Below are 72089 nucleotides of genomic sequence, written 5' to 3'. Positions count from 1 at the left end.
ATTGTTTATTTTCAAAAAGGTCATGTTTTGTGTTTTTATAATTCATTTTTATTTTATTTTTTTTATTTTTGAGAGAGAGAGAGTGCTAGCAGGGAAGGGTCAGAGAGCAAGGGAGATAGAGGCTTCATCAGGCTCCAGGCTCTGAGCTGTCAGCACAGAGCCCAATGTGGGGCTCGAACTCACAAACCATGAGATCATGACCTGAGCCAAAGTCAGACGCTTAACTGACTGAGCCACACAGGCACCCCTATAAATAAAACTTTTAACAGTGTAACAAGTTTTAAGACAAATACTGTGTGTTTCTATTATCCCTTTTTCATTTCTTTTTGATATTCTGGTCATTTGATAAGAAGATAGGACTATTTTGCTGCTTGTTGATGGAATCACTAGCATGAGCATACATTTTATTTCTATGTGTCCTTAAATATCAAATAAGAAAATTTAAAAATTTGTCAAGCAAACATTTATTAATAATGTCATGTTTTGTTTAATTTAAAATTATATATTTACTTTCAGGAGAAATGTACACCAGTAAGTTTATTTATATTGCTGCTAATTTTTTCTCCTATATTTGCAATGACAATACAAACAATTACCAAAATTTTGTGTTTTTAAATCCAGAATTCCAGAAGATTGCCATGGCAACAGCAATAGGATTCGCTATCATGGGATTCATTGGCTTTTTTGTGAAATTGATCCATATCCCTATTAATAACATCATTGTGTAAGTAAACTTTTGAAATAGACAGTATCTAGGATAGAATTAGTATTGAAATCATTTGAGTTGGCAGCCTCCGATTTTGTTAATACACATGTCTTTTGACTTTTTAATGCTGCTGGAGTCTACTGGCATTTATTGAGTACCTGCTAATTTATGTTATACAGTCTTTATTAGCAACTCTGAGATACGCACAATTTTCTTTAATAAATAAAATTTTAAAGGATCAAGAAAGTTAAACCAGTATGTGACGAAGCAAGTGACAGAACCAGTATTCACCTTTAAGTCTTCTTTATGCTGTGTATTAAGTTGGTTTTTAAGGTGCAGAGGAAATGCTCCCTCTGTGAAAGTCACTGCAGTGATAAGAGTTCAGGCTCCAGACTCCGTCTCTTAGGTTCAGATCCTTTTTCTTGTTACGTAATTGCTGTCATGACCTTGGGCAGTTTACTCAGCGTCTGTGAACTCCGTTTGTTCAATAAGGCTGATAGCTTTTATTTGGGTTATAGTAAAGAGTAATGATGTAATTCATGTAAAACCGTAAAGAACAGTTGGGGAAAGAACTGAAATGGAAGCTGGGCTGCCATGAGCCACGGGGACTGATGGAGGGTTTCTTACCCTTGAGCATGTTGGAGAGGAGAAGAAATACTGACAAACTGGGATGACTTACTTCTCCTAAATGCTTTTCTTTCCAGCTTGATTATAAGTTACAGAGAAGCCTAACAGGAGTGAGCAATTAGAATAGTCAGTTTTAGGCATTTCAGTTTGGTATAAAGACGTTGTATGAGTCTCAGTACTCAATTTGCTCTAATTCTTTTGTATTTATTTATTAGTCTCTGAGCTTTACCTGCCCTTTAGAGATAGTAATACCTATTGGGCTTATTTTATGGGATGGGGAGGTTTGAAGCAATTATTTAGAAATGGTTTGTAAGCCTTAAATCTTTTAAGTACTAGGTTCTTTACTGTAGATGCTGGTGGAAGTTGTCTTGTAAATGACAAGTGACTGAGTGGTATTGTGAGATGGATTTCTTAAGTAGGTTATTGTCGTTATTAAGCAGAAGTGCCACGAAGAGATACTTAAGATCAGAGAAAGTTAGCCCTTTTTCTCAACCTACTCCATGACTTCAGAAATCTCCATTCTGTTACTAGTGAGGATTACCAGCTCTGGAGTCGTGGGGTCATGGAGAGAACGGTCAGATAGAATTAGGAAACCTGAGACTGCATGTCTCTGGGCTGCACTTGACCTCCTGAGTAAACAGAAGGGGTGGGTTGGAGTCTCTATGCAGTGACTTCTTTTCCATACATACAGCTCAATGCCTCCCGCATCCCATTCCAGACAGGTTTAATTGATAACAGTTAACTTTTTCAACTGATAGGGAACTTGTTTCCTGTAAACTCCCCTCGTTCTTAGTTGTACCCTTTGGGATGACATATACTTTTCCCTCTTTCAGTATGTTGTTATATGAGCGCCTCTCACATTTTTCTCCAGCCTTCACTTAATACTGTGTTTTTAACTCTCTTGCCAGACATTACTGTCTGTCTGCCTTAAGTGACTGATAGGGCCTTTCACATTCAGTTATGAGTTCTGAGGCTTTCCTGGTACGGATATTTCCATATATATGCACACACGAAATACCCGTGAATACGGGTATATGTTATGATGTGTGTGTGCGTGCGTGCGTACTGCAGAGACTAGGCCACTGTACTCTTGTACCCCTGAGAAGCACTGAGTAAGTGTTGAACTAAGTGAACAAATTAAGGATCTTTATCTTTTTCTGTGGGTCTTGATGATACGAACAACCTCTAACACTTATTGGGCACTTACTGCGTGCCGTGGACTCTTCCTGCTTTAGTCAACTGCTTTAATTCTTGTGACACTTCTATGAGTTTAGGGCTACTATTTTCATTTTGTAGATGAAGAAACTGGCATGGAGAGCAGGTACTTCCTCGGGTAGATTGACCAGTAAGCTGTAGAGTAGCACACGGTACGCAGGCCGCCTGGCTTCGGAGCCTCTGTTTTGAATTGTTGAGAGCCATCGCTCAAGCTGCCGCTGTTGAACGGTCCTTATTTTGAGTCAGAGTCCTCACTTTATGCTCCAGTTTGCATTTCATCAATTCTCTCAAAATCCGGCATTTAGAATCAAATGCCTCTACAGATGTTTTCTTGCTGACGCCTAAATTCCTCAGAAGGTTACTCACAAATAACTGCTACCATAAATTTCCTTTATCCGGGGCTTAAACAGTTGGGGTGGTTTGTTTTTAGCCTAAGAATGGAACATTACCCGTGTTAAATTCCTTTTTCCTAGATTCTCTTGGGGAAGACATCTGAATTCTTCATCTATCCAGCATTGCTGTTTACCCTAGTTTTGTATGACAGTAGCTTGTGCTTCCTCGTCCAAGTTGTGGCGTAACGTAGCATTTCGGACAAGGCACCCTGAGTGCGCCCTTTTCGGATTGGATTGAGATTAGTCGGGTTGTTCCCAACAGGGTTTTGAAACAAGTGTTGAGAATTTGCTTTGTCTAATTCTTTCCCTAGTAAACACACAATATCTTTTACCAGCCTTACCAGTCAGAGGTGCTTCCACAGCTGGTTACACAGAAAATGTGTCGTCCAGTAACAGAACTGTTTCCAGGTTGAAGGAGTTAGAAATCTGCCTTTAGAGAGTTTTGACATTAAAATGAAGGCCAAACAAAGCATTTGGTGAGAAAAGCTATCAAAACTTACTCTTCTCATAACGTTCTTCGACATCTGTAAAACCAAAAGATGGTTTTTCTTCCTGCTTGAAAAGATCATAAGTCACTGTTTTAATTATTTTGGGACGATGGCAAGTGAAATACAACCACAAGCTTCTCTTTCATTAGGCTGAATTATCCCTTTCTTCCCGTTCTGATAAAGGTATTTCCTCTCCTATAAAATTAGAGCAGTCAGAAGTAAAAGCCATGATATTATAATTTAAAGGAGTTATGTAGTTGGTGGAGAGTTTAGTTAACAGCAATACAATTTAATAACAAACACTAAACTTAGCATTAAAGTAATATTCAGGAGTATTTCTTTCAGGCATATTACTTTCATCTAGTAATGCAATTGTTTTTCTAACGTTGTTAAGCAGTACTAGGGGTGCCTGACTGGCTCAGTCGGCCGAGCATGTCACTCATGATCTCGGGGTCATGAGTTCAAGTCTCACATAGAGTGTGGAGCCTACTTTAAAAAAAGCATTAGTAAACAGTACTAACGTGTATTGTAGCATACAGTTTTAATGTTTATGGGTTTGTTTTTTTTTAATGTTTTATTTATTTCTTAGACAGTGTGAGCAGGGGAGGGTCAGAGAGGGAGACACAGGATCTGAAGCAGGCTCCAGCCTCTGAGCCGTCAGCACAGAGCCCGATGCGGGGCTCGAACCCACGAACCATGAGATCATGACCTGAGCCAAAGTCGGATGCTTAACCGACTGAGCCACCCAGGCGCCTCTTAATGTTTATGGTTTTGAAACTTAAGAAGTTCTGTAGAAAAGACGATTTTTGTTTTCATTATGATTAAACCCCTGTTTTTTAGTTATTAAAGATACAGTAGTTGGGAACTGTTAAACTAGTTTGCATTCTTTATTTTCAACTGACTGATTGTATATCAAATGGAAAAACTTACCATCTACACATCCTGTTATATAATTCATATTTTTCATCTTCAGAAAGACTTTATGCCAGACTGTTAAACACACATCCCCGAAAGATTCTGAGTTTTTAGTACAAACCTGTTCAAAAGCCACATCTTCTCTAAGGACTTTTCTCAGTTACAGGATTTTAAAGTACAGTTTCTTCTCTTTTATTCTATCTTGGGGTTTTCAAATAAGTGGTTTTATTTCCATAAAATTAGAGCATATTGCATTTCAAATAATTGTTGTTATTAAAATGTTCTATACTCTTAAATGGACCATTTTTCTTTCTTTTACAGTGGTGGCTGAATACCTTTTTAGAAGAGTTTTTCATCTTGGGGACCGGTGAATAAGTGAGGATTTGAGAAGCTCATGGAAGTAAAAAAATCTACCTGTATGTTTTGTGTTTTTCTTTCATATTCTGCCTTCCAAGATGTTTTGTATTTGTAAATTAAAATAATTTCAAAATAAAAACAGACTTATCTTTTTTCCCCACATATATATTTATAAACTTTTATAGGAAATAACAGGTTCTTTTTTTTTTTTTTTTTCATAAAGTGTATATATTTTTAGGAGCCAGCACGAACAGGGGAGGGACATAGAGAAAGGAGAGAACCCCAGTCAGGCTCCACACTGTCCTCGCAGAGCTGGAGGGCAGGGGTCAATCCCACAGCCCTGGGATCATGACCTGAGCCAAAATCAAGAGCCAGACACTCAGCCTACTGCGCCATCCAGATGCCCCGGAAATAATGGAATTTTCCTTTCCCTCCCTCAACTTTCCTTCCATCCTTCCTGTTTTGATTCATAGGAGAAAATAAAGTGATGTACCGTACTTTCTGAGTACACCTGTCTCATAAGCATTTTCCTATCATGGAAGATGAAACAGACAAAGTAAAGGGTGGTAAAGGTAGTGAAAGGGTTGAGGTTAGGGGAGGAGTTTTATCCGTAAGCACTCAGAGTACAAGCAGGTTGACCTATAGGAGTTTATGTGTTATTTGAAATAGTTTCCTGAAAATAATGGTTAAAACTTCAGTGTGAGAGGTCCTCTTCAGACAAGCTGGTCACACTCATAAACGTTGCAGTTCTGAATTCAGTGAAGAATTCGCTGGTAATGGAATGTGAGATGAAAAGTGGCCCTATCTTCTTTCCCCTCTAAAAAGCAATAGTAATAAGCTAGTGAGATAGTTTCTTCCCCTTTAAAAAAAGGGTTGTTTTTTGTTGTTGTTAAGTTTATTTATTTTGAGGGAGAGAGCAAAGAGCAAGCACGTCTGGTGCTGTCAGCATGGAGCCTGAAGTGGGGCCGCCTTTAAAAAAAGTTTTATTAATCTGTTCATTTGGTGTTTAGTTACTGAACTTTATTTCCCAAGTTCTCAATAAATTGGTCAGCAGCACTGAGAAATGTATAGAATGTTGAATCAGTAGATCATATATCTGAAACTAACATAACTATGTTAATTATCCTTATAATTTTTAATTGGTTAGTAACATATTTGATTAATGTCCTCTGACTTTTTTTTTTTTTANCCAAGTTCTCAATAAATTGGTCAGCAGCACTGAGAAATGTATAGAATGTTGAATCAGTAGATCATATATCTGAAACTAACATAACTATGTTATCCTTATAATTTTTAATTGGTTAGTAACACATATTTGATTAATGTCCTCTGACTTTTTTTTTTTTTTTAAGTTTATTTCAAGAGAGAGAGAGCATGAGTGGAGGAAGGGCAGAGAAACAGAGAATCCCAAGCAGGCTCAGTGCTGTCAGCACAGAGCCTGATGCAGGGCTTGAACTCATGAAACCATGAGAGATCATGACCCTAGCCCAAACCAAGAGTCAGGTGCTTAACCGACTGAGCTACCCAAGCATCCCATGTCCTCTGATTCTTTTTGAATAAGGTAGGCAGGGGTCTAATGGGTAAGGTTGGTGATATTCCTCAGCTTTGGAATCCATGGTGCAGAGAGCAAGGTCTGTTTTCATAGTGATGGTAACATTTTCTGCCTATTTTGAAATACTGATAAGTATTTCAGTTATGAATGCATGGTCCTCAAGGAAATAAAATATAGCCTTGGCCATCTATAATCTTAGGGAGTCCATATAGCCACATTTTACAGCTACTTCGCTCCTTTAAGATCAAAAGTCTGTGTAAGTATGTGTGTAAGGGTGTGTGTATACACACAAGTACATGTATGTGGTGCACATGCATATGTGTATTATATGTACACACCTGCATATATTTGTACATAATACATGTGCACACTTATATAAAGTATGGATAAATTATTTTAAAACGTAGACTTGCTTTGCTTCTGGCAAATGTGTATATTTTCTTCTAGGATAAGATAATTCTGGACCTTAGTATATTTTTGATAATAATTATGAATCCCTATTTATAACATGTACTATGGCTGTTTACTTTTAATTTTGCTGACTTGCTGGTTCTTGACACATGGGTAGGTAATTTACTACATACATATTTTATATTTATAAATGTAAAATGAAGGCTGACCAATAACGTGAAAGACCAGAATAACTTCATACTCAACAATTGAATCTTATATAGGAAAAATAGATTTTTTAAAATTCACCATCTAAGTATATCTAAGAGCTGATGCATTTGTATCATAAACACAGTACTTCCTAAACTTTAGCAAGCATAAGAATCATCTGTGAGAGTTTCCTTAAGATATGTCTTCCCCAGGGACACATGGGTGGCTCAGTCGGTTAAGCATCTGACTTGGGCTTAGGTCATGATCTCACAGTTTGTGAGTTCGAGCCCCATGTTGAGTCCTGTGCTGACACCTCAGAGCCTGGAGCCTGCTTAGAATCTGTGTCTCACTCTCTCTCTGCCCCTCCCCTGTTCACACTCTGTCTCCTCGGGTCCTACCCCTAGACATTGATTCAGTAGGTCTGACTCAGCCTGAGAATTTGCATTTCTTTCTCCCTGCTGATGGCTGCTGGTACATGGACCACACTTAGAGTAGCAAGTTTTTACAATTCTTCGTAGTTTGGGGGCATCTGGGTGACTTAGTTGGTTGAGCATTCAGCTTTGGCTCAGGTCATGATCTCATGGTTCATGAATTTGAGCCCCGCATCAGGCTGTCTGCTGTCAGTGCAGAGCCCTCTTCAGATCCCGGGTCTGCCCCTCTGCACCTCCCCCACTAGCACTCTCTCTCTTTCTCAAAAATAAACATTTAAAAACATAAAAATAAAGTTAATAGTTTTTTTCTTAAAGATTTTATTTTTAAATAGTCTCTACACCAATGTGGGACTCTGAGATTGAGTCACATGCTCTACTGACTGAGCCATCCAGGTGCGCCATCCTCCCCTCCCCCAAATTTTTAATGGTTTTGTGTTGTTTAAATACTTATAGCAAAATACAAGAATGCCTCTTTTATGGTCGTTCTGCAATTCTCATGAACCCCTATGCCTTAAAGCAAGTGCTCGGCCAACCAGGTCCACTAGACTACAAAAAGTCAACAGAAAAGTACTCATCAAGGAGGGAGATGGAAATAAATAGTCCAGACAGCATGGCAGAGCCTTGATGGAGGGGTAGGAAATAAGCGTGGTTCCTATTTCAGTTGCTTTGTTACTGCTGGAAAGGAGTGTTTTACTCCAAAATCTGTCCTTCTTGGGCCATTTGTCTCATTTTGTTAGGAAGGTTCTATTGGAAGGAATGGTGTTTAATTTAGCCTGAGTGCTGGAGGCACCACTGTTCTCTGTGAGGGAGCGCCTTCTGCCAGAAAGCATCAGAGCTGAGTTCTACCTCTGATGGTGCACAGTGGTCATAGTGTGTGCTAGAGAAGGTCTCCTCTGGGTGGACTTCCAGATGCTTCGGATGCAGTGGTCCTGTTGTCAGAGGCTTGTTCTACCTCTACCCTTTCCCACTCCATAGCCTTGCTTACCTCTACGTGTTTGCTTGTCTCCGGCAGGGTCTTCCAGCTCCTAATCGACCTTCCTGTTTCTGTTTGTCTTAGTCACCATTGCTTAGAGCATTGTTTGTGGGCATTTCAGGAGGTTCCTGCAATGTCTTAATACTATGACTTAGTAAAGTTCATCAAAACAGGACATTCGTCGATTCACTAGTTACAAATTAATAAACATGTGTTTGCACTCTCTTCCTACCAAACCCTTGTCAAATGAATAGTATCACAAATGTTGACTGACTAGTAAAGAATGGAACATAACTTTATAGGATTGATGATACTTATATAAGGCCTCACAGTTTGCAAACTACTCTTCTTAGTTGATCCTCATAATGGCCCTGTGACAAGTAACAGATACTGTATTTCTCCAAAACAACATCGCAGCTCACTGCTCACCCCTCCACTGCCACCACACCATCACACTTGGCTGTTTTTCTTTATTGTCTTGCTCACTAAAATAGAAGTTCCAGGAAAGAGATATTTTGTCTGACTAGTTTACTACCAAATCCCAAATGCCTGCCTACAGTAGCCACTCTCCTTATTAAATGAAAGCAGCAGAAGTGTTGTGGGGCGCCTGGGTGGCTCAATCGGTTAAGCCTCCGACTTCAGCTGAGGTCATGATCTCACAGTTTTTGAATTTGAGCCCTACTTCAGGCTCTGTGCTGACAGCTCGGAGACTGTAGCCTGCTTCGGATTCTGTGTCCCACTCTCTGCCCCTGCCCTGCTCGCACTTTGTCTCTCTCTTTCTCAAAAATATTTAAAAAAAATTTTTTTTAAAAGAAACAGAAGTGTTGTATACAGTGCTGGCTTAATTTATAAGGGTAACATAGAACAGGGTCATTTAAGGTCACTGGCTTAGTAGAGTGCACAAAGCAAATCCTCAACTTCTCTGGTCAGAGTAACTCAGTATCAAAATGAACATACATGTATTTATATGTGTGTATTGGTTTTCGATATCAGAATACACATATACAAATGTGTGTGCATCAGTGTTCCTTATATACCTTCACCCTGGTCTTGATCTGCACACTAGCTTTTCAACTTGGAGCAGTGATTAAGTCTGGGCTTTTAACCTGCAGTGCTTTCTTTCCCCTCTCTGCCAATATAGAAAACCATTTCCTTCTCCGTCAATGATTTAGGATTCTCTCTTGTATCTCCATTTGGCAATGCAATTTATAGTTTTTGCAGATGTGATTACATTTAGCATCAGTACAGTTTATAAGGTTCTTTCTCCTGCTTTGAGGGCCACAATGATGCACTGAGGCCACCTTCAGCCTTGACAGAGGACAAGCCAGCCTTGAAAGAAAGCAAACAAGTCTAAAGCTGACCAGGGTAGCCCCTCTTTCCTAGAATATTTTCAAGGCCTTTTGAACCAAACCAAACAAAAACCTAGGTGGGAGGACCAGGAAAACCAGCCAATTCTTTCAGCTCTTCTGGTGTTATTCTAAGTCTAATGCCCATAAAAGGCCCTGCACTTCCCCACAGTAAGAAGAATGTTACCCCTAATAGTGGGGGAGAGGGAGGGAGGCAAACCTTGAGAGACTCTTGAATGCCAAGAACAAACTGAGGGCAGATGGGGTGGGGGGAAGGAAGGGGGGTGATGGGCATGGAGGAGGGCACTTGTGGGGATGAGCACTGGGTGTTATATGGAAACCAACTTGACAATAAACTATTAAAAAATAAAATAAAATAAAGTGGGGAAAAAAAGAAAATCTTTCATAAGGAAAAAACAAAATAAAGAATGTTACCCCTATAGATGTGAAAGGGCTTCGAAAGTTAAACCTTATAGATGTAAAAGAGATTGTTATTTCTATGTGTTTTAGGAAGGAACCAAGACCCTCATCACAATAAACTGAACCAGTAACAAAGCTAGTTCATTGTCCTCTCAGGAAGAACAGTAGTTGTACCAGCAGTACCTAGGGAGAGTTGTATGTAACATGTCACCTTAGGTAAAGTTTTCTTAACCCTTTTGAACTGCAGTCTCCTGATGTTTAAATTTTTTTTAATTATTTATTTTTGAGAGAGGGAGAGATAGAGCATGAGCAGAGCAGGGTCAGGGAGGGAGACAGAATCCGAAGCAGGTTCCAGGCTCTGAGCCATTAGCACAGAGCCCAACGTGCGGCTCGAACTCACGAACCACGAGATCATGACCTGAGCTGAAGTCAGACGTTTAACTGACTGAGCCACCCAGGTGCCCCTATTTTTATTTTATCAGTCTCCTGATCTTAAAAATGGAGATATTAATGCCCAGCTTTCAACTGAATTGCCTTAAGGAAGAAAGTACTATATGTGAACCAAGTGGGAACAATGCCCAGAATATAGATATTTTAATGTTAAATCTTGGTTTTTCTCTGATCCTTTGTCTCCCCAGAGGCAGGCTTCACTGAAGCTGTATTTGGCTGGCCTTCCTCCACTTGCTACAGGCTGGAGTTCTGATTGTCTTCCTATGGCCGTGCCTCTTGGCCCAACAGCTTGCCCACAGTCATGTTAAAAGACNGGGTTTGAGCCCCGTGTTGGGCTCTGTGCTGACAGCTCAGAGCCTGGAGCCTGCTTTGGATTCTGTGTCTCCCTCTGTCTGCCCTTCCCCTACTCACACTCTATCTCCCTGTGTCTCTCAAAAGTAAGTAAACATTTTAAAAAACTGAAAAAAAAAAAAAGAAGTAAAAGAAAGTGTTTAACCTCAACTCTGGCTGTGTAAAGAGGGCACAAAAGTCCTATTGGTAACGATTTGTTCTGACCCCTTCCCTAGTCATCCTAGAGTAGAAAAAGTACAAGCAGTGCCGATAATAGATGATGGCATGGTTCGCCATTGTAGTCAGTTGTGAAGTCACTATTTCAAGACATTTAAAAATGGTGCACGTTCGGCCCCTGGCTGGCTCCTTCGACAGTACGTGAAACCCTTGATCTCAGGGTTGTGAGTTTGAGCTCCATGTTGGGTGTCAAGATTACTTACAAAAATAAAAATGAAATAAAAATTATGCACTCTACCTGTTTGGTCTCTGAAGAGATTGGGGAAGATGATTTCTCAAGTCCTTTTCTGTGATCTGGCTTCCTCAGGACTCTGAGGTATATAAAAATGTCCACCAAAGCTGGCCTTCCGTTCAACTTTGGGTCCGCAGTGGGTTTTTTTCTGATAACCAAGTACGTGTTTTTCTAGACCAATTCTCCAATTCTATGGCACCGAGCGTCCAACCATGCATTTCAGTTCTGAACTGTCTGAGGGGTTAGCCTCAGATGGCACAAGTGAAGGACACAGTCCCACAAGACAGCCCTCCCTTCAGATGCAAGTGAGGTCCCCAGACAACCCAGCTGACTCCAAATGTGGGGTTTCTCAAGATCTGCCCCCTTCAGATGTGATAATTCACTAGAATGACTCACATGAGTGGTTGAGTGACATCTTATTATAAAAGATATAATGCAGAAACAGCCATAGGGAAGGGATATATAGGGCAAGGTATGAGTGGGGAAGAGGACGCAGACCCTCCCTGCCCTCTGTGGGTGTGCCACCCTTCTAAGGCCTTGATGTGGTCATCTCTGGACCCCATCATGCAGGGGTTTTTATTGAGACTTCGTTATATAAGCATCACTGATTAAATCATTAGCTGTTGGTGATGGGCTTCCACTTCCAGCCTCTCCTCTGTCCCTCTGCTTGGCTTTCAGTCACCAGCCCCTATCCTGAAGCCACCTGGGGGCTTGCCTACGGTCACCTCATTAGCATAAACTCAAGCATGATTGAAAGAGGCTCCTTATGATTAAAAACGACACCCATGACAGGAGATTCCAAGAGTGGCAGGAGGTCTGTGCAAGGAACCAGGGACAAAGACCAAACTTTTTTTTTTTTAATACCACAGGGACCTTAATGAAAAAAAGGGGGGGGGAACTCGAGCATATACTTGAATGTGTAGTGTGTGAGTGTGTGTGTACGTACAAGTGTATTTACATAATGTATATTTAAAGAAATGTATGTCGGCATTTCCTAATTATTACACATCAGTCTTTGCCTACTGTATTATTGTTCAGTAATAACGTATTTAATAGGAGTCTTTAAATGCAAACTTGAGGACCTAACTTGGGAAAACTGTTGGAATTTGAAGAAGCTGCAGGGTCCTAAAATGTATCCTCCCTTCACAAATGAGGACTGTCTAGATCTCTCATCATATTTGTGATGGGCTTTCAGAATTCTACTGTAAGTAGGCTTTCATTCTCTATGTATATGTACGTATTCACTTATTTAAAAAAATTTTTTAAGTTTAGAGATTTACGAGAGAGAGAGAGACAGCATGAGTGGGGGAGGGGCAGAGAGGAGGGAGACACAGAATCCAAAGCAGGTTCCAGGCTCTGAGCTGTCAGCACAGAGCCCCACGCAGGGCTCAAACTTCACGAACCATGAGATCATGACCTGAGCCGAAGTCAGATGCTTAACCGACTGAGCCACCCAGGCATTCCCATATTCACTTATTTTACTCACTTATCTATTTATTATCAGTGTGAATTCACTGATTCAGTTTTCCAATGGTTTATAATTCATTTCTATCAAATTTGTCATTATTAAAATTACATTAAAAACAAAAGTAATAAATACCAAAACCACATCACTTGCTAAGTATTTTTTTTTTAGGGTTCTGTTCAGTGTTTGCTTTACCTGACCTGGATTGTCCAAATTAGTTGCTGCACAAGTAGGGTGGTTAAGAGTAGGAAGTTTTGCCACCCATTCTAAATGCTGTCTGCCGATATTACGGGTCTTAATGTTGACATGGCCTGACCTAGACTAAGCCATAGTCAGAGCTAGCGGTTGTAAAACTATACTTGTAAACTAGACTGAATATCTGAATGTTCTATTCAGTAAGTAAGTAAGACAGGATATCTAGAAAAAATGTCAATACGGGGTAATGTTTAGGGTCAATAAAAAATACACATACCAGAGTCAATGTAAATATGCATGAAACAAAAGTTTCAGGTAACAGTACTTAGCCTTACACTACACGTTGTGCATTCTTTTATTTTCTGTTACTTGTATTCTATTTTTATTTTTTTAAAAAAAGGCTTGTACTTACAAGGTCGAGGGGGCAGAGGGTTACTGCTTTCAGCCTCCAGAGGACTGACGGGTTAGATAATAAACTCATTGTTGACAACTAGCATGGACTGAAGACCTGAGGTTCTTCCAATGTTTAAGACTATGTACGCCCTCAGGGCCTTTGCGTGACCCAGGGCCTGGTGGGAGAATCTTTGGAAACAGCTGAGTTTGGAGTTTTGACAACTTATAGGATGGGACTTTGGGACAATTTAACTTTTCTTTTTCTTTTTTTTTTTTTAAGTTTATTTATTTTAAGAGAGAGAGAGTGCATGAGCATGTGCAGAGCATGTGCACACGAGTGGGGGAGGTACAGAGAGGGGGAGAGAGAGAGAATCCCAAGCAGGCTCCATGCTGTCAGCACAGGGCCCAGCTCAGGGCTCAATCCCATGAACCATGAGATCATGATCTGAGCTGAAATCAAGAGTGGGACACTTAACCGACTGAACCACCCAGGTGCGCTGTAACAGTTTAATTTTTATTAGTCAAGGAAGAGGATGTGAATTTCTCACACCCCAGCCTTATGGTCTAAAAGTCATGCCTGCTATAAACCTTTGCATCTCTCACACACGTACATTTTTTCAAACTCACAGGGAGCAAGGTTTTTAGTCAGGTGGTACAGAGGCTTATAAATAATAACATCAGCCTTTGGGTTCAACTCTTTGACTTGCCAGTCCCACTGTCTAAAAGCCTAACTTTTATTTTAGCTCTTTCTTCTGGGAATTATCTTACTCTCAAAATCACAGGAATTGTTTCCAGCTTCTGTTAATGACAGATCATGCTTTAGCTCACTTACATGCCTGCCGCTTTTCCTTCTCCATCTTCCTAGAATAAACTACTATTTTTAAATGCCCTGACTACCTTTGTGTCTTAAAACGGTATATTTACACCTTTATTGCTTGTTCTGACAACTGTGGGTAGTATCTTTTTAACTTCCGACCTTGACAATGAGGTTATTGTGGGCTTGTTTTTCTCTTCAGTGGGTGCTTCTTTCCATCACCTCTTGGCTCTTGCCATCTGAACTTTTACACTTTCAGACTTGATACCCTTTACTCTTGTCACTGTTTGCTTTGTAAATAGGTGGATTCTAGAAGTTAAAAAATTAATACGGGCACCTGGGTGGCTCCGTCAGTTAAGCATTCATGAGTTTGAGCCCCACGTCAGACTCTGTGCTGACAACGTGGAGCCTGTTTGGGATTCTCTCTCTCTCTCCCTATCTCTCTGCCCCTCCCCTGCTCGTACTCCCCCACCTCTCAAAAGAAATAAACTTTAAAAGTTAAAAAATTAGGGGGGCCTGGGTGGCCCAGTTGGTTAAGCACCTGACTTCAGCTCAGGTCATAATCTCCCAGTTCGTGGGTTCGAGCCCCGCATCAAGCTCTATGCTGACAGATCAGAACCTGGACCCGGTTTCAGATTCTGCGTCTCCCTCTCTGCCCCTCCCCTGCTTGCACTCTGTCTCTCTCTGTCTCTCAAAAATAAATAAGTGTTAAAATTTTTTAAGTTAAAAATAAGTGGTGTTTACATTGTTATGACAAAATACATATTGCTAACTTCAGCCAAATAATGTATTATGGTTACGTTTCTTTTTTGATCAGCTCTATGTATTTTGTGTGTTTATGTTTCTGTTTTGAGTTTCCTTAACACTGTGTGTCTTAATCTCTGTGTCTCAAGGAGTATCAAATATATGGCATTTTCTCTTTTCCTCATGGCTTCCACCTCCCCGCCGAGCCCTCTGTCCTCTCCTGTCCAGACAAATTATTTTCTTGACCTGATCCACACAGCCACATCCTGGCATAATGTTTCCCAGATTCTAAATCTTTCACTTCCTTGGTTTGTTCTTTTATTTTCCTGTAATTTATCACCAATAACTTCCTAAGTGAAGTGTGTATGGGACTAAAATATCTGTAATCCAATCTCACACTTGATTGATAGTGTTACTGCATATAAAAAATTTGGTTCTAAACAACTTAAATATTTTCCCTCAGAACTTTGAAGATCTTTATAATTAATTGGCTTTGAGAATATAGTGCTGCTGATAAATATATTTCCAGTGTGATTCTCTTTGTTGATGACTTTCATTATCATTATTATGACTATTATTATTATTAAAGCTTTTAGGGTCTCTCCTTACCTTGATAAACTTCATGAAGAATTGCCTAGATGTGATTTATTTCTTGTACTGAGCATTTACTGGGCCTTTTAAATCTGGAGACTTGTATTCTTCAGTTCTAGAAAATTATCTTTACAAATGTTCTTGCCTCTATTTTCTCCTTTCTTTTTCTAGAACTCTAGTTAGTCAAATGTACTTTCTCAATTCTCCACATATTTTTCAATTTCTTATCTTGGGGTTCTATTTTTCCAGGAGAGTTTAATCTTCCAACTTTAATTCGTTATTTTAACCATGATTTTTAATTTCTAAGAGTTCTATTTTTGATTTAGATTTTTTAACAGCTTCATATTATTGATTCATGAATGCAATAACATCTCAAATCTCTTTGAGAAGATAATAGCTTTTTTGTCTCTCATGCTTAAAACATTTCTTTTTCTCATTCTTACATTGTCTTTCCTTCTGGGTAATATTTTTGTTCATACTTAAAAATGAGGCACAAAGGGGTGACTGGGTGGCTTAGTCGGTTAAGCGTCCGGCTTTCACTTAGGTCATGATCTCGCGGTTCGTGGGTTCGAGCCCCGCGTCGGGCTCTGTGCTGACTGCTAGCTCAGAGCCTGGAGCCTGTTTCAGTCTGTGACTCCTTCTCTCTCTGACCCTCCCCTGCTCACGCTGTCTCTCTCTCTCTCTCTCTCTCTCTCTCTCTCTCCTAGAAATAAATAAAACATTAAAAAAATAAAATAAAATAAAATAAAAATAAAAATGAGGCACAAAAATATAATTCAGAGTTCTTTGGGCTAGTCAGCTACCTGTTTACTCTTAGGTTCATTCCTTATCCTTCCCCTGCTCTGTTCTAGAGGGTGACCCCTTCAAACTAGATTTCCAAACTCTTAGAAATTAGCTTCAGCCCTGGGGAGGTACTGGCTAGAGGAGGAAGACCCCAAATATTTCTCCTTTTCTCTAATTTCTGGGCAACACTCCCTCTGGGGGTTGCAAATCTCTTCTGGTTTAGGCTCCTGAACTCTTCTCAAGCCTAGGCCTAGGTACCAGGCTTCAGGGCACACCACCTTTTCCCGTCATTCCTCTGGGTCTAGGGATGGTCATGCTGTCCTGATTTTGCTAATTGGGGGGTTTTCCCGCCATCTTCCCTTTGCTTTTAAGCTTCTTTGATGACCTTGAAACTAGCGCCGAATATTATATTTTCTCTCCATGCTGCATGGAGTATATTTTCTCTTTTCTTGACTGGACCCTGACTGACATATCTTCAGGGCTTGTAAACTAACAATATTTACCTTAGAGTGATTTGCAAGTAGCTGACTATTATGGTTGGGGACTTCTATGCACCAAGATGGGAAAGGTTTTTCTGGGACTAATTAATATTTGGAGTAAAGTTATATTATTATTCTTTTATTTGGGAAATAAATGCATGTCTGCCATGTTCTCTACCTATAGTGAGAAAGGGGGCTAGGACTCCGTTAATTCCCAGCACCATTCTTCATTCTATGCGCTTATTAAATTTGGTTTTCTTATATATTACTCAGCATTTCTTTGTATGATGTATCCAGATGAGGTCAATGCACCTGGTGCTGGGACTAGTTCAAATTTTAGTTTAGGGAGACCATAGCAAGACCACTCCAGAGGATGTACCGATTGTGGTAATAATCATGAGAAAAACTGAAAGCAAGGAAAAGAGTTTGCAGGCTAGTGTTCCAAAAAGTGATGGGATTATCTGGAATTAAGAACACTAGGAGAAGGAAAGGGGAGGGCTAGGAAGTGGATTAAGGAGGGGCCGAGAGGTTTAGCATTGGCAGGCAACAGAGCACAAGGGAGGCGGCCTCACCACTTACCAGTTGTGTTATCTTGGATAAATCCTCTCCTCTCGCCATGCCTCAAGTCCCTCGTCTCTAAAATTGTGAATATGGCATGTAAAGTGCTTGGAAGAGTTTCAGGCGCAATAATAACTAACATTTTCTTTTTAAAGTTTATTTATTTATTTTGGGAGCGTGAGGGCATGAACGGAGGAGGGGCCAAGGGCGAGGAAGAGAGGGAATCCCAAGCAGGCCCCACGCTGTAAGCACAGAGCCCATCGCGGGTCTATATCCCAGAAACAATGAGATCATGACCTGAGCCGAAATCAAGAGTCGAATGCTTACCTGAGCCACCCAGGTGTCCCGATAACTAACATTTTTAATATGAGGAGCAGGAGAGCAGAAGACTTCCAAGTTAGACTGATTCAAATCCAAGCTCTGGTTTTCAGTAACCACAGGGACTCAGGCAAATTTGTGGTTGTTTCCTTACCAGTAAAATAAGGAGGAAATGCCATGCAAGGTGGTTGTAAACATTGTTTATTATTTCGAGTCTACTTTACATGTTTGGAATAAAATGATTGTTCAACAAATAGTCATTATATTTTAAGTTGATGTTAGTCTTATATTCAAATAGTATACACCACCTGACTAAATAGTGTAAAGAACAATAAATCAAATATTCATGTATGCTCTACCCAATTTTAAAAATTAAATCAAACCAGAAGTGTCCTATGCCCTCCCATTGTATTTCTTTTTCTCCTACACAGAAGTTATAACGATCCTGAATTTTCTCTCATTTTTTTAGGTTGTATGCTATAGGTATGATCATATCAACAATAGATTGTAGGCTTGACGGTTTTTGAGCTTCTTATAAATGGAACCAGACTGCCTATATTCTTCTATGACTTGTCTTCTTCACACAGAATGCTACTTTTGAGATTCATATAGATTGATACATAGCTCCAATAGCTATAGTCCTTTATTCTCATTGCTACGTGCCATTCCTTTGTAAAATATTCCACAATGTGTTTACTCGTTTTACTATTGATGGACATTTGAACTATTTCTAGTTTTCTCATTTTTTTCCTTTTCTTTTATGAATCACGCTGCTAAAAACATGCTCATGCATGTCTTCTGGTGTATTTGTGCAAATGTTCCTTTTGGTCTAATATTTAGAGTAAAAAGTACAGGGTCAAAAGTATGTGCATGCTCCACATTGGTGATGCCTGTCATTTTCTGAAGTGACTGTGCTCTCTCTCTGCTACTCCCAAAAGGGCTGGTAAGAGACCTGCCACTCTGCATTTGCTGTACTATGTTGTGCATATCTTCTGTCTGTGGCAGGGATTTTCATTTATTTTATGGTATCTTTGGGTGAAGAAATTCTTAGTTGTAACATCTCTGAAAACAGGCTTCCCCCCCTACTTGAATTCTTATGAATTCTTATGAATAGTCTACTTCCCCAAGTCGAATTACAGTAAATCAAGAAAGCAATGATCATTTCATAAAAGTTAAAATCCTATTCAGATTTCATCTTTTGTTGTTGTTGTTGGGGGTTTTTTTGTTTGTTTGTTTTTTAGTGAAAACAGGTACTAATGTATATCTTTCGTAAAAGCAAAATGTCATAAACAACTTTTGGATGAGGGGGGAACATGTATTTCTACAGTTTCATTTAACATTTGTACCTTTTGTGTTTGATTTTTGTTATTATTAATACTGTTGGATTCTTACAGGGTTACCCAGGCTCATCTTTAAATGCTAATGCTCTCCATGTGGTGCCTGGGTGGCTCACTCAGTTGGGCAAGTGTCAGCTCAGGTCATGATCTCATAGTCTATGAGTTTGAGCCCCACGTCGGGCTCTGTGCTGACAGCTTGGAGCCTGGAGCCTGCTTTGCATTCTGTGTCTCCCTCTCTGTTCCTTCCCCACTCACACTCTGTCTGTCTCTCTCTCTCTGAAAAATAAAGATTAAAAAAATTACAAAAAAATACCATTGCTTTCCAAACTTTGCAGAATCTAAGACTCATCCAGGTATTAGTAAAAAATATGGGTCCCGGGGCTCCACTTTACATCTACCAAATCAAAATCTATAGATGGTGGGGCTGGGATTCTGCACCTTTTAACAATGCTCGTAAATGGTATGAACTTTGGTAAAGATTGAGAAGCATTGCCCAGTCCACACAGCTCATCTTTCCAGCCGAAGGCCTAATCTCCCACCTGGAGATCACCACATTGTTGTATTATGATCTCTGTAGTGGATGAAATGTGTGACTGGGGAGGTATGACTCTCATGTAACTATTCAGCAACATGGACAGCCACACCTCATTAGAAATACCTCTCAAGCAATTATGGCTATGGTCATCATACTGACTTCATTAAATGCTCAGCTCAGGTAACCATGCACAGGGCAGTGGAGGTCAATAAAAACTTAGAAACCCAGATTCTTTTTTTATGGCAATCCCTAATGCAATATCTACCCAAGACCTTTCCTCTATTTATGAGGAATTAATTCCAAGTAAAAGCCCTGCCCTGTTAACTTAAAAAAGAAATCTATTTTACTTTTATATTTCAAAACTGATGAGCAAACAGACATAAAAATATTTCCCCCTTGTGAACAATTACATACAAACTGAAGAATCACTCACAGACAAATATAGTCCTGGTGAGGTTGTAGTTAATAAAATGGGGGATGATTAGGATAGGAGTGGATTTGGGGGTAATCAGGAATTTGATTTGGGGCATGTTAGTTTGAGAAACCTGTTAAGTAGTCAAATGGAGATTGAGTAGGCAAGCTGGTGTTTCCAGGAGATGCTTGGGCTAGACATATAAGTTTGGGAAGCATCAGGGTAGAGATGTTTTAAGCCTTGAGATGAGATTAGACCATCTAAAGGGTGTGGGTAGCAAGAGAAGAAAAGAAATCCAGTGATAGAAGTCCTGAGAAGTGCAATGTTAAGAAGACAGAAAAAGAGCAGCCAGTGAGATAGGAAGAAACTGGGGGATTGTGGTGTCATGGAAACTATGTAAGAAAATGCTTCAAGGGGTAAGTGACTCACTGAGTCAAATGCTGCTGAGAGTTTATGTAAGATGAAGATCGAGAGTTAACAATGTAGAGAGTATTCGTACTGATGGAGACAGCTTATACAGAGACAGGCCACTGAGCAATGTAAAGGGTATTTGTGACCTTGGTAAGAGTATTTTAGTATAATGTTGGGGCAAAGGCAAGACTAGGGTGGGTTCCAAAGACTATGAGGGGCTAGAGATATAAGCAAAGAACTATAGACAACTCTTGTGAGGTTTCCATAAATGGTGCTAGTTGAAGGGGGTCGTGGGGTCAAAAGGGGGTTTCTTTTTAAGATGAGAGAAATGGTAATGTATTTTTATAGTGATAGGAATGGCCCAGGGGAGAAAGGAAACATTTATAATGCAGGGGTGAGAAGAGAGGGATCTACTGCCCAAGCAGTGGGAATGGCTCATTCTGGCTAATAAAGGGAAAAAGTATATTATAGGGTAATAAACAGGAATTTTTCTAAGTGAAGAAATGGAGAATAAAATAAGTGGGTTGAGGGTACATGTCAGAGAGTGATATAATGATGTGTCATGGTATTTAAACTGGGTATAAATTAGAAGACAAGAGCTGGGTGAGACACAATAGATCGTGCGTTCCAATGGGCTGAAGGTTTGTTGAAACTGAGATACTACAGCCAGTGAGCTAGAAGACAGGAGTTTGTGGTGGAAAGCACAGTTCTTGAATTCAAATTATGGAGAACTTGTAGTTGCTGGTAATGACTAGTTATAGCACTTGGAAGGACCATGGGAATCAACAACTATGAGAGAATGAAAATCCAGATCCTTGGAGGTAAGGACATCAAGAAACTGGAAATTCAAAGAATTGAGAAGATTACCTTTGTGGATATGAAGATCACCAACAATTATAACAGAAGTAGAGATGGACAGGGTGACAGCAAGCTAGGAATGAAATCTTCCCAGAATGAGGTGGGAGAAAGGACTGACTCAAGAGTTTGTAGATGATACTCTTAAGAAGGGTAGCGAGTGGTACTGATTGATGCTCTGAGGTTGAAAGCTGGACAGTGGAGTTTTGAGAAGATGATGGATCGATCTCAAAGCTGCACTGAGGAGGAAGGAGAATACCTACCACATCTCTGGTCCCAGTGTTAGGCAGTGGGATGGAGAAAGAAAAGATTCTCCTGGACAGAGCTACAGGCTAAGCAATGCTGGAGCTGCACAGGAGTGAAGGAAATATTCTGATACAGGAAATCACTGGGAATTTATTGATAACTAACCATGCATTCCAGATCACAGAATGGAAAAATTTCAAGGAAAGGAGGATTAGAGATGGGATCAGAGAAAGGGAAATACAGAACCTCACAGGAATTAGGCAGAAGTTTTCAAAGAATGATTGGGGAGTTACCCTGAAGTAACTAAGGATAAAGGGAAGAGTGATTTTTGCCCTTATTTTTTAGAGTGACAGCAAAGCAATTCTAGATGTGGGAGATAGGCAGCGGTAGGAATTCGGAGACCCTCTTCCTACATTTCTAGTGGTGCTCGAGCTTTTCTCAAACTTCGGTGTGACTGTGAGCCACCCGAGGATCTTGCAAACATGCAGCTTCTGGATCAGGAAGTGAGGGATGAGGATTAGGGCTTTGCATTTCTCACAGGTTTCTTCACAGACACTGGTGCTACTTTGAGGAACAAGGCTCTTGATCAATAATTAAGTGAAGATACAGAGTTTCTTGTGCGTAGCCAGAGAAGAAAGAAGTCCAATGATAGAGCCCTGGGGAACTGCAGTGTTAGGAAGTCAAAGAGAAAGGAGTACCCAGTGCTGTGACACTACATAGATAAAGGCAAGGAAATTTATATATTTCATTTTTCTTCTAGTTATTTAGTACAATATAGATATAGCTCATATAGCCACTATTCAAACCAGCAGAATGTCGAACAAGGGTAGAGGATGGAGAAGAAGTGGGACTTATCAAGAGCCCATTGACTGCTGCAGTGGAAGCACTCATTAGAGTATTTATAATAAAACATATATGGTTATTTGTGTATATCTTGGGGGAGGTGAGAAGTATTTCACTGAGGTTGCTTGAAGATGGACCTTTTAAGATGCATTGGATTTTGGGAGGCTGAGACTATAAATATGCTGGGTATCTTCTTAAAAGATTTACAGATGCTTTGATCCCCCAAGTTTGCTGGCTTTAACATATTGCTTCAAGGGAAATATTATAGTCATATATAGAAATACTGACTACTATGTTTTTTATATCTAGTCACTTAAGTTACTTTTCNTATATAATATATATTATATATATTTTAAAAACAGGCTTTTTAAGAATATGTACATATTCATAAATACATGTTTATATACGTATATACATATATATATATACACACAAACACGTATACACAAAGAATAGGTATTTTGAAAATCAAAGGCAAATCGTGAGGAAAGGCAGGCACAGAGCTGTGACATAAAAACAGAACCAGAAAGAATGTAACAATGTGGAGGAAGAAGGAAATTACTGTACATCTGCACCTGAGCTTGACTTTGGAAAGCAAGAGATGAGTCCTCAAGGAGTTGTGTTGGGGACAGAGAAGGAGGAGTTCTGCCTGGGTAGGAGGCAGGGGGTAGAATAAATCTCCCTGTCAGACACAGGCCACCACTTCTCAGCTCCCGTTAGGGAGCCATATAGGGAGAGCTTAGCCAATATCTGCAGGTCATTGCCTTTAGAAGGAACAGCACAAACTCTTCTAGAAAAAAAGCTACATAGCTCTTTGCCTCCTCCTGTGGGCTGTATGCTTCTTTTGTTAAAGACAGTTTTCTATTAAAGGAAACATATGTCATCTTTTCACAATGTGGTTGAAAGTGGAATTATTTTATTTAATGAAGTTTGAGCTTCAAGAATTAGTGTGTGTATGTGTATGTGTGAATGCACACATTGTATCGCTGCCAGGCTCTTGATCGATAATTAAGTGAAGATAGAGAGTTTCTTGTGTGTAGCCAGAAAAGAAAGAAGTCCAATGATAGAGCCCTGGGGAACTGCAGTGCTAGAAGTCAAAGAGAAAGGGGTACCCAGTGCTGTGACACTATATAGATAAAGGCAAGGAAATTTATATATTTCATTTTTCTTCTAGTTATTTAGTACAATATAGATATAGCTCATATAGCCACTATTCAAACCAGCAGAATGTCGATGTTCTATTGGACTAAGTTAAATTTTTCTGTAGTAATGAAAATTGTACATCCTTTGAAACCCATCATTTAAGAGCCATCTGAATTTCACTTACATAATGCCTCACAGTACAATATTTTTATACTTATCTTAAATTCATTTTAAATCTGTATTTACAATTTCATTTCTTCCTCTCTGTAATGTATGTAGATGAAGACTTTTTTTGAGCTGGAGAGAGAGAGAGAGGGAGAGAAAGAAGGAGGAAGAGAGAGCGAGAGAGCGAGAGAGCAGGAGAGGGGCATAGGGAGAGGGAGACACAGAATCCTAAGCAGGCTCCATGCCCAGCCTGGAGCCCAACATGGGACCCGATCTCCCTAGTGACCATGAGATCATGACCTGAGCTGAAATCAAGAGTTGGCAGCTTAACCAACTGAGCCACCCAGGCACTCTACAGATGAAGACATTTATTGCAGCGTTCAATTTGTTTGCTATTTACTTAATAACCAGGTTCACTTGATGTGGCTTTTCCTAGATAAAAAGGAAATCAAGTATCAATAGTTTTCTTCCACCAATAGGATACAATTACCCTATTGTATTCTAGGTGATGATTTAGTAAAAGAATAATGTCAGAGGAACTGTGTTGGAAGAGCTATATTAAGACTAAAAGTTTTATGCTGAGTTCATACAGAAAGTAGGGATGTCATTAACACGTGCTTAACAATGAGTAGCCGCCCTATTTTCTCACCTTTTCTTTCATTTCATGCTTAAGTAAGCATCAGCATAAATGATATGGATGATAAATGTACTTTATTTCTACAAGATCAAATAAAAAATGTTCAGGTTAGAGAAAGCTAGCTTGCTTTCTTTCTTTTCTTTCTTTCTTTCTTTCTTTCTTTCTTTCTTTCTTTCTTTCTTTCTTTCAGAAACTTTGCAGAAATACATCAGTCACCAAGAATAAAGCTGAATCATGCTTTATATTCTGCATGAACCTCCTCCAAGTTATTCTCATCCAAAATTCTGACATCTTTTGGACAGTACTGCTGAAATGCATGGGAATGACTTTATTGCCCTCATATGGACATCCATTATATCAAAATTATAATGCTATAATATAAAATGTGTTATTTCACATTTGTAATAAAATGGATTAACAATTTAGAATTCATTTCATTTCTCTAAAATGTACAGTCAGAATTTATGAAATGTCACAAGCATGGAAGTTACGGTCTTCATGGTGATTCTTGCTGAAGACTTGTTTGGCATGAATTCTGGAGTGGAATCGTTTGTTTTATTTTTAAATGCCAGATTTCACTAAAGAATTGAAATCATTTGAAAGTGAGAAAATCTTTAGTGAGTTTCCTGGGCCAGAAATCTATAAGTATAATTTTTCTATGTATTAAAAATTCCACTGTATAAAACTGAGAGGTGGTACATAGGTAATAAAACTAACTTCTAATTCAGTAAACCTTTCAGAAACCCAGTTGGCAAAATCAAAGCAACTAACTGCTTACCTTTTAGCGGAAGAAAAGATCTGTCTTCAAATATCAAAGTATCTCATTTTTGGAAGCAGTTTTTAAATTTTCAAAATTGCTTGATTAAATTAAAGTTGTTTTCTTTTAGTCCTGTCACCTGAAAGACAGTAATTTACTTTCTGGACTCTTTTCCTTAAAAATTTGTAATTTAAAAATAAGTGTCAAATTCTTTTCCATTATCTCAATAGCATTCTTAATTACTGGTTATTAGCAAATTATCTCAATTATCAACTTTTTAAAGTATATATAATTTGTTGTTGAGTTAGCTAACATACAGAGTATATACAGTGCGCTCTTGGCTTTGGGAGTAGATTCCCATGATTCATCACTTACGTACAACACCCAATGCTCATTCCAATAAGTGCCCTTGACTGTTATGTGTTAAACCATTCCAAAATTTGGAGGCCTAAACAGCAGCAATTTATTTTTCACAGTTTCATGGGTGACTGGGGCTCAGCTGGGCAGTTCTCCTGAAGAATTATTTAACGTCTCTTATGCATATTCATTCAGCTGAAAGCTTGTGGGGGGCTGGAATACCTCAGGTGACAGCTCATTCTGTAGGACTCCTCTTCATATATTCTCATTTAGTACTTTAGTCTGGGCTTCCTAGCAGACAGAGGGCTGAGCTCCAAGATAAGAGACTAGAAGCTGTGATCCTTTGAAGGCATGGGATTGAAGTCCCAGACCATCATTTCCAATGATTTCCATTGGACGAGGCAAGTCAAAGGACCAGCCCAGATTCAAGGGAAGGAAAATAGTTCCCATCTGTTGATAGGATAAGAGGCATACATGTGCAGGAAGAGAAACACTATCCATTACCTTCTGGTGGTAATAGTTAATTCTCTCTCAGTTGTCAAACATTTACTGAGTTTAGGGAAACAAGATGGAGATACAGTCCATAAGTTGACATGATTCCTATCTTTGAGATAATTACAGTACTGGAGAGAAGATTGGCAATTAAACAAACACGCAGCACAGCACTTTTGTTTCTGGCAACTTGATAGATTGAATAACACAGACAAAACATAAATGTAGAATAAATTTTAATAAATATTTGAATGCATTACCAGGAAACATCAAGTGACATACAGAGGACATTCATTTAAAGCATGTTAAGTGAAAAAAGCAATGGTACAGTATTTATGAAGACATCAAGAGAGGGTATGCATTTTAAATGCTAGCGGCTGGGGTTCGGATATGTATAGGAATAGAAAAGGTAGAAAATGGGAACCCTGATTGCTGTGTAATGGGTCCAAAAATAGCTCTTTCATGTAATGGGTCCAAAATTCCTAGGTGAACAATCCAGTGAAATATGAAAAGTCTAAACCTCAGCAACCTATAAGCATGGAGCCAATATTTGTGAGTAGAGAAAACCAAAGCTGGAAAAATAACACAAAACTGACTATATATAAAATCCTTGGGGCATCAGGCAGAAATTAATACAAATCTTCTCTGTAAGGACATCTTAAATATATAGGGCACAGAGTACTCACAGTAGAAAGTTTCCAAACAAATTGAAATCGCAATAAAAAAAATTAGATGCCATAGATGGTAGTTCCTAAGGCTACTCGCCAACATTTCTGGGTTTTCCACATTTAGATATTCAGTATTAATGCATTTCCCTTTCCTTAGAATATCATGTGACATGCTCTGGCCAATGGAATGTGAGTGTAAATTACATGGTCATTTCTTGCCAGAAGCATTTAAGTGTTTGAGTGCTGTTCTTTATAATTTTCTTTTTCTGCCATGGTGATTAATTGTGGTAGTGTATCATGATAATGAACATGCAATTATGAGCCCTCTTAAAGAGGACACTGCCTTAGAGGGTAATTTGAACCAGCACCACAATAGATATGAATTTTTAAAACACTTAAATTTGGAAATTATTAGTTTCCATGACATAACTTAGCATATCATAATAAACCACACAGGAAATTACCCATAAGCAATAAGCAATCCAAAACATGGCATTTAAAGAAGGTCAAATAAAAGAATCTGACTGAGTCAACTAAGTATAATATTATTTTATTATAAATACAAGTTATTTTTATTTATTTTGAAAAAATTTTTAATGTTTATTCATTTTTGAGAGAGGGACAGAGAGTGAGTTGGGGAGGTGTAGAGAGAGGGAGACACAGAATCCAAAGGAGCCTCCAGGCTCTGAGCTGTCAGCACAGAGCCTGATGCAGGGCCTGAACCCATGAACCATGAGATCAGACACTTAACCGACTGAGCCACCCAGGTGCCCCTACATACAAATTATTTTTAAATACTCATAAATGTAGAAGAAGGAATAGACATTATAATCAATAGAAAGACCCCAAATTTTTGAGAAATAGTAAATAGAATTTCTAAAAATTCAAAAGTGTAGTTACTTAAGTTGAAAACAGACATTCAAACCAAATCACCAGGTATGTCTACAAACAAAATCAAATTACCAATGACCAAGAGTATTGACACAAAATAAAAATAAAACCGCATGTGATTCAGACATTGACCTTATCAAATAAAAACTTTCTAATAACTATGGCCACAATAACTAAGGCCACAGCCTCCTGTCACTGTGGCATGATGGGCATTTTTCTTTTCTCTTTTAAAAAAATTTTTTTAATGTTTTATTTATTTCTGAGAGAGAGAGAGACAGTGTGAACGGGGGAGGGTCAGAGAGAGAGGGAGATACAGAATCTGAAACAGGCTCCAGGCTCTGAGCTAGCTGTCAACACAGAGCCTGACATGGGGCTCAAACCCACGAACCATGAGATCATGACCTGAGCCAAAGTTGGACGCTTAACCGACTGAGCCTCCCAGGCACCCTATGATGGGCATTTTTCAAGACAGCTACAAGTACTCTAGACAAGAGATAGTGAAAACCCTATGTACAGGAAGTAGAAATGTTAGTTGGAATTACCATCAACCAACACCAAGTTCAGTCTCAGTTGCATATAGACAACGTGGAAGGAGGCAGCATGGAGTGGTGTTGCCCCAAGTCACGTAAGTCTTGTGCTTACCAAACTGAAACCATCAACATGGCCTGTAAGGATTCCAATAATGAGCTAAATGAAGATCGCGGTGAAGAAAAACACTGTGCTCATGATGGCGTTTCAAAACCCACCAAACGATCTTCTTCTGAAACTCAATTAAACATTCAGATTCACAAGAATATCATAGGCCAGTCTTGGTAAGATAATCACATAGGAAGATACAGAGCAAGAAACACATCATGCTATCAATGTGAGAGCAGGTATTTTTCTTCTGTGGTATTCTTTGCAGTAGTCCAAAAATCACCTGGCAAATATATTTTTGTTTTCAGGTGCAAAGGGATGAGACACTCATGGTTGAGGAGGGTGAGTCCCTAGCTTGAAAACCTCATGATGCACAGACAACAAAATCTCTCATAATATTTGCAAAGGTATGCTTCTACAGTACCTGCAAGGGAGACACCCAATTACAAGATCATTACACTCAAGGAAACCCAAATATATGGCTTAAAAGGTATTTAAAATTCTCCTAGTTCAGATACATTTTTACAGCAAGGTTTTACCATAAACAGTGTTGTCTAAGAATGAGTTGATATTCTACTTTTATCATGTCTCCAGGAAATCAGATCTAGAAATTTTACTGATGGTCATATTTTTATGCAGAAAGGAGAAGTACATATTAAACTTTATGTTACCCATAATATTCAACTATTCACTATCCCTGGGCCACAAGAAGGGAATAAGGTTGACTCAAAACTGATTAAAAGCTCCAGAATTCAATGAAATCCAAAATAATATTAACAGGGAAACTTAATATATGCAACCCAAAACTGAAGCTACAACTTAAAAAAATTTAATGTTTTATTTATTTCTGAGAGAGAGACAGAGACAGCATGAGCAGGGGAGGTCAGAGAGAGAGGGAGACACAGAATCCGAAGCAGGTTCCAGGCTCTAAGCTAGCTGTCAGCACAGAGCCCAACGTGGGGCTGGAACCCACGAACCGTGAGATCATGACCTGAGCCGAAGTTGGATGCTTAACTGACTGAGCTACCCAGGCACCCCTGAAGCTACAACTTTTAACTGAAATATAGATGCTTAAGTTCCCTAACAAAGGATACATAAATTCCTTTACCAGTAAACTGAAGACAACATTGTTTTCCAAAAGTTGAATTTCCATGACCAATTAAGGAATAGGAGAATGTATTAATGTTAGAAAATCAATGAATATAGTTTATTAAATAGGACAAAAGTGAAAAATGTATAAAAAATTTTTCGTATTCAGTACTCATTCTTAAAAAATAAGTACAAAAATATAGTAAAGACCATATATCTCTTATGAAACAATATATTTTTAAAAGTTTATTTATTTTGAGAAAGATAGCCTGGCAGGTGGTGGAGGAGCAGAGAGAGGGAGACAGAATCCCAAGCAGGCTCCGTGCTATCAGCACAGGGCTCAATCTCACAAACCCATGAGATCATGACCTCAACTGAGATCAAGAGTCGGACTGACAGAGCCACCCAGGTACACCAAGAATATTGACATTATGACATTTTCAACAAAGTCAAATGGTTTTCATTTCCCTGGTTCTTTTATAATTACTGCAGAATTTCTGGAATCAACAAATTAAAAAATAGAAATATGAGTTACAATTATTCCAAAAGGAAGAGATAAATAATATTATTTGGCTCATAGCCAAATTGGCAGTCAAAAGAGAATCAAGTGAAAAACAATAAAAATCAGGGAAATTAGTAAATTTACAAGATTAAACTATCTAGAAATTAGCAACATCAATAATTTTCCTATGTAGAAGATAATCAATCAGAAAATATAAAACAAAACAAGAACTCATTTACAATTGGAATAAAAATACAGAATACTATATAAGTCAGAGAAGAATAACTTATACAAAAATGGTACCCCTCGCTGGACAGCTGAAAGTTTACCTCACAATTATAATGCAAATGAATTCTGACAGGCGGTCTTCCTCAATAGCTTAAATTGGTCCAAATTCCTTTTAGTAGTTTTGACATCTTCTAGAGCCTTAGAGCTTTTTATAGGATCTTCCACATCCATCTAGGAGACAGCAGAAGGAGAATGGAAGATTATAGATTACTTTCATCCACATTCTACTGACCAGAATCCATCTCATCATCCCATCTTACGTCAAGGGAAACTGGGAAATGTAGTCTTCCTCTGTGGCCAGGAAGAAGAAGAAAAACATAGATATCGGTGAGCACCAGTATTCTTTGCCACAAATATCTAGTAAGAATCTTAGAAATGTGTTGACGAATTCAGAAGAAAACTAAGAATCTAATATGTAGATTAAAGAAGGATTAAGTGATGAGAAGTGCCATTATTTTGAAGGAGAAAACCTAATATTGTAAAGACTTTTTTCCTTACTAATACAAAATTTTAATACAACTCTTGTGAAACTATCAATGAAAAATTGTCTGAAAATTAAAAAAATAAGTTATCCTAAAGTTCACTTACAAAAATGCTTTGGAAAGATAAGCAGAGATACTTTAAAAAAAAAAAGGAGAATAAGGGCATATTTCACTTTTCAAGCAAAAAGAGTAAACATAATTAAACATGATGTGACTTCCTAGATATTTACAGTGCATGAGTAGGATTAGTGGAACTACATGTATGGCATGAAAACTGATTCTAATACTAGGTGACAAATATAGCGTAACAAAGAGTAAGAAAAGGACTATTCATTTAATAATTATTAAATTTTAAATAATTAAATAATTATTAAATTTTATGATATTGTTTAAAAAGTATGTGTTTTTTTCTCACCACATACATAAACATAAATCCAGATATCTTAAAGCAGATATGAACAACGCACAACCCAAGGTCCAAATCTAGCCCATCTCCTGATTTTGTAAGTAAGCTTTTATTTGTTCATGGCTTTGCCCATTTGTGCATATAATGCCAATGGCTGCTTTTCCAGGCAGAATTGTCACAGACACCCTATTGCTTACAAAGACTAAAATAATTACTATCTAGCCCATTAAGGAAAATGGTTTGCTGAACGCTGAACTAAAGCAATTAAAATAATTGAAGAAAATGTAGGTGAATGCTTATTTGATTTGGAATAGGAGTTTCTTAATGAAACATCTAAGTAAGATACCACAAAATGCAGTGTGGTGTATACTGGAAATACTAATTTATTCAACAAATAAACTATGTTGTTCTAAGTGAAAGGAAAAACTGAGAAACTTGTTTGCAAAGATGGTTACAATAATTTCTCTCATGCTATACTCATGCCTCCATGACTTTGCTGTCCCTCCCATCAAAAGGTGGAATCTAGGGGCGCCTAGGTGGCTCAGTCGGTTAAGCATCTGACTTCAGCTCAGGTCATGATCACACGATTCGTGAGTTTGAGCCCCTCATTGGGCTCTGTGCTGATAGCTAGCTCAGAGCCTGGAGCCTGTCCTCGGAATCTGCATCTCCGTCTCTCTCTGACCCTTCCCTGCTCATGCTGTCTCTCTCTCTCAAAAATAAATAAAACCTTAAAAAATGTTTTAAAAAGTGGAATCTATTTCTCCCCCCTTGAATCCAGGTCGGCTCTATGACTTCATTTGAACAAGAAAATATGGTGAAGTATGTTTTGTCACTTCTGAACCTGGATCTCAAGAGGCTGTGGGACTTCTACTCCAGCAGTGGAATACCCGGAATATTGTCCCTTACTCACAAGTCCCGGCCAGCAACTTGAGAGATCTCATGAAGAGAGAAGTCCAGCTGTCTCAGACATTGGACCATCTTTACTGAGGCCCTCAGTGTGAGTGAGGTTATCTGGGACCAGTCCACTCCCAGCTGACCTCCAACTGACTACAAAGGACGAGTAAGTCCAGCCCTAGCTGAGCACACCCCACACCCAAATTACTAATCTATAGGGCTGTAAGGAAATAGATAGTGCTCCTTTAAGTCCCCAGATGTTGGGGATGATTTATTTACAGATAACAGGCACAACATAGTTGTGAAGCAAAGGACCAGTCTTAGCAAAGAATAATCAACACATCAATAAGTAGGTTCTTTTTTTTCTTTGATATACTTGCTTCTGATTTTCACCTAGTATTTCTAGTTTGGGTCTAGAAGATAGGCCCTCAAATTGCTTATCTCTCTTCCATCCGCTTAATTAGTGTAATAGTGGTTGTTGGGGGCAGTTTAACATTATTCATTAAATTTAGTTTGATGTGTAGAGACTTTGTTGGTTACAGTTTCCCAATCTGTTATTGAATTCTTTCCTCTCGTGTACTTTTGCTTGTTACACAGAAGTATAGCACAGTAAAGTGCACGTACCTTAGGAGTACAGTTTGATGAATTTGTACACATACATTCATCCATGTAAACACCACCTAGATCAAGATGTAGAACTTTTCCCCCATAGCACCTCTTTTCTTCAGAAACATCTTTTTCTCTGCATGCTGAGTATATAGATCATGCCTGCTTTTTGATGTTGCACAGTTTCTCATATGATCTGCACTGTGTGTATGTGTTTACCTGTGTCTTTTCTTTGTAATTATCTGTGTTAATCTGGGTTCTCCAGAGAAACAGAAGCAATAAGAGACATGTATTCTAATATATATATCTCTACTTTCACCTCCACCTCCATATGTATGTATGTATGTATGTATGTATCCATCCATCCATCCATCCATCCACCCATCCACCTATCCATCCATCCATCCATCCATCCATCCATCCATCCATCCATCCATCCATGCAGGGAAGGAGAGAGATTTACTATAAGTAACTGGCTTACCTGATGACTATGTAGGCTGAGAGTCCCAAGCTGGGCCCTGGAGTGGTACCTGGATGGTATAGTCCCAGTCCCAGTCCAAAGGTCTGAGAACCAGGAGAGACTATATAAATTTTAATCTGAGTATGAGTCTGAAGGGAGAAAACAACAGATGTCTGAGCTCAAAGACAGGTAGGTGGAAAGAGAATTTGTTCTTCCTCAGTCTTCTATTCAGGCCTTCAGTGGATTGAATGAAACCCAGCTAGGTTAGGAGGCTGGGATGGCGCATCTGTTTTACTCAAGGCAGCCAAATTCACATGTTAATTTCATCCAGTAACTCGCTCACAGGCACACCTGGAAATAAGAATTAACCAAATATCTGGATACTCTATAGCCCAGAGCAGAACAGGTTGAGCATGGGACATGCACTCCAAACATCAGACCACAAACAACACTGTCAAAGAATTAATGAAGGCAAGTCACTGAAAGAGTTGGTGGAAATCTGACTGTAGAGCTATTAGAAGGTACACCTTTTCCTGATACAACCCAAGCTTCTTAAATGTATTAAAATATCCCTATTTGGGTAGAGGATGAAACCACATAGTATAATTCTGGCCATATTGTGAAAACAGTAGGCCAGAAACATACAAATGAAATGATTGGATCATGATTTGGGGCACAGAACATTGTAAAACCAATTTAAGGTTGGGAAGACTTTCTAGAATAAATATCAAGTGTATCCCTCATGTAAGTCATGGTACCTTAGATTAATTATATTTTGTATTGACCATATTGTGTTATTAAAACTCCATATTTATGGTTATTTCACAGAATCTCTCTTATAAATTTTTCTCACTTTGAATGCAGCTGTACATCTTTTGACAAAATAGCTCATATTTATATATTTTTTCATCTTAACTGAATTGCTCTGGCATTATTGTGGAAAAATATTGATTTGAGGGTCTTATTAACTGTCTATTATTGTTTATTAGGTAATGCTCCATCATCTTTGCCTTGGTTGATAAATATCTGCTCTCATGCTTGTTCCGTGTGATTTACTTCTCTCTCTCAGTGAGGCTGGCGGCACATAATTAGTGTTTTATATAATAAGAACTTTCCTCCATAGAATTCAGGAGAGTTTCACTTGGTGCCGGTGAAATTCTGACTTATTTTTTGCTACTATTTTCTGAAGGATTGGGTTATTTGAAGAGATCGTAAATCTTATATCCAGTGACCTCTGAATGAACTTGAAGGTCTTTCATATTCCCTGGTCCCACTGACGGTGTCACAGCTTGTGCAGAGCACAGAGGCTGAGGTGCCCACTGATTAGAACTCAGAGGTAGTGCCTCAGAGACCTTGGCACCAAGCCATATCAGCCAGGAAGAGGGGACACTTTTCTAATCCATCAACCCAAAAAGGCCACCTGTGTGCTTTTAAGAGTTGCATAATCTGGCCTCATTGTTTTAAGATAGGATTTTTTAATTCAACCAGTAAAGTTATATGACATAATGACAAAAACATGGAGTTTAGGGGTGCCTGGGTGTCTCAGTCGGTTAAGCATACAACTTCTTGGTTTCGGCTCAGGTCATGATCTCCTGGTTTTGTGAGTTCAAACCCTGCATCAGGCTCTGCACTGGCAGTACAGAGCCTGCTTGGGATTCTCTCTCTCTCTCTCTCTCTCTCTGCTCCTCCCCACCACAGTGCTGTCTCCATCTCTCTCAAAATAAATAAATAAACTTAAAAAAAAAAACATGGAGTTTAGAAGGAAAAGCATGCATTTTTCAATTTTGGTTTTACTGTTTGTCACCATTTTTGTCCCCAGCTGGACCCCAGAATTTACTGCTCACCTGCTTGTCCCCAACAGCCTTTGTCCAGCATTTTCCCTTAAACTCTTATTTCCAGTTTCTTAGGCAAAAGATGTGAGGGGCGAAACATCCCATGATGGGAACTGAAAGTACTCCTCAAGCTATAGCAGCAGCCTGGATGAAGAGCTCTGGGAGCCCAGACCACCCAGACCAGTTTGACCTTAACCCCTGACTCCCACCTGTACAGATGACCCACGGAGTGACCAACAGTTACCTCCTTATAATACTAAATCTCTGGGGCCCAAGGAAGAGCACAGGCCTCAATTCCATAGCATACAATATATGTGTAGACGTGTGTCATTAAGGCACATGTGATTAGGACCTTATACCAGCCTCTACATAAGACGACAAGGCTCCCCTTTCCAAATATCCATCCTAACCCTAAATAAAAGGAACCCAGCCACCCCTGCTCAGGGAGTCACAGCTTTGGAAGTCATTCCCCATGATCTCCTTATTTACTGCAAATAAAGTTTATTTATTTCTACTTTACTTTTACTTTTATTTTTACTGTGTGTGGTGGCAACTCTACCTTGTGTGGTTTTAATCTGTGACCCACTAAGGGACAAACTCACAGTTCGGTTACAATTTGACTTTTGTTAAGTTGGGAAACATCTACGAATCACTTTTTACACATTTTTTTTTTCTTTTTGAAATAATACACTTTTGGGGCACACTTGAGTGGCTCAGTTGGTTAAGTGTCTGACTTCAGCTCAGGTCATGATCTCATGGTTCATGAGTTCAAGCCCCATGTGGGGCTCTGTGCTGACAGCTCAGAGCCTGGAGCCTGTTTCAGATTCTGTGTCTCCTTCTCTCTCTGCTCCTCCCCCACTCATGCTCTGTCTATCTCTCTCAAAAATAAATTAACATTAAAAATTAAAAAAAAAAGAATGTGCCATAGTTTATTTCATTAATCACCTATTGTTTCACATATATGCAAATATATATATACATTTGAGACTTTGGCTGGCTAAAGATATTTTTCCAAATCACCTTCTCCAAATTTCTGTCCATAGCTCATATATAATACGAAATATCTATTCTGCATTTTACCATCCTTTAAAGAATGTATGTCTTTTTGAGAGATAAAAAATGACTTTCTCTGGTTGTTATAATTTGCTTTTCATTGATTTGTTTTAAAATTAAGCTTGTTTTCATTTGTCTGCTTGCACTTATATTTCTTATTTTGTGAATTTCACGATTGTGACTTTTCCTTATATTTCTATTCCTAAAAATATTTATCTTATTGTTTTGTAAGAGTTCTTTATATATTAAATTTTTAATGTTTATTGTTGGGCAAGAGAGAGAGAGACCACATGCAGGGGAGAGGCAGAGAGAGGTGGGGACAGAAGATCTGAAGCATGCTCCTTGCTGACAGCAGCGAGCCCGATGTGGGGCTCAAACCCATGAATGGAACTATGAGATCATGACCTGAGCCAAACCCAAGAGCTCAACCAATTGAGCCACCCAAGCACCCCTAGTTCTTTACATATTAAAGTTCACCTTTTCTATGTCTTATGTGTGTTTTAGGGAATTCAAAACCAAAAATTAGAGGAGACTGCCTTCTCTTAATTTATGCATTGATTCCTTGTAACAGAGAGAATTCAAGAGGGTGACATTAGTCAGAGGAGTCTTTTTTTTTTTTTTAAGTCCTCTTTATATCTCTGGACAAATAGTCCTAATGATTGGGTGAACTCTGCATTGGATTTACAGCTAGCTTTTGGCAAAGTGTATATCTTTAATCTGTTTCCTAGATCTTTGCAGAATTGGACGCTACCTCTGTTTTAGGAGATGGGGACCAAATGAGATTAGTCCATTGTAGCCCTTCATGTCACTGCTTTTTCCTTGGGTGAAGGACCCACATCCCTCTTTAATGTGTGGGATAATTGTCAGGGATGCATCCAATTACAGCTTTTCCTTTCTCATAGTGGGTACAAAGCTGCACTTGATACTCTAATAAAAACATTTTAGTGGCTCATGACTGAGAACATTTTCATGATACAGGGCAAGCCATAATTATTTTTATCTCATTATTTTCCTCTCTCCATCTGTAATAACTTATATACAAGACTTTGTGGTGCAATAATCCTCCAGTGTCAGTTTCCTAAGGTATTTTTCCTGGATGAAGACAGAACATTTATTTCATGTGGCAAATGGCCAAAAATCGTTCATCCTAAGGCAAGATTTCTCCAGGTCCCTTGGCACAGTAAGTTACAAGGAATTTTTTCCAATGTACAATTTGCCTCCTAAATTTGTTTACACTGTATTTTTCTAAAACTCAGTTTTTAATATTTTCAAACATCTAGAAGCATTGAACTTACACAATGAGTACTCATAAAGTCTTTACCTCTTTACACTAATTGTGAACAATTATCCCTATTTGTTTGTGTTCTCTACATATTTTCCAAAACCACTGGAAAGCAAATTATTGAAGTCATGATACATCACCCCTAAATATTTCCATACATATTTGTAAGAATATTGAGTTATCCACATAATTATACTGCCAACTTAATAAAATTAGCAATTATATATCACCCAATATCCAGTTCAGATGATGTATTTTTTACATATATACATTCCAGTTTTAAATAATCAAAATATCAATATTTTCTTTTGAGCTTTTTTCCTCTGATAATATGCTTTAAAATATCTTCCCTACCTTAAAAATATATTGTTATACATATCTTATATAAGTATACATATTCTTGTTATTCTTGTTATACATATTCTTGTCCTTGTGTGATTTTTTAAAATTTGAATTTCTAATTTGGATTTCTAGAATTCAGTTGGATTAACTTGCTTCTAAAGTAAAAATCAAGTTTTATTTTTTCCATAATGTTAGATTATCTTAGCACAATTGATCAGTCCATATTTCCCCAAGTGATTAAGAGTGACACCTTTAATATTTGCAAATGACATACCTGATAAAGGGTTAGTATCCAAAATACATAAAAAAAACATAGACAATTCAACACCAAAAGACAAATAATCCAATTAAAAAATGAGCAGAAGGCATAAACAGACATTTCTACAAAGGGGAACTTTGTGGAAATGGCCAACAGATGGCCAACAGACACATTAAAAGATACTTAACCTCACTAATCATAAGAGAAATGCAAATCAAAACTACAAATGAGATATCTCACACCTGTCAGAATGGCTAAAGTCAACAACTCAAGAAAGAACAAGTGTTGGTGAGCATGTGGAAGAAAGGGAACCCTCTTGCACTGTTGGTGGGAATGCACACTGGAGCAGCCACTTTGGAAAACAGTATGGAAGTTTGTCAAAAAGTTAAAATAAGTCTATTCTACAATCCAGCTATTGCACTTGTAGGTATTTACACCAAAAATATAAAAACACTAATTTAAAGGGATACATGCATCCCTTGTTTATTGCAGCCTTATTTACAATACCCAAATTATGGAAGCGGCCCAAATGTCTAGATAGATATATATACACAATGGAATAAAAAGAATGAAATTCTGCATGAATGAGCTAGAGAGTAGTAATGCTAACCATAATATGTCAGTTAGTGAAAGTTAAATACCATATGGTTTTAATCATATGTAGAAGTTAAGAAACAACAACAACAACAACAAATGAGCAAAAGGAAGAACAATAGAGAAAAACAAAGAAACAGACTCTTAACTATAGACAACAGACTGATGGTTATCAGAGGGAGAACGGGTGGGAGATTGGTAAAATAGATGATGAAGACTGAGGAGTGCACTTGTGATGAGCACAGGGTGATGTATAGAAGTTTGAATCACAGTATTGTACACCTGAAACTATTATAACACTGTATGTTAACTATACTAGACTTTAAAATAAAATTAAAGAAGGAATTAAGATGGCGGAATAGAAGGGGAACCCTATGCTTGCCTCATCCCTCCAACACAGCTAGATAAATATCAAATCATTCTGAACACTCAAGAAATCGAGAGAAGACTGACAAACTGCACAACTAAAGGGAGAGAAGGGACCACACTGTGAGAGGTGTGAGGTTCAGAGACGTGATCTGGGGGAGAAAAGAATCACAGGTGTTGTGGAGGGGATGAAGCCTTGATCATGGAGAGAGGACAGAGAGGGAGACAGAGAGAGAGAGAGAGCTCAGCATACAAGGATTCACACAAGAAAAACACTTCCCCAAAACCAATGACTGGGAAAATGAAAGGGGCTGCTTATTGGGAGTTTTTACACCAGCGGAACTAAAAAAACTCATTTTAGAAACTGATGCCGTGGCTGATGTGGAACTCAGTGGGCACAGTGGCGTTCCTGTGGAGAAGGAGGGAAAAGGCCCAGGAGCTGGGACCTCAGGCCCAGATGGCATGATCTGAGGATCACATCTAGGATGACTGGAAAAGACGTCTCCCCCCTTCTTGAAGAGCATCTGAGAGAGGTGGCACCGCCTCTCAGGGACCCAAAGAGCCAGCGAGCACCATTGTGCTTCCCTGTTCTTGAGCACAGGGACAAAAACACTGGGTTTTTGCTGGGCTTTACTCTAAACTCCAAGCCCCTGTGCATTTCTGTGACTACCCTTTGGGACACAACAGTCCAGGCCCAGTGTGGCGAGACCCTCTCCCAGAGGATCAGCGCAGGTCCCTAAAAGTCAGAGGTTTGAAACTCAAGTGCACTGCATTACCAGGTGGTCGGACAGCCTGGGCACAGACAGATAAAGACAGGGATCTGAGGGACCCCTGCAGCACACAAGGGGGAGATGGTTCACTCTTCTCTGAGTGTTTCCTGGAGAATGGTGGGTGCAAATTCCCCTCTTCAGCAAGAGGGAGAGGGAGGATTCCATTTTTCTCCCCCATCCATCAGCATGGACTTCAGTGAACAGCACAGCACCAACAATGGAGGTCTGAGCCACTTACACCAAGCCCTACATCCTGTGCTCTGAGGTGCTTCTTTTTATTTCTTTCTTCCAATATTTTATTTAAATTCAAGTTAGTTAACATATAGGGTAATATTAATTTTAGGAGTAGAAGTTAGTGATCCATCACTTGCACTGTTATAATAGTCAGTGCTCATCACAATCAGTGCCCTCCTTACTACCCATCACCCATTTACCCATCCTCCAACCCACCTCCCCTCCAAAAATCTTTAGTTTCTTCTCTATAGTTAAGAATCTCTTATGATTTTCCTCTTATCTTATTTTCCCTTCCCATTCTCTATGTTCATCTGATTCATCTGAGTGAATTTATATGGTACTTGTCTTTCTCTGACTTATTTCACTTAGCATAACACACTCTAGTTCCATCCATGTATTACAGATAGCAAGATTTAATTCATTTTGATGGCTGAGTAATATTCCATTGTATGCGTGCGCGCGCGCGCACACGCACACACACACACACCTTCTTTATCCATTTATCAATGAGTGGACATTTGGGCTCCTTCTGTAATTTGACTACTGTTGATAGTGCTGCTATAAACATTGGGGTGCATGTGCCTGTTCTAATCAGTATTTTTATATTCTTTGAGTAAGTGCCTACTAGTGCTATTGCTGGGTTGTAAGGATAATTCTATTTTTAATTTTTGGAGTAAACTACACACTGTTTTTCCAGAGTGGCTTCACCAATTTTCATTCCCACTAAATCCTTTGCATCCTCACCAACATCTGTTGTTTTCTGAGTTGTTAATTTTAGCCATTCTGACAGGAGTGAGGTGGATCTCATTGTATTTCCCTGATGATGAGTGATATTGAGCATCTTTCATGTGACTGTTAGCCATCTGCATGTCTTCTTTGGATCAATGTCTGTTCATGTCTTCTGCCCATTTCTTTACAGGATTATTTATTTTGGGGTGTTGAATTTCATAAATTCTTTATAGAGTTTGGATATTAGCCCTTTATCCAATGTGTCATTTGCAAATATGTTCTCCCAATCTGAAGGTTGTCTTTTAGTTTTGTTGATTGTTTCCTTTACTGTGAAGAAGATTTTAATCTTGATGAAGTCCCACTAGTTCATTTTTGCTTTCATTTCTCTTGCCTCCAGAGACATGTCTAGTAAGAAGTTTCTGTGGCTGAGATCAAAGCGGTTGCTGCCTATGTCTTCTGATAGGATTTTGATGGTTTCCTGTCTCACATTTAGATCTTTCATCCATTTTGAATTTATTTTTGTGTACAGTGTAAGAAAGTGGTACAGTTTCATTCTTTATGTCACTGTCCCAACACCATTTGTTGAAGAGACTATCTTTTTTCCAGAGGATATACACTGGATATTCTTTCTTACTTTATCAAAGATGAGTTGACCATAAAGTTATGGGTCCATTTCTGGGTTTTCTATTCTTTTCCATTGACATATGTGTCTGTGTTTGTGCCAGTACCATACTGTCTTGATGATTACAACTTTGTAATACATCTTGAAGTCCACAAATGCAATGCTTTCTACTTTTATTTTCTTTTTCAGAATTGCTTTGGCTATTCATGGACTTTTGTGGTTCCACACAAATTTTAGGATTGTTTGTTCTAGATCTGTGAAAAACTCTAGAGGCATTTTGATAGGGATTGCCTTGAATGTATAGATTGTTTTGGAGTGTAGACATTTAAACAATATTTGTTCTTCCACTCCATGAACCTGAAATATTTTTCCATTTCTCTGTGTCTTCTTCCATTTCTTTCATGATTATTCTGTAGTTTTCATAGTATAGATTTTTGCCTCTTTGGTTATATTTATTTGTAGGTATCTTATGCGTTTTGGTACAGTTGTAAATGGGATCTATTCCTTGATTTCTCTTTCTGCTGCTTCATTATTGGTATATAGAAATGCAACAGATTTCTTTACTTTGATATTATATCCTGTGACTTTGCTGAATTCATGTATCAGTTCTAGCAATTCTTTTGGTTGAGTCTTTTGGGGTTTTCTACATACACTATATATGGCTTGTGTGAATAGTAAAGTTTGACTTCTTCCCTGCCAATTTTGATGCTTTTATTTCTTTTTGTTCTCTGACTGCTGAGGCTAGAAGTCCTAGTACTTTGTTAAATAACAATTGGTGAGAGTGGAAATCTCTATCTTGTTCCTAACCTTAGGGCAGAATCTGTCAGTTTTTCCCCATTGAGGATGATATTAGCTGTGGACCTTATTATATTGAAGTATGTTCCTGCTATCCCCACTTTCTTGAGAGTTTTTATAAAAAATGGATGCTGTTTTTGCCAAATGTTTTTCTGTATCTTTTGAGACTATCATATGGATCTTTTCCTTTCTCTTATTAATGTGGTGTATCACATTGATTTGTGAATAATTGAACTATCCCTGAAGTCCAGGAATAAATCCCACTTGATTGTGATGGATAATTCTTTTAATGTACTGTTGGATTTGCTAGTGTCTTGTTGAGAATATTTATATCTATGTTCATCAGGGATATTGGCCAGTAATTTTCCTTTTTAGGAAAATTTGTTGATAGTGTTTTTAGTGGGGTCTCTGGTTTTGGAATCAAGCTAAAGCTGGCTTCATGGAATGAGTTTGGAAGTTTTCCATTCCTTTTTATTTTTTTTTGGAGCAGTTTCAGAAGAATAGGTTTTAATTCTTCTTTAAATGTTTGGTCGAATTCCCCTGAGAAGACATCCCTCCCCGGACTCTTTGTTGGGAGACTTTTGATTACGGATTCAATTTTTTGCTGGTTGTGAGTCTGTTCAAATTTTGTATTTCAACCTGTTTCAGTTTTAGTAGTTTATATGTTTCTAGGAATTTATCCATTTCTTCCAGATTGCTAAACCTGTTGGGATTTAATTTTTCATAGTATTCTCTTATAATTGTTTGTATTTCTATGGTTTTTGTTGTGATCTGTCCCCTTTTATTCATTATTTTATTTATTTGGGTCCTTTCTCTTTGCCTTTTGATAAGTCTGGCTAGGATTAGTTTTTGTTGTTGTTGTTGTTAATTATCTCAAAGAACCAGCTCCTAGTTTTGTGGATCACTTCTAGTGTTTTTTTTTTATTCTTATATCATTTATGTCTGCCCTAATCTTTATTATTTTTCTTCTGCTGATTTTGGGCTTTATTTGCTCTTCTTTTTCCAGTTACTTTAGATGTAAGTTTGGGTTGTATATTTGAGATTTTTCTTCCTTGTTGAACAAGGCCTCTATTGCTCTATACTTTTCTCTTATGACAGCCTTTGCTGCATCCAAAACGTTTTGGACTGTCGTATTTTCATTTTTATTTGCTTTCATATAAAGCAAATTTTCATTTGCTTTATATGGAAATTTAAGCATAAATTTTTTTCTCTTTTTTTTAATTTCTCCTTTTAATTCCCTGGTTAACCCATACATTAGTTAGTAGGATGTTATTTAACCTCCAAGATTTTGTGGTGTTTCTACATTTTTTTTTTCCTGTGGCTGACTTCAAATTTCATAGTATTATGGTTGGAAAATATGCATGGTGTAATCTCAATCTTGTACTTGTTCAGAGCTGATTTCTGACCCAGTATGTTATTTATTCTGAAGAATGTTCTATGTGCACTTGAAAGGAATGTAATTTCTGCTGCTTTAGGATAACATACTCTGAATATATCTGTTAAGTCCATCTGTTCCATTGTGTGATTCAAAGCCATTGTTTCCTTGTTGACTTTATGCTTAGATGATCTGTCTTTCTTGCTGTAAGTGATATGTTAAAGCCCCCTACTATTATTGTATTATTATCAATGAATTTCTCTCAGATGGTTATTAATTGATTTTATATATTTGGCTTTCTCCAAGTTGGGGGCATAAATACTTGTAATTGTTAGAGCTTCTTGTTGGATATACACCTTTATTATGATATCCTGCCCTTCTTCATGTCTTATTACAGTCATTGGTTTAAAATCTAGTTTGTCTGGGAGCACCTGGGTGGCTCAGTCAGTTAAGCATCTGACTCTCAGTTTTGGTTCAGGTCATGATCTCATGGTTAGTGAGTTTGAGCCCCACATTAGGCTCAGTGCTGCTGGTGTGGAGCCTGTTTAGAATTCCCTCTCTATCCCTCTCTCTCTGCTCCTCCCCTGCACAGGTACACTCTCTTTCTCTCAAAAATAAATGAATTTTTAAAAATAATAAAATTTAGTTTGTCTGATATAAGTATGGCTATTCTGGCTTTCTTTTGATGTTCATTAGCATGATAAATGGTTTTCCATCTCCTTACTTTCAATCTGGAGGTGTCTTTTGGTCTAAAATGAGTCTTGTAAGCAGCATATTAATGGATCCTGTTTTTAAATCAATTTTTGGTACCCTATGTCTTTTGATTGGAGCAAGTGGTTTATTAAATTCAGCATGATTATTATAGGTATGGAGTTAGTGAGATTTTTCCTGTAGATTGTCACTGTTCCTTTCTAGTCTTTGTTACTTTTGGTCTCTCTTTCCTCCTTAAATGGTCTCCTGTAAAAATTCTTGCAGAGCTGGTTTAGTGCTCAGAAACTCCTTTAGTTTTTGCTTGTCTTGGAAACTTTTTTTATCTCATTGTATTCTGAATGACAGCCTTGCTGGATAAAGTATTCTTAGCTGCATATTTTTTCCTGTTTAGCATGTTGAATATATCATGCCACTCCCTTCTGGCCTGCCAAATTTTTGTGGATAGATCTGCTGTTACCTTATGTATCTACTCGTGTAGATTAAGAATATTTTGTCCCTATCTACTTTCAGAATTCTCTCTTTATCTTTGTATTTGGTACATTTCACTATGATAGGTCTTGGTGTTTTTGTTGATTTTGAGGGAGTTCTCTGTGCCTCTTAAACTTGAATGACTGTTTCATTCCCCAGGTTAGGAGAGTTCTCAGTTATAATTTCTTCAAATAAACCTTCTGCCTGTTTTCCCCACTCTACTTCTTGTGGGACTCCTATGATATGGATATTATTGTGCTTTATGGAATCACTGAGTTCCCTAAGTCTATATTCATGATCTAGTAGTTTTCTTTTCCTCTTCTTTTCAGCGTCATTATTTTCCATAATTTTATCTTCTATTTAATCTATTTATTCCTCTGTTTCTTCCATCCTCATTGTGATTATATCCAGTCATTTTTGCATCTCAGTTACGACATTTTTAAATTTCAGCCTAACTAGTTTTTAGGTCTTGGAGCTCTGTAGCAAGGGTTTCTCCGGTGTCTCCCAAGGTTTTTTCAGCCCAGATAATGTCTTTTAATTGTTGTTCTAAATTCTTGATCAGATATACTATTTATATCTGTTTTGAGCAAAAGCCTGGCTGTGGTTTCTTCTTGATCTTTCTCTCGGGAAGAATTCCTCTGTCTGGTCATTTTGTCAGGTTTCTCTCTTTTGAATGTTATAAAAGCTGTTATTTTTCCTATTCCTGAAGTATTCCTATATTAAGAAGGGGTTATACACTGTCTAAGGCCTGGGGCTTCAGGAAGTGTTTCTGGTGTATGCTGTGTTCACTCTGCTGTTGTGATTTGACTGTTCTTTCCCTCTGATCTTTCCTTTGCAGAGTTCCTCCTTGCTTGCAGTAGGGAGTGTTTGGACCTTTAACTAGGTGTGTTTTGGCTTGTTTGTAAAAATTAACACCCCTCCCCCACAAAGCCTGACCCAAAGAAAGAGAAAAGGAAAAGAAACAACAATAAAAAAAAACCCAAACAAGCAGAAAAACAGTTTCCACCACAATTGCAACTGATGCTTTGGAGCATTCTATGATCAGTAGACTTGGTGCACTTGGGGGGAAGGGACTGAGTTGGTCCTCCGGAGGAGAGGCCCACTGTGCTGGCTCACAGTCAGACCTGACCTACTAAAGATGTCCCTGCAGGGTGCAGTGGGGTGGGATTTGGTGTTAGCAGCTCCAGCCTCCACTCGGTGGGGGAAGGAGGGCTCTGTGTTGCTCACTGAATTCCTACTGAGATGGTGGTTGGGGAAAGATGGCATAACCCACTTTCTTCTTTCTTGGCAGGGGAACTTTCACACACTGCTTTTCAAGTAGCCCTTATAGACAAGCTAACACTCTCCCCTCCTGTGTCCCAGGCTTCTGTCTGATCCCTGCCCTCAATCTTTCTGTGCCCTCGTCATCAACAAGCCTGATACCACATGCTCCTGTGTTTTATCTCTGTCACACAACTGGAATTCAAAGCTCCAAATATTAAAAGACCTGGGAAGACACAGACCCACTCCACTCCCCTCCTATGGAGGAGACCCTTGCAGGGCTGTGTCTGGCACCGTTCTGTCCCAGAAAAGCATTTTCATGGCCGTGAAGGTGCCTGGAGTTTATGATAAAGCATAGCAAAAAGCTGTGACTGTTTTATCCTGCTTTTGTGCGTGCCTCTGTCTCCTGCCATCAAATGGCCTCTCAAAGGTGCCATGCAGGCCTTTTATCCTTGGAGGGGCAATATATATTCTTCCAAGAAGGGAAACATTCTCTCCCAATGCAACCCAGGGGATAACCACTCCATATTGTCTGCTCCTGGGCCTCCCCTCCTGCTCCCCAGGAGCACCACTGCTCACCCAGATCAATTCCAGCAAATGGCACAGATTTTCAAAAACTCAGAATTTTATCACCACCATTTGCAAAAACTTGTGATTATCAGTTCCTCCAGATTTCCCCATCAATAGTTTTGGGGGAGTGCTTTTCTTGCATGATTCCAAAGCACTGTTTTCTCTCCCCATCTCTGTTTCTCTTCTCTGCCAAAAGGATCTTTTCCCTCTGCAGCACCACAGCTTTTCTCTTCCCCAATTCACCTCTCTGCACTGTGCACCTGCCACATTCTCTCCCTCAAATTATGCAATATTCTCTTAATCCTCAAAACAATTTCCTAAGTGTTCAAAACAATTTGATATTGATTTGGCTGTGCTCAAGGGACAAGACAAGCCCAAGGTCCCCCTTCTACTCCACCATCTTGATTCCTCTTCTCTTCAGGTGCTTCTTTACTAGGGCAAGTGTGCATGAAACCAGAGCAGGAGGCCCCTGCTGCAGAAAATCAGCACAAACCCCCTGTATGCACCAAGCCTACTGAGCTTCGAGTTTTGCGAAGCTTCAGCTCTAGTGGAAATGTGTCAGGACTCTTTTAACAAGCAGACCAGAGCACACCTAGTTAAAATTCACCACACACTAGACAAGGTCCAAACATTGCCCGCTGCAGGCAAGGAGAAAACCTGCAGAGGACTGACCTGAGGGAAAGAGAAGCCAAAACACAGTAGCAGAGAATACACAGCATACACTAGAAATACATCCTGAAGTGCCAGGCCCTGGACAGTATATGACCTCTTCTTCATAAAGCCATTACTCAGGAACGGAAAATATAACAGCCTTTCCTAACACAGAGAAGAAGACAGAGACATAGACAAAATGAGAAGGCAAAAGAACTCATCCTAAAAGAAAAACCAAGAAAAGATCATGGCCAGGGATCTAATTGAAACAGATACAACATGCCTGTTCTAGAATTTAAAACAATGATAAAAATACTAGCTGGGTTTGAGAAAACCATAGAAGACACCAGGGAGTCCCTTGCCACAGAGATAAAAGACCTAAAAACTAGTCAGGGAAAAATAAAAAATACTATAACTGAAATGAGAAGCCAGCTTTATGTAATGTCCACAAGGATGGAATAATCAGAGGAATGAATAAGTGATATAGATATAGAAGATAAAATTATGGGAAAGTTTGAAGCTAAAAAGAAGAGGGGAGAAAAAATAATTAGATTATGAATGTAGGCTTAAGGAACTCAGTGACTCCATAAAATGTAATGACATTTGTATCATAGAAATCACAGAAGCAAAAGAGGAAAAATGGGGCAGAAGGTTTATTTGAAAAAGTGATATCTGAGAACTTCCTTATCTGGGAAGACATCCAAATCTACAAGGCATAGGGAACTCCCATCAAAATCAACAAAAGCAGACCAATGCCAAATTATGTCACAGTTATCCAGAATACAGAGATAAGGAAAAAATCCTAAAAGCAGCAAGGGAAAATAAATCCCCAACTTATAAGGGAAGCTAAATAAGGTTAGCAGCAGACCTATCCATAGAAACTTGGCGGGCCTGAAGGAAATGGAATGATATATTCCACATGCTGAATGGGATAACTATGTTGCCAAGAATACTCTGTCCAGCAAGTCTATCATTCAGAATAGAGAGAGAGATAAAGAGTTTCCCATACAAACAAAAACTAAAGATGTTCATAAACACTAAGCCAGTCCTAGAAGAAATATTAAGGGGGACTCTGAGTGGTAGAGAAAAACTAAGTGTGACAAAGATGAGAAAGAAACAGAGAAAACCTCCAATAACAATGACTTTAAGGGTAATACAATGACACTAAAATCATATCTATCGATAATAACTCTGAAATTAATAGACAAAATGCTCCCATCAAAAGACATGGGGTATCAGAATAGATTTAAAAAAAAAAAAAACAAGACTCATCTATATGTTTCCCACAAGAGACTGATTTAGAACTAAAGACACTGGCAGATTGAATGTGAGGGATAGAGAACAATTTATCATTCTAATGATGTCAAAAGAAAGCTGAAGTAGCTATACTTTTATCAGACAAACTATCTTCTAAAGAATAGACTCTACCAATAGATGAAGAAGGGCACTATGTCATAATAAAGGGTGATATCTAACAAGAAGTTCTAACAATTGTAAATACTTATGCCACCAACTTAAGGGAAGCCAAATATATAAATCAATTAATAAAAAAACATAAAGAAACCCATGGTAATCATACAGTGATAGTAGAAGACTTTAACACCCCACTTACAGCAATGGACAGACAGGTCATTTAAGCAGAAGATCAACAAAGAAACAATGGCTTTGAATGACACAATGGACTAGATGGACCTAACATATATATTCAGAACATTTCACCTAAAGCAGCAGAATATACATTCTTTTCAAGTGCAGATGGGACATTGTCCAGAAAAGATCACATACTAGGTCACAAATCAGGTCTCAACCAGTACAAAAAGACTGAGATTATACCATGCATATTTCCAACCACCATGCCAAGTTAAGCACAAGAAAAAACTGGAAAGACCACAGATACGTGGAGGTTAAAGAACATATTACTAAAGAATAAATGGGTTAACCAGGAAATTAAAAGAAGAAATAAAAAATACATGGAAACAAAAGAAAGTGAAAACATGACTGTCCAAACCCTTTGGGGTGCTGCAAGAGCAGACAGAAGAGGGAATTTATAGCACTACAGCTCTACCTCAAGAAACAAGAGAAGTCTCAAGTACACAACTTAGCCTTGCACCTTTAGGATCAGTCAGAGAAAGACAACTACCATACGATTTCACTCATATGTGGAATTTAAGAAATAAAACAAATGAATATAGGGGAGGGGGGGANAGTATTCCATGATATAGATAAACCACATCTTCTTGATCCATTCGTCCGCTGATGGACACTTAGGCTCGATAAAAGATATTCTTAACTATAGAGGACAAACAGGGTTGCTGGAGGAGAGGTGGGCAGAAGGATGGGCTACATGGGTGATGGGTACTAAGAGGGCACTTGTAATGAGTGGGTGTGATATGTGCTGATTAACCACTAAATTCTATGGCTGAAGTTAATATTACAGTATATGTTAATGAACTAGAAGTTAAATAAAAACTTAAAACATTAAAGAAAATAAAATTAAATTAAAATTTTAAAATGACACCTTCATACTTTGTAGGAATCCATCAGGTCTATTCTTATGCTCAGTGATGCACAGTTACAACTACTATAGCTTTGTCTTGTGTTTTACTATTAAATATCCATGTGTTCATTCTAGAATGTGCTGGGTATTTCCATCTATATTCCTCTCACTGCCCGCAATCTCATTTTGCCATCCTTTTAGTGACTAGGCTTCTTTGAATACAGAATGTCAGTAACATCCACCATGCACAAAATCTCAGAAGCACCCCAGTCATTGTGACAATGAAATTACCCACACAGATTTCCAAAATGCCACCTCAGGGTCCTATCTGAGATCACTTAGCTTAGTATCATTTCATTAAGAAATGTCTTGAGATTAGGTAAATATTCCAGTTATGCATGCCAAAGCACATTTGTACTCCCTTTTAAAAACATTTGTCCTGTTCATCAATGCTTATTATGTACAATACCTGACACTTGGTTTGTGCTCAATAAAAATGTGTTCACTGACTAATGAATGGATAACCAGATATAAATTGTATTGTAAAAAAACCCTACAATGCCAGCAAAAGAATAAGAAATATACAACTAAAATCATTAGTAAAAATTATTACTAAAAACATAAAAGAAAACAAAGAGAGAGAAACAAATAGTTGATGGCTGAAAATGCCAACTATTATAAATTAGACATCACTATCATTGAGAATAAATGATATATTGGTTTAATGCAATTTGAATCTATGTCTCATTTTTTAAAATCTTGATTCAATAATTCTAAAGGTCTTGGAAAACAAACAGATGAGACTAGCCAAGGTAGTAATCAAAATGGAAACTACACAGTAGTAGTATAAGAAACAACAGATAAATCACTGTAAGGAAGCAGATGGTGAATAGGCCCAGTATAAATAAAGCTATGTGTAAAACAAAAGAGAAAGGAACAGGTTCAGTACATGGCTTTGGAAAAACTGGCCAAGTATGTGCATTAAAAACATAGAACCTTACTTCACAGCACACAATGAGACTGTTTTAATGTGGAATAAAGAACTAGGTGTAAAAATCATAAACATTTTATTAACAGTCTACCTCTTGCCTTCTACTGAAGAGAGAATTGTGATCAGATAGGGAGAGAGGGGGAAAAGGGAGAGTCAGAAGAAAAGGAAAGGAGGAGATAACACTGAGGAAGCTGAAGATGAAAAATTACTATATTACTGAATTACTGAAATATTTAGAGAACTTATTTCCAGGGAAGTGTTTTTGTTTATCTGAATTTGTGAACTGAGTTATTTCTCTCTTTCCCTCCACACACACACACACACACACACACACACACACACACACACTGACACCACTCTAGGCCAATGTCATTATGACTCACCTGAACATAATTGCCTCCTGTTGGGTCCTTCCATGTCACACAACCCTTGGTGATGCAGAACAGCACACTAGACATCCCCACATCTCTGTGGGACTCTGCTGCTGAAGGAACTTGAATGGCTTCCTGTCACTCTTAAATGGCCTCCAAAGTCCTGCCTTAATGGGTCACCGCCAAAGTCTCCAAGCTCACCTACCTTAGTCAATATGCCCCAGCCACCTAAGAATATTTTTCTTCCCTTCAGAAGTGCCATACTTTCCCCCACTTTAGTACCTTCCGGACATACTACTGTAGCTTTCATTTGGAATATTCTTCTTTCACTCTTTCCCCAGCCAATGTCTTTTTTTTTTTTTTTCCAGATCTCAGATTCAACTTCAAAGTCTTCTCTAGACCTTGTAGCCAGGTTGGGTGCCTATATTTCATGCGTCAATGGCCCTGCACATCACTGCAAACCTTTGGTCTATCATTCCTTGTGCAGGGTTTGTCTCTGTCACTAAACACTGAGCTTTGCACGGAGAAGTGCTGTGTTTGTCTTGTTCACAAGTGTACCTCTGTGCTGACAACTGTGCTCAGCAGCACTTAAACTCTCCATGAGCATTTTTGCTTTTTATTGAGTGAATGGCAAATTATATAAAGGATTGAAAGGAAGTCTGGGCAGGGCGGGACAGTTCAGGTTTCTGGAACATAAGTGTGCCTTCTCAGCTAATGGAGTGATTCACAATATTAGAGTATTATAAATTTGCATACTTTTCTTTACCAGTGAATTTTGTACTTGTATATGTTTTCATGTAACTAATTAGCATGCTCTGGCTTCAGCTTGAAGAAGTCTTTTTAACATTTCTTGTTAAGACCGGTTTAGTGGGGATGAGTTCTATCGCTTCTGTTTGGAAAACTAACTCACCTTCGAATCTGAAAAACACTTTTTTTCAGGTTGGCAGGTTTTTGATTTTTTATTTTAGCACACTGAATGTATCATCCCACTCCCTTCTGCTTCCAAGAATTCTTCTTGACAAAACATGCTGATATTCTTAAAGGGGCTCAGGGAGCAGCCGGGACAGAAGGCAGTCAAATCTCCCTTGCAGGAAGAATCTTGGGTGTTTTTACCTGCTTCCTCTGTGTGGAGCCCGAGGATAAGTAGGCAACTGCTTGTGTGCCCTTTTGAAAACTGCTCTGTTGTCTTTAAATATGTTTCCATGGGACTTGTGATTGCCAAGCCCTGTTGGCTATCAGAGCTAGGTGATCTGAAGGCCTGTCCTTCACATGGGAGTCATGAAAGTTGGGGCACTAGGTGTGTGGACAGCCCTTCTAGGGAGATGCTGGTAACTGGGTTGTATTGTTGGCGTGAGCCAAAAGAAGGTAGAGGACGTGCCCAGTGCTTGTTCAGTCTCTGGGGAGGCTTTCACTCAGCACCTGGCTGCGTGCTGAGCCCCCAGGGAGCTGCTGGCATGCGTCAGACCCCTTCCTGGAAGAGACTGGGAGTGAACGTTTCTGCCAGCACCCTCAGTGCTGAATTCCAGGAGAAAGCCACGGACAGAGCCGTGTGCTCTTAACATCTTCTCCTCCCCCCACTCCTGCTCCTCCTTCTTGTTCTCCTCCTCCCCCTCCTCCCTCCCCCTCCCCCTCCCCCTCACTCTCCTTTCTGCTGCATCCTGTAGGACTCCTGCACCAGCCTCACTGGCGTCCAGATCCAGGGGATTTGGAGTTCATCCTCTGAGTGGTAGACTTGAAACGTGGGACATCCATTGCATGTTCCCAATCCTTTGCTCGTCAGGGAAAAGCTGAAAGTTGGAGGTTCCCTCAGGATGCATCATGTGCTTGGCTGGGGTTATGGTGAGAGAGTGACTCAGCCCCTCCCACTCGTCTCAATGCCGGTGTTTTCTCGGGTGTCCAGTGTGCAGAAGCCACTCAACTCATTTCCGAACTTCTCTCAGAGGAATTTGCTCCATATGTAGCTGTACATTTGGTAGGTCTGTGAGAAGGGGAAAGTTCAGGGGCCTCTCAAATTGCCATTTGGGGATAACCTATTGTATAATTTTTATAACAGTAATTCAAATTACTTTTGGGGCGCATGGGTGGTCCAGTCAGTTAAGCAGCCAGCTCTTGATTTCACCTCAGGGCATGATCTCACCATTTGTGAGTTTGAGCCTTGCATCAGGCTCTGCGCTCACAGAGCAAAGCCTGCTTGGGATCCTCTGTCTCCCTCTCTCTGCCCCTCCCTCTCTCTCTCTCACTCACTTTCTCACTGAAAAATAAATAAATGTTGAAAAAATAACCGAAATTACTTTTATGACTAGGGTCAAAATACCTAACAAACATTACTATGTAACTTCTTCAATGACTTCTTATGGTCTTCAAGAGAACGTCCAAATGTTTTAGCAAATCTAGATAAGACCCTCATGATCTAGTTCTTCCTTCTCCCTTGCGTTCATCCTTAATTATTCATGTTGGTGTCAGGAAGGCAGTATATAGACCACGCTTTGGCTTCTTAGTCTTAGTTTCTACTCTCAGTTCTACTGCTTAGTACCCATATGACCTTAAGAAAGTAGTCAAGCTCTCTCAGCCTCATTTTTCTCACCTAAAAAGGGAATATAATAGTAGCAGCTACATCATTGAGGCATATGAGCATTACTTGGATCATTATTGCACAGTTTTGAACATGATGCTTGGTATACATGTTATTTAAAATTTTACCATCATCTGATTATCTATGTGGCCATTCTCTGATGATGCAACATCTTCTCTTCCCCCTCATGCTCTTTTTGCTTTAGGTCAGCTTGTGTTTCAGGGTGTGGATCAGGTGTCCCTTTTTTCCATGGCCTCCTTTTCAGATGTCCCTATGTTTTATCAGAGCTTCTAGCTTTTCTCTATCTTAGTGTTCATTTTATTAATTACAATAATCAATTTGCTTGTGCATGTCCTTTAATAGGCTGAAGTATTCTGAAGGTTTGGAACTATGTTTAATTTGTATTCTTATGTTTTACTCTTATTTTTATCTAAAACAGTTTCTGATATTTAATAAGTATGTGAGGTAAGTAATAAATGTTTATGAAATGAATGTATAAAATGAACAAGTGGGTGAATCAGGCAATGCCAGCTTGTTACCTTATAATTAATTATTGTGTTTTATAACCTAGCAGTACTTTCTGCATAACTAGGGTATAGGTAGTGAGTGGTTTGGAGCCGAGAATAGGTAACTTTATTTGTGGAGTGAATTAGATTAGATTAGGGGTGAGGAGTAAGTATTAAGTATATATGTGGCTATGTAGACAGTGAGTGCTGGTCAGGAGGTGGGAAGCATGTGTGTATGATGTGGAGTGTAGGTAAGGAATGGGCTTGGGGTAGGGAGTAGTTGGTTAGTGGTTGTGGGGCAAAGGGGAGGTTGTACAGTAATATGAAACAAGGTATTGAGTATGGGTAGGCCAAGGTAGACAAAGAGTTAGTTTGCCAGGGGTAATTAGTTAATGGTTATGAAGTAGGGGTAGGTAGTGAGAGGGGCTGTAAGGTAGAGTGTAAGTAGCAAGTAGATATGGGTAAGGGGTTAAGTAGCAAGTGGAAGATTTGAGAATGAAGGTTGATAATGAGTGAGGTGGAGAGTAGTAAGTAGATATGGGGTAGGTTGTAGGTAGTGAATGAGTGGGAGGTGAGGATAGATAGTGACCGGGATCTCATTTATGGATATGAAAGTTGGATCTGACCTGAATATTGGATTTTGGCCTGGGACCTTGCTCCTGAATTTTGGACCTGAGCTTGGAACCTGGACATTCTTCCAGCCTCAGTTCAGAAATTGCTCTTTATTCTTGGACACCTGGATGTGGATCTGGTCTTCAACCCTAGAAATAGAAGTTGTGCCTCAACCATGGACCTGAATATTTCTAGGACCTTGGATCTCACTGGGTCTTAGAGAGGTTGATCTTAGAACTAGATCTTGGACATGGACCTCTTAATCCTGACTGGTATCTCAGACCTGGACCCTGGAATTGGACCTTGGACCTAGACCTCATGTCTACACCTGGATATGACCCTGGACCTGAAACTTGCAGCCAAACCTTGATTCTATTTTTTAAAATGCTTAGTTATTTATTTTGAGAGAAAGAAAGAAAAAGAATGAGTGGGGGAAGGGCAAGGAGAGAGGGAGAGAGAAAATCCCAAGCAGGCTCCGCACTGTCAGTGCAGAGCCTGATGGAGGGCTCGGTCCCATGAACTGTGAGATTATGACCTGAGCTGAAATCAAGAGTTGGATGCTTACCTGACTGAACTACCTAGGCTCCCCTGAACCTTGATTCTAGACCTAAGCATATCCCTGAACTTGGACTTGGACATTTATTGTAGTGACTGGGGATCTTAGACATTGACTCTAGAAGTAGGACACTGATGTTCCTGGGCATTGGAACTGGACCAGAATCTGTGCCTGTTCCTGGACATTTGTTCAGGGTCTTGGACTTGACTTCAGACCTGGAACTGAACATTTTCTGAAGTCTTATCTGGGTTTTGGACTTAAGTACTGGACCTAGATCTTTGAGTTGGAGCTTTAAGTCAGAATTGGACCTTGGATCTGAAATATAGACCTGGATTTTATAAATGTCCTGTCTAGGGGCACCTGAGTGGCTCAGTCAGTTGGCCGTCCTACTTCCACTCAGGTCATGATCTCTCAGTTTGTGGGTTCAAGCCCTATGCAGGGCTCTGTACTGACACCTCAGAGCCTGGATCCTGCTTCTGACTCTGTGTCTCCCTCTCTCTTTGTTCCTCCCTGCCTCACACTCTGTCTCTCTCTCCTTCAAAAATAAATAAACATTAAAAAATATAAATATCCAGTTCAGTGTCCACTAGACATAGACCTGATTTAAAACTTGTAATTGGTTCTGGACCTGGACCTTGGTCTTGGACATTTAACTAGGAACTAGACTGACTTTGACCTGTAACTTGGACTTTGAGCTAAAGTAAAAGATCTGAACTTTAGATTCTGACATTGGACCTTGATCTTCCAGTACAATTAATCTGATATTAGATCTGAAGATGGGACCTAGACTTTGACCTCGTGTCCTGACATGGATTTGGACCTTGGATCTAGGCCTTTGACCTTTGTATTGGATATAGGGTCTAGATTTGACCTGGACTTGAGCCTAGAATTTGAACCTTGTACCTTGACTCAGTCCTTGATGGAGAAACTGTACATTTGATATTTTCAATAGACTTCATACCTGGTTTTGCCTTGGACATTAGATCTGGAAAAATCTAGGTACAAGGTTTACATCCATATCCAGGCCTAAGATCCAGATCTGGGTCAAAGGTCCAAGTCCAAGAACATATTCTAAGTCAAGTGCAACGAATTAGACAAATCCAGAGCCAGGTTCTGGTTCAGGATTTAGGTTCACATTCCATTTCCTGCTCCAGTGTGCATGTTAAAGGTCAGGTCTACATCCAGGTCACAATTGCAGGCTTGTAACCCAGGTCTGAATTTAGAGGTTAATATCCAAGGTCCAGTTCAAAAGCACAGGTTGACGATTAGGTCCAGGGTTAAGAGCCAAGGATTTAGATCCAGTTCAGAATTCAAGGTCAAGAGCCAAGGTACTTATTCCGTTCTAGGTCCAATAGTGAGGGTCAGGTATAAGTTCTATGTCCAGGGTCACATCCAAATCCAGGTCAAAGGTTTAGGTGCAATGTCTGGGTCTAGTAGTTGTGAAAAGCAGTATTTATTTACATATTACTCTCAAAAGGAACTACCTATTTAGTGTCTGAACAAATTGTGATGAACCTAGGCAGTATTTGTTAACAGGATCCCAGAGTCACATATTATTTTCAAAAATACCTTCTTATTTTGAGTCAGAGCAAGTTATAGTGAATCCAAAGAGTATTTGTGTAGGTGAGTCTATAATCACTTATTGCTCTCAAATATTTCTTCTTAATATTGGTTCAACCAAATTAAGATATCAAGGCAGTATTTGTAGAAACAAGTATAAGTATAAATAAGTGCTTTAAAACTCTTAGTAGAGATTAAAGTAAATCTAAATAGAATTTGAGTATACAAAAAACAGTATAAGAAGAAAAATTTAGAATCAGACATTTCTCTCTAAAGAAAATTATTATCTATTAGAATACACTGAGATGAGTGTAAATTATATGAGAAAAAGTTCTCAAACACATATTCTCAACTGTACTATTTTACAGCGAATTTGAGCAATTAAGATAAATCAACACAGTGTCTGTGAAAACAATAATATATGATTAAGCAAACTCAATATCATACATTATCCTTTAAAATATGTGTTATTGTGTGTTAGATGGAATCTAGTATACATAAATGAGAATGAAATTAACAAGCTTAGAATCAGAAACATCTTTAAAATTTTTATTTGTCTGTTAAAAAAGTTTTATATGGGCAAAAAAGTCAGAAACACAAATTTATATCAAAGGCGTTTTCTCATGTTAGAGCAAGGTAAGAAGAATTTGAGCAATTTTTATGGAAAGAGTACTGTATGGGCAAATAAGTTCTGTATCTGACACTTTTCTCTAAAGTAACTTATTAGAATAAGCTAAGGTGAATATGAGATTTATATGAGAGAAAAAATAGCTCAGGAACTTACATTCTTCCCAATTCCATCTTCTCCCTGTGAGTTAGAACAAATTCAAGTAAACCTAAGCAGTACATATGGAATAAGTTTAGATTCACACATTGTTCTCACCGGTACTTTCTTGTGAGTTTGAGTAAATTTAGAAGAAAATAGTGTGCATGTATACAAACTAGTATTATAAGAAGTCAAGCTCAGAATCAGATACTTCTTAGATTCAGCTTGAAAATAGATTCTTATGGAATGTTTATTAAGGTTAAAGTAAGCTGTATCTAAACAAAATTGCACATTCTGAGAATCACACATTTTACTCAACTGCATTTTCTTTAATATGCACAACTTAATTTTTTTTAATGTGTATTTAGTTTTGAGAGAGAGAGAGAGCATGAGTGAGTGAGGGGCAGAGAGAGAGAGAGAGAGAGAGAGAGAGGAGAGAATCTGAAACAGGCTCCAGGCTTTGAGGTGTCAGCACAGATTCCGACATGGGTCTCAAATTTGGGAACAGTGAGATCATGACCTAGGCCAAAGTCAGACACTTAACCAACTGAGCAACCCAGAAGCCCGTAATATGCACAACTTTAATATAAACTTGGACATAGGCAATGGACTTGGACATTGACATCAGATATAACCTTGAACCTGAGTTCCTTGGACTTGAGCTTAGACCTAGACTTTGGACCTGGACTTGGATCGTGACCTTTGAAATAAGCCATGGACTTTTGATTAAACTGTGATCCTGGACCTTGAACATAGACCTTGGTCTTGGAACTTGAACCTGGAATTTGGATCTGGAACTGACCCTTGAATCTAGCTGTTGCACCTGGACATAATAATACCTCAACCTAGAACCTAGATGTTGAGGAATTTGGAACTGACTCTAGATGATGTCTTTGGTCATGGAATTAAACTTTGGAATAGAGTCCTGTATATTAACCTCTAAACTTCATCTTAGATCTCAGATCTAGTTTAATACACAGTCTTGGCTCTGGTACTAGGATCTGGATCTTGATCCTAGACCAAGATTTTGGGTGTCAAATTTGGATAAACACCTTAGACCTTGGGCTGGATTTGGGACTTTACACCTGGAGGTTGACAGTGAAATTCATATCTTATTCCTGGACCTCAGACCTGGAAATGATTCTTAGACATAGGGTTTATGGGGCTAGAACTGCAACTCATAGGTAAATATTATTCTTTATACTTACCTGGACCTATGTCTGTGATGTGACCAAGACTTGGACAATGGAATTTAAGACATGGGCCTCAGGCTTCAATATGGACCATAGATCCTGGCTTTTGACCTGGATGTAGGACACCAAATATTCGGCCTGAATGTGTCCAGGATCTTGGGCCTGACCTTTGACTTGGTTGTTTGCATGGACTTGGACCTCGGGTGAGGATCTCTTAAGTCTATCTTGGACCTTGTACATGTATCTGGACATAACTTTGGATCTAGAACTTGCATCTGAACCTCCATCCTTGATCTATACTGTGTACCTGGACACTGAACTAATACTGCAAGTTAAATATGGATTTGTAATTGATTAGACCTGGTCTTTGAACTGAAACACCTAGACTTTGGATCTATTCCTTGTACCATGGTGGTGAATGTTGTAATTGGTCCTCTTGTCTTGGACCAGAGGATAAAATCTGGATGTTGGATCTGGAACTGGACCTAACATTGGATGTGAATGTTGAACATGAAACTTGGATCTGGACCTAACATTGGACGTGAATGTTGAACATGAAACTTGGATCTAGAAATTTCCAGTTCCTTGGACATGACCTTAAATTTGAAATTAGGCCCTTAATTTTCACTTGGAATTAGACCTGGACTTAGACTTTAGACTAGGATATGGGAACTCTGCACCATGATTTGATCTAATTGGAAATCAAAGATTTACCAAACATATTATACAATAAAAAGATAAAATTTACTTTAATATATAAATTAAATTTAATTTCTAAATTCTAAATTAACTTTAACACCTGCTGAAATGCTCAAACTACTAAACCTTCATCAATATAGACCTTAATCTGTATTGGAGTTCAAATTAGAGTTATACCTGGGGGATCCCACTAAATTTAAATAAGTCATCCTATACCTGGGGATCTCACTAAGTTTAAATAAGGTACCTCCTATAATCTTAAAGGAGTTGCAAACATAAAATAGAAGAAACAGAAATATGCTTCACCTTAACAATTAAAACTATTGCCTTGCCTAAATTCTCCAGGCTCATAGTTCCATTTTCCGTAAAATATCTTACAGTGGGCATGGATGTTCTGACCTAATAAATAATAAATTAAAATTAAATTAAGTCTTAGGCATTTAAAACAGTTTTGACCAAAAGAGACCCTGCAGATTTGTCCCAACCTATTATAATTGTTAACACAGACCAAAATAAATTAAAACAAGACTTTCAAGGATCAAAACCTATTATAGGAAATCTATTTAGGCCCAGTATAGCCTGTTATTAAACCTGGAAAGAATGAATGGTGCTCACGATGAATTATTTAATGCCACGGTCCCATCCATTAAGGTCTCTAATACTCAGTATTATTGAAATTATTGACTCCATCTAATCAGCAAGTCAAAGATTTGGCTGATATATTCTGTTCAGTGCCCATTTCAACAGCCTCCCAAGCACTAATTTTCTTTTACCTTAAAGGACACAATAATACACCTTAACCTGGCTACTTAGGGGTACCTTGACAGTCCATTCGACACCATCTCTTCAGTGCCACATTTAAATTTCTCCAGGAACATAGATATGACATTACATTGTTGAATCTTCCTCTGAGGAAATTCGTTTGGCACACTCACTCAGCACATACAAACATTCATGAGGGAGCTCATTAGAAAGGGATGTCCCACACCTGGTACAAAGCCCCACCACCTCAGCAAAATTCTGGACATTATTTGGTCAGTTGAAGGATGCTCTCTTCCTGAAACTGTCAAGAAACAAGTAATGACTCTGTTATCACTTACAATGTTAAAATAGCATGGCACTTTAAGGCATTTTTGGGTTTTGGAGGCAGCATATACCTCATTTACAATTTTACTCAAGACCATTTATTCTATTACTCACTAATTGGCCCTAGAGCCTAAAGGCTCTAGATCTGTCTAAATGACAATATAATAAGCATTCTCATTTGTGCTCCTTATAAAGTCCCTTATTGTAGAGTTTTTAGGAGCCTCTTTTTCTGCCTCACAGAGTCTGTAGGGAGCCCAAGACGGCCATAAGTCACCCATGAGCTTCTGCTCTCCTGAGTCCCATGTTATACACCAGTAGAGTGAAAGTTACTGCCTCCATGTTGGGTCCTTCTAGAGATGGAGTCTTATGGGCCCTGAGCCTGTGACTCTCTGCACCCAGTTGCCATTGTCCCTTGAGTCTTAGAGGCAACAGAATACAAGCTTGGCATGGCCACTGAAATCTTGATAAAATAAATACACTCTTGGTCATTGTTCATAATCTGACCATTGGGTTTAGCCAATGGCAAAAACCATGGTCTCTAGTATAAAGAACTGGGCATTTCTTGCCTCACACCTACCCCCAATATAAGTCAAGATCACACAGGTCTCAGCATACCACTAGATCTATAATTCAAAGCCTTACTAAAGTACTCCCTATTTTCTGCAAAGTTTGAGGTGTTATTTAGAATAGCAAAGACTCTCATTTAACTTCTCAGAATACACAGTGTTGGGTTCTTGAACACAGCATTCAATTGAAATTTTACTTCTTTTACTGGCCTCCAGCTATAGGCCTCATAGAGCACTATATTGGCTTACTTAAACAAGTTTAAATTCAATTTTGTGAAAGATGGCATATTTCAGCCATAATTCAATCATCAGGAGGTGAATATTAATAAAGAGTCTGAGTCTGTTTTTAATGTTTGACTATTGATATCTTTCAAGCTCCACCTCTCTCATCCCTTTCTGCCTCATAGTTTGGAAAGACTGCAAGCAAGGCCATGTTCTCCTTCCATTGGCACTAGCAGAAAGTTTAAACCATGGAAGTCCTGGCCCACGCCCTCACCCTGCCCCCATCCCCTGTCCACAATAAAACCTCAAACCACTTGCCCCTCCTTGCTCTCTCAACCATTTTCAGACCACCCTAGAGCTCTTTCCTGCTTTCCCTAGGAAGACCTCACTATGTGAGTAATAACTTTTATACCCTTTTGGTGCATGTATGGCATCATCAGCCTTGACATTTGAGCCAGTCTTATAGGGAGATGTCCCTGCCCTAACATGAGGAAACCACAAGATAAGATGCAAACTCCAGTTTCAAAATTTAGATTCAGAATCCAGATGAAGTTTCAATGTCTAGGTCCAAGGAACAATTTCAGATCTAAGGTCCAGGTTCAGATCCAAGTACAAGGTCTAGGTCAAAGATCCAGGTTTGAGGTTTGCCTCCAAAGTTCAAATACAAGGTCCAATTTCTACTTCTAAGGTCCAGGTCTAAGTCTCATGAAAAGGCAGAAGTTCAGGCCGGAGACAAGAGGGTCTCTTCCAATACTTAATATCAAAGTCCAAAGCCAGTGCAGAGATTCAAGCTCTAGATCAAAAATCCTGGTTTGGGGGCACCTGGGTGGCTCAGTTGATTGAGTGCCTGGCTTTAGCTCAGATCATGGTCTTGTGGTTCATAAGTTCAAGCCCCACATTAGGCTCACCGCTGTCAGCATAGAGCCCTTTTCAGATCCTCTGTCCCTCTCTCTCTGCCCCACCTTCACTTGTGCTCTCTCAAAAATAAATAAAACATTTTTTTTTTAAATCCTGGTTTAAGATTCATGTTCAAAGTACAGTTCCAAAACCAAGTTCCACGTCCAAGGTCAGGTCCAATGAACTAGACAAATTTCACCACAAGGACCAGGTCCACACCCATATCCACTCTCTATCTAACTACTTACTATCCACATCCTGCTCCAAACCCATTCTTTACCTACTTACTTACTATTTTTACCCTGCCTCACAGCCACTTAAAAACTACACTGTGTCAGATAAATTGACTACCTAACCGCTTACTATTCACAACCCACTTCACATCCACTCTCTACCTACTCACCTCTTTAGCCCCCTCAGCCACTCACTTGGGGGTTAAAGGGTTAGAGGTATTTAACTTCTAACCACACATACTCATTATTTGTTTCCATACTCACTCTCTACCTAGCTCTCTATGCATACCCACACATATGCATAATCTTTGTCTTGTATCCACTCTAATTACTTCCCCTAACCACACTATTCTGCCTCCCCTCCCCTCACACTTACTCATTCCTTACCATCTATCCCATGCCATTTACCACCTACATCTATTCACTACCTATCCACTCACTAATTAATCCCTGCCCTATCCCTGCTTAGTACCAACCATTCATTATCTGCTTCCCATTCCATGCTCACTCACTATCCTTTCAACCTCACCTACTCGCTACCTATTCCCTACTCTATACCCACTTACTGCCAACTTGCACTCCACACAATCACAATCCACCCCTGTCCTAAACACATGCATTACTTCTCTTAAGTTCCCTATGGATAATCATTTACTTAATTATCCATTATCTATCTATCTATCTATCTATCTATCATCTATCCATTCATTCATTCATCTGTTCATCCCTCTGTTTTCCTTGGCAATTTAACAAAGAGCTGGGAAAGAACAATTTGACTTGGTTAGTTGCTCACCATCTAAAACCAGAAACCCCATCTTGTGATTATTTATTTAAAACCGTAACTAAACCATGGAGACTTTTGCATACCAAAGAGTTTAATGTCTCACACTCAAGAAATACATTTTCTGGGGTGCCTAGGTAGCTCAGTCACTTAAGTGTCTGACTCTGGCTCAGGTCACGATCTTACAGTTTGTGGGTTCAAGCCCCACATTGGGCTTTGTGCTGACAGCTCAGAGCCTGGAGCCTACTTCAAATAGATTCTGTGTCTCCCTCTCAGTCTGACCCTCACCTGCTCGTGCTCTCTTTCTGTCAAGAATTAAAGAATAAATCTTAAAAAAAAAGATACACTTTCCTCTCTTATCCCATGGGAATCTCATACACATACATTCAGCATGTTGGAGAGTCACATGTTCGATATATTGTCTCCAACAAAGTCCTCAATAGTAAGAAATCTTAATAATTTCATGTTGAAAATTATTTGGTATTAAAAATGTCCTTTCATCATGCAATAAACTATGTTGTAAACAAATTATTGAAAAAAGAAACTTATTTAAATTTTAGTTATCTCTTTGCTCTGTCCTAAGACATTTTGTTGACATGTGTTATTAAGAAACATTCTGAAGCCTGATACCAATTGTAAGAGGGTGAAGGAGGCCAGGCAGTCTTTTTGCCTTCCCTTAGAAATTAAGGTTATTTTAAAGTGACATAGCTTGACCTACACCTTAAAAATTGATTTTTCTTAATTTTACTGATTTCCCATATACTTATTTCCTGAAGCCTTTTCTAAATTTTTTTTATTTTAATTCCAGTATTGTTAACATACATTGTTATATTAACTTCAGGTGTACAATATAGCGATGCAACTATTCTATACATTACTCAGTGCTCATCATGACAAATGCCCTCTTTAATCTCCATCGCCTATTTTACCCATCCCCCTACCTTCCTTCCCTTTGGTGACCATCAGTTTGTTCTCTACAGTTAAGAGTCTGTTTCTTGGTTTGCCTCTCTCTTTTTTCCCCCCTTTGTTCATTTGTTTTGTTTCTTAAATTCCACATATGAGTGAAGCCATATGGTATTTGTCTGTCTCTGACTGATCCTAAAGGCTTTTGGGACCATGGTGAGTAGAATTTAGACAATTTAAGAAGATCTAGACTATTACAGTTTATCAGGACAGCTGTTTCCTATAAAAGTCACCCTCTTCCTCACAGTTTGTGCAATGCTGACTTGGTGAAAAGGGTTTCTTTTGAACAGGATTCATATAAAAATGTTTGCTTTTGAAAGGGCCTCAAGTCATTGTATTCCTGACTCTCCTGCAGCTGTTTCTCTGCAAGAGATAATGCAACTTTTTAGGCTCAATTAGCCTTTGATTTTTGTTTATGTGACCTTGAACTCAGAGTGCATCATTATAGACTCATAATTTAGAGGAATAAGTCCCAAGTCCCTTATATACATCACTAGACTTTATATATAAAATTAGCTCCTTTAAAAGATGTGGTTATTTTCAGAAGGATTTTCCAGAGAAAATTCTAATATTAGTGATTTATATCAAAATTATAAAACAAGAGCTGGAATATTCCTTTCAAGTTAAGAGGAACTGGTATTTCTTTTCACAAGTGTTCTAAATAACAGACATAAGCCCTCCAATTTGATTAAATAGATCAGAGTTGTTTGCTTTATCCTGCACCTGTTTGGAATCTTTCTGCATCCAACAGTTTTGTGATTTAGTGATTCATTCATCCTCTTTGTATCTCATTCACAACACATCTGCTCCAAAGTTTTGTCCTTGAGTATCAACAAAGATTGTCACTCCAGGTGTCCCATGGCTCTTCAACTATCCACCTGCCTAGTAAGCATTGATTAAAAGCTAAAAATATGAACTTTCCTTTTTTTTAAAATTTTGATTAGTGGTGTTGCAAAAAACCAAAAATCTATAGCACATGATTTTACATAATATGCATCTCCAGTTATTTTTTTGGTCCACGATCTACAAAGAGTAAACAGATATGCAAATATCTGGAAATACACACCTTCAAATCACACGAATCTTAAAATTTTTTTAAGTTTTAAAAAATTATTATTAAAGTAATCCTTTGACTTGATTTAACAAGATGCCAAGATAACAAAAGAGAACAAAGGGTAAATTATAGATGTTATATCTACCTCACAAAATCAGACTTCACTTGGCTGTAGGGTCACCACATTTCTTGGTTTTACTGAAACTTTGGGTTTTGCTAGAATCTTGGATTTTCAGTGCTAAAATCAGGATGGGTTGTTTCCCATTTCCTCCGCGATCGTCTCCTTCCTTCCCCTGCCAGGCATTGTCTTGGTGGAGCCAGGTCTCAAATCAGCGCTGACCAAAGGCAGAAACCAAATCAGAGTCATTAAGCCTGATGGAACTCATCTAGTGGGACAGTACCTCATGTTGCTAACTACAGATCCGCACTTGATATGCTGGAGATTAGCGCCAGACATCTGCAGAGCACATGGCATAGCAGTGTTCATTTTGTCCCCGGCCCTATTTATCTAATGATTGGATTAGAATCTAATTTGATTCTAACCTTTACAACCAGACTTAAATTTGGGTTTGACTACTTAACAATCCAGTTCCCCCTGGGAGTAGACTAGCGCTGTTAACTCCACTTAGCTGGTCTAAGCCCTAAAATCCTGTGTAATTCCTGCCAATAATTCTGCTAATTAAAAACCTAAACTTCCTCTCTGGACCTCTTCTCTACCAGCTGTGGGTTATGGTCTTGCTCTAGCTGCACCAATCCCGGAAGCCAGATGACTATTTCCATTTGTCTTCACAAGTAGTTCTGACTTCTTGAGTTTCCCCTACCCAGTTTGCCTAATTGAATATTTTTCCCTACCTCTGTGGTTCTCAAATGTTAATATGCATAAGAAAATCTCCTGGTGAGCTTTTACCACACTGTTTTCTGGGCTCTAACCCCTGAGATTCTGATTCAATAGGTCACAAAAGTGCCCATGAATTTGCATTTCTAACAAGCTCACAAGGAAAATTGATGCTCTTGGTTTAGGGATACCCTTTGAGAAACAGTGTTCGGAACCAAAACATTGTCTAGAGGGAAGACCTCCCTCATTCCAGGCTGTTGTTGTTGTTGTTTTTCCAAATGGCTATCCAGCTCAGTTCTAACTTCTTTTTCTTCTCATTAGCTCATTTTGGCTGGTGATGTGCCTGCACACCAGACAACTGACATATAGCTGCTGGCCCCAAGGCTGGAGCGACGGACATTGCTGCTGACATTTTCCTTTGGCAATATCCCATTCCTTCAGGAAGACGAAGTAAAATGGAGCCTATTTCAAATTTTAACTTTTAGTTCACGCTCTAAAGAAGGGTACACGTTTATCAGATTAAGTCAGCAGCTGAAATAGATTTAAATTCATTCAATGTTCCTGCCTGTTTTCTCAGTGCATTTTTACTGAATTTAACAATGTGAAGTAGGACAAAATACAGAAATTTACCCCAAGCAGCTTCCAGCTCCGATGCACACTCTTAACGGCCTTCATGGATTGAGCTTGAATTTAATAAAATGGATATAAATAAGTCTCCTGAAGTGTTTTTTATTTCCCTTTTCAATTTGAATCATCAGGGTATAAGATAGAGAAAAATAGTGTAAATCTAACATTATGGAATGGAGGCATGTATTATGAAAAATTCTCATATTATGTTATTGGTTATATTGTCAGCTCTGGGGAATTTTAGCCAGGATCTCATCAGCAGTAAAAGACAGGAAAGAGCTATGAAGGTTGCTGAGGTAGGATTTCTTGTGTCTCTTCCTGACGATGGATAAATAGGGACTTTGATGACTTGGGGCTTCTTTTTCATGGTGCATATAGTGGTAAATGTATATATAGAAGAGCTGAAAATAAGGTTTAAAATTAGAAAAAAAGAGGTGACTTATTCACTGATTCATATTTTGAAGGCAAAAGAAACAAAATTCCTAAGTAGTTCTTAAGCCAAAGAGGAACTTTGGCTTACTGAGAAAATGAAATTAATGAAAAGACTTTATAAAAACTCATAGGATTTGGTCAAACTCTGAAGTCTAAAATGCCATGCGGGGAGGGGGTTGTCTTGTATTTTAAGACTTTATTATTTTTAGGTTCACAGCAAAATTGAGAAGAAGGTACAGAGAATTCCCTCATACCCCTCCCGCAACACATGCATAGCCTTCCCAATTATCAACACCCCCTACCAAAGTGGTACATTTATTGTAATCGATAAACCTACATTAATATGTCATGATCACCCAAAGTCCATAGATTACATTAGGGTTCACTCTTGGTATTGTACATTCTATGGGTTCGGACCAGTGTATAATGATGCATATCTACCATTATAGTGTCATAAAGAATATTTTCACTACCCTAAAAATCCTCTGTGCTCTGCCTGTCCATCTCTGTCTCCCATCAATCCCTGGCAACCACGGATCTTTTACTATCTTCATAGTTTTTCCTTTTCTAGAAAGTCATATAGTTGAAATTGTACAATATACAGCTTTTTCATATTGGATTCTTTTACTTGGTGCTATGTATTTAAGGTGTCTTCATGTCTTTTTATGGCTTGATAGTTCATTTCCCTATATTGCTGAATAATATTCCACTGTCTTCATACATCACAATTTACCCATTTACCTACTGAAGCATATTTCGGTTTCCTTCAAGTTTTGGCAATTATGAATAATTATGAGTTATGTTATGCTGTAAACATCCATGTATAGGTATTTGGGTGGACATAAGTTTTCAACTTCTTTGAGTAAATACTATTCAGCAATAGCATTTCTTGTGTCTCTTCCTGACAATGGATAAATAGGAACTTTGATGACTTGGGGCTTCTTTTTCATGGTGCATATAGTGGTAAATATATATATAGAGGAGCTGAAAATAAGGTTTAGAACTTCCTGGTGCTATTGCTGGATAGTACGGTAAGACTATGTCTTGTTTTCTAAGAAACTACCATGCTTTCTTCTAAATTGGCTATACTTTTTGCATTCACACTGGTAATGAATGAAAGTTCTTGTTGCTCTATATTTTTACCAATATTTNATTCAAGAGTCTCTCATGGTTTGCCTCCTTCCCCCTCCCCCACTATTTTTCCCATTCTTCTCCCCCATGGTACTTCATTAAGTTCCTCCTAATCCTCCTATACGTGCAAACATATGGTATCTGTCCTTCTCTGCCTGACATATTTCGCTCAGCATACACCCTCAAGGTCCATCCATGTTGCTACAAATGTTGGCCATTCTAATAGATATGCAGCAGTATCCCATTGTTCTAATTTGCATTTCCCTGATGACACATGATGTGGAATATCTTTTCATCTGCTTATTTGCCACGTGTGTATCTTCTATGATAAGATGCCTGTTAATGACCTTATCTCATTTTTTAAAAAATTTGTTTATGTTTTTATTTATTTCTGAGAGAGAGAGAGAGACAGTGTGAGCAGGGGAGGGTCAGAGAGAGAGGGAGATACAGAATGAGACCTTACCTCATTTTTTAATGAGATTTTTTCCTATTGTTTAATTTTAAGAATTTTGTCCATATTTTGGATAACAGCTCATTATCAGACATAGTTTTGCAAATATTTTCTTCCAGTCTGTGGCTTTGTTTTTTTATTTACTTGACAGTCTATTAAAGAGCAGAAAGCTTTAATTTTAGTGAAATCCAGTTTGTCAGCTATTTCCTTCATAGACTGTACCTTTGTTGCATCTAAAAAGTCATAGCCAGGTGTCATTTGCCCCTCCGTGAATGAGAGGAGAAAGCAGGTGGCTAGGCAGCCAGGCAGCCATCCCTGTGGAGCCCGGGCACCCTTGGAACCATGCTGTGGAGCTGTGCCTTGTAACTGTGCCCACTCTGGGCCCTGCTTAACCACAAGGAGGCACGCCTCCACTGGCAAGGGACTGAACAGCTGCCACCAAGGGAGTTTTCAGCTGAGATCATTAATAGGGACCATTCTGTCCCCAACCCAGATGGAGCAAGGACATGAGACTCCTCTTTAACCGGTTCATGAAGGGATATGAAGAGAGCTCCTGGAAATGTTTGCCTCCATATAAATGTAAATCTACTTGATGGATTGAAGACTTTGAAACCTTTCTTCATGACAAAAATATTGTAATCTAACAAATGTCAAAGGTTCAGCTCTTCCCTAGAAGCTTTGAGGAAGACTTGGACTTGGAATAAGTGATGTTCCATAATAATGTTGAAGAAAAGATAGTTTGCATATTTTGAGGAGGTCCTTAGCTGCAAGGAGTACCTGGATTTCTTCATGGAGGGGCCATTGCAACCATGACTGATGCTACTGTTGATACGTCTGCAATTATAGCTGGAGGATTTGTCATGACTGATGATCTCAACATCACTTTTAAATTCCTACTGTTTTTGTTGTTGTTGTTGTTGTGACAAATACCCAATTTGATAAAGTTGAAGGAAGGAAATTGTTTCTTGTAATGTTTGAAGCATGGACAAGAAGACCCTATACTCAGATGCAACAAACTTATTTGTATAGCTGGATCCCAAAGAAAAGTTGACATAAATGAGCGCCTGGTGCGTTCTACACCAATCTGCATTAGGCTCTCCCTCCTCCAGAAGCTGTTGTCCCCAGGCCTGCTGTACTTACCTGCTGTTGAGTCTCCCAGAAGGTGAAGCTTGCTAACACCAACCTTCCCGAATAAGTCTTCAAATACAACTCAAAGAGCTGTTTCCACCTTCTAAACTTTTTGACACAGAAGCACTTCCTATCAGGGGGAAAAGTCATTGCCAAACAGAAGGTCATCTAGATTTTCATCTTCTAGGAGTTTTATAGGTTTACATTTTACATTTAGGTCTGTGGTCCATTGTGAGTTAATATTTCAGGTTATATAAAACCAGTTTTCTGTTTATCTGTTTTTGTTTGTTGTTTTTTGTTTGTTTGTTTGCATATGGAAGTCCAGTTGTTCCAGCACCATTTATTTAAAAAGCCATCTCTATTCCATTGTGTTGCCTTTGCTCCTTTGTCAAAGGTTAGTTGCTATATTTATATGAATCTATTTATGGGGTCCCCATGCCATTAATCTATTTGTCTATTGCCAATACAACACAATCTTGATGACTGTAGCTTAAAGTAAATATTAAAAATGGGTAGCACAGTCCTCCAACTTTGTTTTTCCCCTTCAATATTCTGCTGGTTATTTTTGGTCTTTTGACTTTCCACATAAGCTTTAGAATCAGTTTTTTGATCACCAGAAAATAACAAGCTTGGATTTTGATTGGAATTGCGTTAAATCTATATATCACGTTGGGAAGAACTGACATCTTGATAATGTTGAGTTTTCCTATCCATGAATATGGAATAGCTCTCTATTTAGTTCTTTGATTTCATTCACTAGTTTTATAGTTTTCCTCGTATATATCCTGTACATATTTTGTTAGGTTTTATTTTATATAAACATTTTTTATGGGATACCAATATAAGTGGTATTGCATTTTACATTTCAAGTTCCATTCATTTATTTACTGTTATATAGGAAAGTAGTTGACTTTTGGATATTAACCTTGTATCCTGCAACCTTGCTATTAGTTCCAGGGTGTTTTGGCTGATTCTTTAAGATTTTCTACCTAGAAAATCAAGTCATTTACAAACAAAGGCTGTTTTATTTTTTCTCCTTCCAAATCAGTGTACTCTTTATGTTTTTTTCTTGCCTTATTATATTAGCTGGGACTGCTTCTGTTTTAAACAGAGAGAGGAAATAAATAAACCAATTATTCAATTCAATAGGGTAGAACAGATAAGGAGATTCTGGTCAAATGGTATATTAAGTTCATACCTTGGTGCATTCTGTATCCTCAACTCAAAGCAATAATAGATATTTTTAAAATAATAGGTATTTAAAAAATCCAAACAGGAGCAATGTTGCTGGCAAAGATTACTGGACTTTGGGTGTGGGCACAGCAATGGCAGCGTTTAACACCTNGGGGGCGGGTGGGGGGGAGGAAAAATCTTCTGACAGAAAAATATAAATGAAGTCTCATTTATAAGAGATTTTGGCCGTGGAAAGCAGCTAGACAGAGGTACAGTTTCATGCCCACACCTGAACCAATGTGCCTACTTGCCTAATAACATTGACCAAAACACATTATTCAAATAATATTGTCCCAACTATGAATATGGACGAGGAAATCTAAAATTACCTGTTTCTAAGCTGATGCCTGGGAGACTAAGTGGAGGCAACATAAAATCTCTACATAAGGAGAGATAAACAGAGAGAACAGATAGAGAAAATAAAAGGAAAAACAAAAACTTCTGAAAATAACCTTGGATACATATGTAAAACACATAAAATATTTCATGATAAAAAGACATAAGGCAAAATTAAGAAACAAAATAGTAAATTTAAATATTAAATTTACTGGAGATAAATTTACTTGAAATAGCTGGATAAATATTTGCAATAATTACAGTGAAAAATGCAAAAAAAAAGATATAGAACAGAATAGTCCCTGTAAAAATATGAACAATAATATGCTTAAAAAGCAGAAAAGCTAAAAACAGCAAGATATAAAGAAAAATCAATTAAAATCTTAGAAATAAAACTGTTTTAAAAAGCCAGATGGGAGGGATTTTAGACTAGACACAATTGCATAGTGAAATAAGGAACTAGAAGCTGGTGCTGAGGAATTGCTGCAGAGTGCTACCGCAAGAGTTAGAACCAGAAATGTGACGTTATAACCCAGGGACATGGAAACAGATTGAGAATCTCTCAAACACATTTGATGTGAGCTCCAGAATAACAGAATAGAAGAAATGGAGAAGACAAAATATTTTAAGACATAATTGTCAGCATTGAAACAATCAATCAAAATTGTTTGAGACCTGAGATCAAAAGAGGTGTCTAAGCTCTTCAAGATAGTTAAATAAAAACAAATCCACACCTAGACACATGACACACTGCAGAATATTCAGGATATAAAGAAAATCTAATATGCATCTCGAGGGAAACAATAATCTTCAAAGGGATAAACATTTGGACAGCAATAGTGGGCATTGGTAAATGGGGATCATATTTTCAAAGTGCTGATATAGCTATTGTGGTCTCCATGCTGGCCAAACCCAGCCTGAAGGATGACATCATTGCAAATGAAATGTAGTTGTTCCCCCACTTTCCCTTTCAATATTTCCAGTGAAGGAAGTCCTCTCTCACAATGAGCAGCCCCATGGTCTTTCTGAGCACTTTTTTAAAAAAATGCTTTTATTTTATTTTTGAAAGCGAGAGAGACAGAGCATGAACAGGGGAGGGGCAAAGAGAGGGAGACACAGAATTCGAAGCAGGATCCAGGCTCTGAGCTGTCAGCA

General features: G+C 38.6%; 1 protein-coding gene and 1 pseudogene across 1 annotated transcript in view; both read left to right on the top strand.

Annotated features, from left to right (window-relative positions):
• The window catches only part of SEC61G (SEC61 translocon subunit gamma), a 7742-nt gene extending 2903 nt beyond the window's left edge, over nt 1–4839 (top strand). Inside the window, exons 3-4 of the mRNA XM_077765781.1 lie at nt 622–724; nt 4665–4839. Coding sequence (XP_077621907.1) covers nt 622–724; nt 4665–4674 — 113 coding nt within the window. The 3' untranslated portion in view covers nt 4675–4839. The remainder of the gene's footprint in view (nt 1–621; nt 725–4664) is intronic.
• Nucleotides 4840–21081: 16242 nt separating this feature from the next.
• Nucleotides 21082–69293, top strand: LOC144233024 (acyl-coenzyme A thioesterase THEM4 pseudogene; annotated as a pseudogene).
• Nucleotides 69294–72089: the final 2796 nt, after the last annotated feature.

The sequence above is a fragment of the Crocuta crocuta genome, unplaced genomic scaffold, assembly GCF_008692635.1.
Source record: "Crocuta crocuta isolate KB4526 unplaced genomic scaffold, BGI_CrCroc_1.0 scaffold751, whole genome shotgun sequence".
Taxonomy (NCBI): domain Eukaryota; kingdom Metazoa; phylum Chordata; class Mammalia; order Carnivora; family Hyaenidae; genus Crocuta; species Crocuta crocuta.
The sequence above is the reverse complement of the archived record's forward strand: the minus strand, read 5'-3'. Positions and strand labels throughout refer to the sequence as shown.